The sequence below is a fragment of the Labeo rohita genome, unplaced genomic scaffold, assembly GCF_022985175.1.
Source record: "Labeo rohita strain BAU-BD-2019 unplaced genomic scaffold, IGBB_LRoh.1.0 scaffold_90, whole genome shotgun sequence".
Classification (NCBI taxonomy): Eukaryota; Metazoa; Chordata; class Actinopteri; order Cypriniformes; family Cyprinidae; genus Labeo; species Labeo rohita.
In genome coordinates, this window is record NW_026129854.1 from 342,611 (window position 1) to 413,631 (window position 71,021).

A 71,021-nucleotide genomic window follows, 5' to 3' on the forward strand; every position below is an offset into this window, starting at 1 on the left:
GTGTTTATTAGTCACGTTAAATCAATGAAAGCAGTTAAATCTTCTGTTTATTCAGCTGCAGCGATCGTTATTACCTGGATTCTTCTTCGGGGCATATTTGGAGTTTTCGCGCGAAAGCGCCTTCGGATGGTGATTTACTACTGATCACAGAACCGTGCACCACTGACAAGATGCGCACATGAATATCGCAGCTTTTCTTAATATCGATTGCGATATTGTCACGATTTATCGTGCAGCCCTACTCAGAATCCAATCCAGACCAGCCCAAGACCCCTCAGAGTCCACTCCAGAGCCCACTCTAGTCTTCAGGTCCACTTCTGAGCCTGCTCAAGTCCAATTTACGAGTCACTCCAGTTTACAAGTCTGCTCCAGTCTACGAGTTCACTCCTGAGCCCGCTCTAGTCTATGAATCAGCTCCTGAGCCCTCTCAAGTCTGTGAGTTAATTCCAGAGCTCTTATCAACAAGTCCACTCCAGAGTCAGTTCTGAACCAGTCCAGCAGTCCACTCCAGAGTCCACCCAAGTGTGTTCCAGAGTTCACTCCTGTCTACGAGTCCGCTCCAGAGCCCATACTAGTCCATGAATCCACTCCTGCGCCCACTCAAGTTTAGGAGTTAATTCCTGAGCTTGTTCCAGTCCAAGTTGTAGTTCCCCTAATTATACCCTGTTTATTTACCATTGGGGGCTGTAGTATTGCACTGTGTGGGATTTGCTAACATCTGTTTTTTTTTGTTTGTTTGTTTGTTTTTTTTGGGTAGTACCCTGTGCTGGTGCTTTCAATCTTTTGCCTTTTGTGGATTACTGTTTTTGTACTCCTCATTAAAAGCTGCACTTGAATCTTTCGCAAAGTCCCAGAGTATTCTGTGACAAAAAGAACTCAAAGACTTGTAGAAGCAAGCTAAAATGGCATAGCTGCTTCAGCAAATGTGGTTTTCTCTCATGTTTGCTTTTGTTAACACTATCAGTTAGGTTTAAGGTAGGGATTAGTGTAGGTGGTACATTAACCTTTTAGCGCCACTCCCTGGAAAATGTAATGTAAAGTAATTAAATGTTGCCAAGTTCACACCCATCTGTTTCAGACATAACTAAATAATAAATAACTGCACTTTGTGCACCACTCAAAGGGCATCTCACATTGTGTCACGAAACATGCAAGAAGCAATGTAATATTATTTTGTGGAAATATCATTACAGGCACATTTTTCCAGGTCATGGATTTGATTCCCGGGAAAAAAAAAAAAAATGTATGAATTGACATATACATTATAAGCAATTCTGGATATAAGCATCTACCAAATGCATAAATGTTCATATATATTTCTGACTAAAAAGTAATACAATAATCACTACGATAAGAAATCAAACTTGTTAAGAAGAATTCAGTACCAGAATTCACAAAGTTCAATACTTTTGTCTTTTTGGAGCTTTACAGACTTTTCCTGTAATTCCTATAGCATAAATGTGAAAACCCACCATTAAACTAAACTCTCATATATGAATGCAGAAAACAGTGATAAGTTACAATCCAATACTTTCTAAAATAATGCTGTGCAAAAAGCTCTTGCTCTAACTATGGTGTGATGCCATACTGTGTTCACCACAAGCGCCCTGCAGGCTCCTAAAGAGATTTCAGTCATTAGTTGCTCCTTTTCAAATATCACCAGGCCGTTTCCCTTTCATGATCTGGAGCACATGACATTATGATGCACTAGGTCTACTAAGCTTTGGACAAGTACATACAGGGCCTCTGCAGTGGTATTTTCAACCTTTGAAAGACCTAAAAATAGAGTGCTCTGCTAACCTCCAGTCAAATCACTTCTAATTTGGGTTACCCGTCGCCCCAGTTACTCATAACCTTCTGACGTCACTCAAGTCGGTGCAGCTCTTTATTTTTAGAGGCCTCCCCAAAACTAATTGAAGGACAGGCACTTACAGGCTGCTGTTATGTAAGGGGATTACCGTGTTGTTACTGCATGCACCTCAGGCATCTAGTGGTACTTGCACAGTGGTTCCTAGCAAAAGAAAGGGCAGAGCGGCTCCAGAAATAGCCCAGTCTACAGCCTAATTGTTCAACTCTTATGCATTTTTCCCCTCCTCAGCTGCAAGCTAAGGTCAGTGACCCCATCATCCACCTCACTTGTTCAGGAAGAGCCTTTTCCGCCCCCCATGGCTTCGGGAGCACCAGCCAATAGGTACAGCACAGCAGAGGTCCGACCTCAGCCCCAGACAAACAGCCAAGCGCCAAAAGCACTTAGGAGTGATCCCTGCAAAGTGCCCTACTGTCTGAAGCTGCCAGGTATGTTTTTATCAGCACAAACACAGAGCATGAGGCTCCCGGTTGAAGCCGAGCCAGGATTTGGAAGAAGGCCCCTTAGAGGCTAGGTCAGGCTGCTTGTGGCCCCCGCTCAGGTCACAAAGGCAAACAGTGAGCTCCTCTCTGGGCGTTACCACAAAACACTTTATATAGGTCTTTCCAAATTGATTCTCTTATGTTTGACTCACAACAAAAATGGTCTTTAATTTGATTGACAAATTCTACAACCACTGGAAATTTGACAGCAAATCATGCCTTCTGTATATGCTGCAAATTTTATGGAGAACCTAAACTGCCAGACTTATTTTACATTCCCTTTGAAATTTTTGGCAGCTCATGTTTAATATATAGACGACAGATGACATACATTTTATGACTTAGACAAGCTGCCTAATAATGTAGAGCTTGAAAAAGAAAAGAAATAAAGAACTCAATGACATCAGTCTCATGGTGACTGTGTTTCAGTGTGGCGTCACTCAGCAACAGAACATACTAAAGCTTTACAAACAGTCCAATTTCAAAATAAGGGATATAAATAATACTGTCTTTTTAGAAGTAAGGACTAAAATTATATATATTGTAGTGTTAGTCACAGTCGGGACCAGCTCATTCAAGACTTGAGCAAGTCCAAGTAAAGACTGAGACCTGAAGAGAGTCTGAAGGATTCAGACAGTGTAAATATGCTTTCCTTTGGGATAAATGTCAGTGTCACGGAAACCTCCGCAGCTCACATATAGTGTGCAGAGTACAGGTCGGATCATACGCGTTGGTGTGGACCACAAAATACATCTATAATTTTGTAGTAGTTGGGCCCAGGACCCAGACCAAAGAGTCAACAAGACCATGAAAATATTTCCTTGAACTTGGACTAGAGACAATCTGTGATCCAGAGAACTTACCTGCTATATTCTTTACAGCAATACGGCTTTGCTTCCTAAACTAGTCATCTAAATAACTGATTTATATATTATGATTATATTCATATTGTTGGTTCTTTGACAAATTGCATCTATTCCACTTTTGTACAGCATGTATACAATTTATAAGTCTTATTAGACTTATTAGGTCTGTGCAAAGTACAATCTTTCAGCTTAATTGCTGTGAAGTGGGTAAAGGTAAGTTATTCATTGTGTTGTAAACATTAACAAGCCCACTTTACCTAATAATCAACATCCCACCACAATAGAGCTTAACTTGTATTGAACCTGGGACATTTCTTAAAGGAACTATTCCTAATGTTTTTGCCAGAAATGACAAAGCGATCAAGATGTTCTCTGTTGTGTTATTTAATGAGATTTACTAATACATCAAAGGAAATTTGGGGGGTGAAATCCCATGGAGCTACTGTAGAAGATTGATCTCCTGACTAGTCAGAATGCCACGCCGTAGTAACTCCTGCCTTCATAACATCAAATCTAATTCACTGCCTTCCTCACAAACCACAGACCTGAATACTGACTTATGTGTAAAGCCATCCAAGCTCTGCTGCCGAATTGGAGACGGATCAGTCTCTGTCTCACAGGGAAAGTGCTCAGCGCTCCAGAGCTTCTCCAAAGCGTCTGGAATGGCTGTTGACACTCCCAGTCTTTAATGTAGGATCAAGAAAAGCTTTAACTCATTACTCTTTTCAACCCACTCCTCCATTCTTGTCTTAACTACTTTCAAATGTTTAATAATGCTGTCTTCAGAGGTAATTTGTTTCACTAAGATGCACAAAGAGTTACAATGATCATATATGCCTAACAGAACACTAAAATGGACAGGCTAGAAATACGTTCTCACAATTCACATGTATACCATGAAGATGTGGAAAGTGATAAATCTAAATTAATTTAGTGACTTAATCATTATTAATCATCAAGACGGCATGAAATGGCTGCAAATGATGAGCGGTGCTAAACAAAAATCTGTAACAGAGTCAGAAATTTGTTTTTAATTCAGCATAATTAACACTAAGACTTTTAGAATAATCAGTTGTTTTAAATAACTCCCAATGACTCATATAAATAAGCAAAGATGTTCTTGAAAGACAGAACCACCCAAGGTAATTAAACAAAGATGTTTTGCTATTAAATTGACTTTTTCCCCCCACAAAAGGTAAATATGACATACGGATGGACCCCTTTAATTATTTCCAACTTGCAACCTAAGGACTTAGAATCTGTTCTAATCTGTAGAATCTGTTTCTTTCTGAAGCGTTTGGACAAACCTTCTCAAAAGGCATATGTTAAATGATATAAACCTGGAATTAATGTAAAACCGATAATAAAATATGGACAATTATGAAGATTCATCATTTACCTAGTACTTAAGTTTAAATGATCAAGTTTGAAGCGAACTTGTATGATTTCATAAAGCAGTTATGTTCAATAAAAAAAATTACACAATTACATTCTTAAAATTAAAGGTGCTTTAAAAGGTTCTTCAGAGCGATGCCATAGAAGAACCATTTTTGGTTCCACAAAGAACCATTCAGTCAAAGGTTATTATAAGAACCATCTCTTTCTTACCTTTTTATAACCTGAAGAACCTTTTTTTGCCACATATGGTTCTTCAGATGTTAAAGGTTCTGTATGGAACCATTTAAACAAAAAAATGATTTTTCTATTGTATTGTGAAGCACTTTTTTTTCTTTTTTTTGAGTGTATATGTATTGAATATATCTCCCACATTTTGATCAAAGACATCCATAAACTGGATTTCTTCAATTTTATAGACATACTTATTAAAAGTAATTTCTAGCCTAATAAATGTTTAAAGCTAAACATAGTAGATATTTACTACACACAGGCCCCTTTTTACATGAATACAAATAAGCTTTTCGTATCCTACTTACAAGCAATATGTCTTGCTGTTGCCCTTAACTACAGGATCTAACAAAATCCAACATGTTGATCTTGCCTTTTCCTTTGCTTATCCAATAACAAACCCATTCAAGCAAACCCCTTAACATCACAACTGAAAACGCAGTGGCGGTAGGTTCGACTAGCTCCAATTATCAGAGCAAAAAGCTTTCTCTCCTCCGTGATGAAAGACCGGGAGCCCCCTTGAGCGACTCAACGTCTTGTTTATTTACACTCAAAATTACACCCTCTCTTCCTGTGTCATGTTCTTTGGTTCCAATTTGTTTTGTTATGCTTCCACTAAAAGTGAACAACTATGCGTGTGGTCGCAATAATTTTAACAGGCTGACACTCTCTCCGCGCACACACTCGCACACATTCCGCCCTGTGCCCTCTCACCTCCATGACACCTTCAACTATACCACATTGCAGGACAGCGAGGGGAAGGGGGGAACTTCAAAGTGGCCGGAGGGGGGTGCTTCTTTTTCCTGCCACTTGTCATCATCTAAGGGTCTTTGCTGCCTCCCTTATTACTTTAATCAATTCCAACTGCTTCAAGAGGCTTTGATGGGGGAGCGGAGCAAAGCATGCTGGAAGCACCTGCCGCTGAGCGGAGCACAGGTGGCCTACAGAGCCATGGGGTGAGACTCGAGACCTCTTTACCAGGAGGCAATAACAGCGCTGTTACCCAGCAGGCATTCCAATCGGGCCGTCTTCACAGAACACTGCTGGCGGTGCATGGTTAAACCACTAAACAAAATGAGCGTTAAAGAGATGTTTGAGTATTCGATCACAAGTCAAATAACCTGGTAACTATTAACATTTTTTTTATTAAATCAGTCATACATGTAATACAATTTAATACAAAAGCAAAATAAGACTGAAGCATGTGCAAATATTTAAAGTGAAGTCCAGGATGAGGATGTTCAGCAGCACTAGGTTACGTCGCCATCTGCTGGCTCCTCAGCGAAATTAAAAGTCAAGAAGCTGCAAAAAGCAAAGGGAATTTGACATTAATACATTGTGAGAAATCATCATAGAAGAGACGAATATAACTAATATTTTAAAGATTTATTAAAAGCACAAAAACAAAGTAACAACAAAAAAAAAAAAAAAAAAACATTTAACAGACAATGTGTAACATTTTTCAAAATCCATTTTTAGTGGGGGATGCATCAATAATATAATGTAACTACACTTGAGGTCAAAAGTTTACACACACCTTGCATAACTGCAAAATGTTAATTATTTAATGAAAAAAAAGGATCACACAAAATGCATGTTATTTTTTATTTAGTACTGATCTGAATAAGAGATATAACATAAAAGACATTTACACATAACCCACAAGAGAGAGAGAGAAAAAAAAATTATTTATATAAAAATTACCCTGTTCAAAAGTTTACATACACTTGATGTTTAATACTGTGTTGATACCTGAATGATCTACAGCTGTATTTTTTTTGTTTTGTTTTGCTCATGAGTCCCGTGTTTATCCTGAACAGGCAAACTCCCTGCTGCTCTTCAGAAAAATCCTTCAGGTCCCATAAATTCTTTGGGTTTTCAGCATTTTTGTTTATTTTTTTTGCATAATTGCATAATTTTGAAATCTATATTTTTTACAATGAGGACAACTGAGAGATCCATATTCAACTATTACAAAAGGTTTAAACGTTCACTGATGCTTCAGAAGAAAAACAATGCATTAAGAGCTGGGGGTGAAACAGAATGTGTACTTTTTTCATATTTTGCCTAAATATCATACATTTTTTTCATTTAGTACTGCCCTTCAGAAGCTATAGATGATAGTTACATGTTTCCCAGAAGAGAAAATAAGTTAAATTTACCCTGGTCTTTAAATTCAAAAAGTGTTCACCACCCGGCTTAATGCATCGTGTTTCCTTCTGAAGCATCAGTGAGCGTGAGAACCTTCTGTAATAGTTACATAGTTACAGTTACAGAGTCCCTCTGTTGTCATTAGTGTGAAAAGATGGATCTAAAAATCATACAGTCATTGTTGGAAAGGGTTCAAATACACAAAAACATCAGTAGTCAAAAAACAAAAACAAAAAAAAACAAACAAACAGCAAGGTAATTTTTATAAATTCACCTATTGTTTTCTTATGTGGACTATATGTAAAAAATATTTTATGTGAAATATCTTATTCAGGTCAGAAAAAAAAAAACATGCATGTATGATCCCTCTTTTTTTGGTAAATTATTAACATTTCGCAGATTCTGAACTTCAACTGCATTTATACCATTTACAAATATTCAAACTCACCAACTGTGGCAGAATCTTTTCAAAGTGCTCAATATCAATAGTGTCGCAGTCCTCACTGTCGGCCTGTTTAACAGCTCTGCGTGTCGCCTCTGTAGCATACAGACAATTGTCATAATAATACTGAAGGAAACTACATTGTACAGTAACGAAGTACAAAATGTCTGCATGTGTAAAATTTGCCTTACCTTCAACAAATACTTTCAGCATCTCTGCTACAAGTATGACAGCATCACTGCTGACTGTGGAAGAAAGACTTCAAAACTGAATGCTGTAAAGATGTCTGATCTCACAGACCATTTCTTTTCTGAATAACTTTGTTTCTATGTATATCCTTTCTCTCACACTTATGCAAAACCACCTGTACTTGCTGATATTGTAACTCAGTTGAGTGAAAGTAAACTGGAATGGCAACAACCTGCAAGTGCAAGTTAACTTTTACAAAATGCTGAATTAAAATGTACATGTGTGTGTTTTTGTTTTTATTAAGCTGCTGAAAATTAAATCATTACATATTCTATCCCAACTGTAAACGGCCACTGCATTTTGAACCTGCAGCTTAGATAGTTTTATTGTAAACAAAATATATTCATATTTTCATTCATTTGAAATGAAGACTTAGCAGTGCCATTCACATGAGTTGAACTTGTAAATACAATCTTTCTAAACTGACTTGAATGCACCATGCACTGGGTGTTCAAATGCAAGGTGTGAGAACACCCATAACACCACACACTTATTTTAGTTAGTAAAATATGGGCTAAAGATTATCTCACTAGTTCAGTTTCCTATCTGCACAGATGTAGCATATAAATGTTTACCTGTTTAAATGTATAATTTAACCCAGCAGCAGATAGAAACTAAACTCAATTACATCTTTAAACTCTTTTAAGTGCAAAATTTACTACCAGACGTTTAGCTGGGAATACTAAAGGTTTTGTTTTATTGTTTGGATGTGTAAGTAGCAACACACACTGCTGGCCACAAGAACAAGAACATGATGTGTTTTGACATTATGACAGGAAACCAAAAGACTGACTTGAATATGACGCTGCTAAATATATGACAGAGAACAGCTTCTTGGGTTATAACGTCTCTATTTTTACCACACGCTGACAAGTGAAACAAATATAATGTGAACGCTGTGTGTGGTTGACTATTTCCTTTAAAAACAACTCACCTTTGGTTTTATCCTCCTTAAAAGAGCGTGTCAACAGTTTGGCAACAGTTTCCTAAAACAGATAAATATTAGGCGTTAAAAGTAATCAGTGCGACAACGTCGCATCACGAAAACGAGAAAGATACTAATACGTTCGACTTGATACCTAATTACGAACTGTATGTTACAGAGATGAAGACGTAAACAGTTAAAGTCTTGAAATATACCTTTTTAAACACGACTTCATTTCCCGCGTTCGCCATTCTGCACGTTGTCGTCATACAAGCGCCCGTAACGTCATTGATGGAATCCGCTTCTTCGTTTGCTGAATGGAATATAATCGGACAGGCGGCTGCTGCCCTCTAGCACATTAATACAGAACGAATGGAGTAACAGAAGAAATATTTGATGGAAAATTTAGCGTACATTCTTCGCCGAAATGTGTTCATCTTACTAAAGTTCTAAATGTCACAACTGTATTATCGTATTCCTATTTTTTGAGCTCAATGGTCCACATATCAGCTTACACTGGTGAAAAAAACAGCATATGCTGGTAGGTATGTTTTGATGCTGGTTTAAGCTGGTCCTTTGCTGGTTCATGCTGGTCCTTGACCAGCAACATGACCAGCAAAAACCAGCAAAGGACTAGCTTAAACCAGCATCAAAACATACCTACCAGCATATGCTGGTTTTTTCACCAGGGATAAAGTTTAAATAAAGATTTTATTGACAGAGATATGTGCAGAATAAAGAGTTTAGTTATGCAATAACTAAGTATTTCTACAGTATTTCTAATTTTAATGTTTACAAAATCGGAGTAGCTAAATGTACATGAAAATAAAGGATGATTTTCAAAGGAACACTCCATATTAAAATAATAGTAATAATAATAATAATAATAGTTTTGAGTTAATATTTGTTGTTATTACCCGGGCATTCTTATTTTTAGGCTGCTATATCAGCTGTAAAATCAATTCATGCACATCCTGAATTTGCTGAGTTAGATGTGTTTCTGGGTCAACATATTTTGTTGACCCTCGAACGACATTTTAATCCAAAAATTTAAACTTGACCACATCAATACACCTAAACCTAACATTACCCATGAGTAATCCCTAAAATCAGAGGAAATGGTAGATGAACGACACTGATTTACAAGCACCAAACACTGATTGTAAGCCTAAACTTCACAAAAACTATAAACTGTTTTTTCAGATCTGATTGGTTGATCACAATGTTGATCCAGGAACATGTCGTACTTGGTAAAATCAGGTTCTGCATCAAGGCATATTAATTGAGGTTCTGAATAATTGTCAAAAAAGTCAGCTCAGTTCTACTTAAGCTCTCTGTTGTCCAAGATGAAGATAATCATTACATCCAATATATATATATATATATATATATGTATATATATATATCTTTCAATAAGAGTCAAGCTGGTCTTAGAATACATTTATTCAGCATTTCAGGTACATTTAAAAGTAATCATTTACAAACATTGAATCAAGCAGGGTTTTTAATGTTAGGTACAAAATGTAACAAAAAAATATATTTAGCGTAAATCACTCCAGCCAGCAACTGTCAGAGCTCCTGTATTCCACTTCTAGCTCACACACAGGTCTGTTTGAACGGAGGATTGGCATGGAGAAGTATTTAACTGGCTCTGGTCACATCTGGTCTGGTCAGGCAGCTGAAAGAGAGAGAGAGAGAGTTCTAAATGGGTTTATGTTATGCTACTCCATTCCAAATCATAATATAAGGCCTGTCATTCAGCTTTTCCATTCATCTCAACGGCAGTATGTGCTATGAAATCTACTCATGGTAGCTTATAGACAAACAGTTCCAATGCCAGGTTGTTTTGAGACAATCACCTGAACTTAAAATGCCATGTGACTACTGATTCATGACTACATGAGAACACCAACTAGCTGATGGCATCACAAGAATTAACGCAAACAGTTTCAAACCGAGCAACTGCCATTTAGCGATGAAAAGAATGTTATTGGATAGATATCTAGAGGAATCTTGTCGATTCAGAAAAGATCAGCTCTGTATTTTAGATGCTGGTCCTTGGTATAGGATGTTGGTGTCTCTACAAAGCCTTTTTAGAGTGCAATCACATTAGTGAAATTGCAGCAGTTTTGCATATAATAAAAGCTCCACTGTTTCTTCTTTCAAACAAGCAGGTTTTTGTTGCTCGATGCAGTGAATTCATGTGACCAACCTGAATAAGATCGAAACTTAAGTGGGGAAGTTTTAAACCATTAAACCACTGATTTTGCACGCAAAATTGCACAGAGCAACAGTAAATGTGACCACACCTTCAGTCTATCTTAACGAGAAAGCTTCCTTTAGTCAGTCAGGGGTGCGTTTCCCAAAAGCATTGTTTGCTAACTAAGCCCTGCTGAAAAATCCAGCATAAACCAGCGTGGATTCCAAGCTGGTCCAGGCTGGTTAGTGCTGGTATAGTGCTGGTTTATGCTGGTTAGTGCTGGTTCACCTTCATAAACAGCACCAAACCAGCATGGGCCAATCCCAGACAGCATGGAAATATAAGATAGTCTTTAGAGATTTTAGATCTTCTTGCAACAAACAGATAATTTACTTACTTTTGGTGTAACAACTTGGGTGATCCTTAATTGAAAACCTCCAAAACAGTGTGGCCCAGCTTCTTGTGCTGCTTTAGCCTCCTCTAAAGATGAATATCTCACAAAGCCCACACCCTTTGGCCATTCTGATGACTTGTCGGTTTGGACCTGTTTATCGTTCACAAATTACAAGAGGAGCAAAACTTTACAGTAAAGATCATCAAAAATATGAGGTTGTCTATAAGTACACTGCAGACAAAATGTTAAAATGTTAAAAACAGCCAATTTGGGTCAAAAATGGACAAACCCAGCACTAGGTTGTCTGGGTTAAATGTTTCACCCAACATACAGAGATGTTTTTTTTTCTCTCTATCTCAGCTCTACTTCACTATTAACTCAACTAGTTTTTAACTGTCTACTAAAGAAAAGGTTACAAGCAAGACAGTTCATCTGGTATATTTTACTAAAGCAACACAAATCATTCCACCAACTAGAAGTTGATTTAGAGTCATATTTAATTTCCACATAACATACACCTGCCCCGCTAAAGGCTTTCAAATGTAAAAGTACTTACGATACATTCTGTAATTGTCCCAAATTTTTCAAAGTAGTTGTGAACGTCACTTCGTGCTAAACATGGATTCAAATCTGTAACAAAAATCCCATGGTCCTGTGAAAAAGGGTAGACAAGACATCAGTCAAATCACATACTTCCATCCATTAATTTTCCAGATCACTTATGTAGTGTGTATAGCAGTGCAGGGAGTCTGGAGCCTATTGCAGCGTCTCAGGCAAAACCTTAAACTTGCGCCCAAAACAGGCTGAAAGCCAGTGGGAAAAGATTTTTTTATGGAATAGCACTCAGATAATATTTCCTGACAAGTACCAGTGATTTTGCTGTCCCAAATTACCACACCTGTCTAAAACTTCTGTCAACTGCAAAACAAATGTGATTACGGTCGGTTTATTTGTTTAGCCTATCTTTCTGCCTGTCAATCATTTTGCATGTTCAAGCTGTATCAGGCTGCAATGTGTTTTGTATTATTTTGTTATGATATTTTATGGATTATGTATACCCAGTTTTCTTCTGTTGATTTAATTGTATAATTAACAGCCATTCAAATTAAGAATTTATTAAAAACAATTAATTATATTAAAGTATTTGGTATAAAATTACCCTTAAAATTAGAGCTGCACGATAAATGGCATGGGATTGTCATGCGCATTTTGTCAGTAAAGCCGGTTCTGTGATTAGTAGTAAATCTCCATCAGGTACGTTCAGCTGGAGCGGCTATTACTACACAGAACTGTAGGTCACTGACAAGCTACGCAATACCGCATTCATAATCGCAGATGAATTGCATTCATGAATGCTATTTTGCGTAGCTCGTCAGTGATTGACGGCTCTGTGCATTCATTGCCACTCCAGCTGAACGCACGTGATGGAGATTTACTACTAATCAAAGAACTGGCTTTACTGACAAGATGCGCATGAGGAAAGAGAATTTGTAAAACTGCAACAGTTTGTCAGCTTACCCATTCTCCAGATGTATAAAATCCTTTGTATTGTTCTGGGACATGGATGTATAAACGTGAGGATTCCATTTTTGAATCTCTACATAGGGAGAAAAAATGGTAGGATTTACTTAAACAGTTTTTACTATAATTGGTTTCGCAAATAATTAATTATTTCTTGTAAAGCATATCTCAGTAATCTTGTTTTATTTTCTTTGAAAACTTTGAAAAAAATAAAATAAAATAAAATAATAATAATAATAATAATATATATATATATATATATATATATATATATATAGTACATATATGGATTCATAGAATGTCTGAGGCAATTATTCTAAGCTTAAGCTAAAAACAAGCAATAAAACAAGCAATTATACAAAACAACATAATTAATCAGTTGATTTAATGACTAACAGATGTAGAAAATATAAATGTAATGGGTAAAAAATCTAAACGGCAAAAAGAAAATAAACACACGTTGCAATGCACATACCTTTCTCGGGTGACTGAATGACTGTTGTAGTTGATGTGGTGTGACATTGGGAGCCAAATGAGCCAAAGTAGGTCCTTACAGCACCTTTATAAAGGTGGATGCCAGACAGATAAAAGAAACTCCTCCCACAAAATGCAGTACATCACAGGATTCCGAGCTCTTGTCAGCAGCATGTGACCATAATTCTTCAGATTTCAGTCTGACAGGTTCAGATAAAATCTTAACCCAGTGCATAGACCTACATACCATTAAAATGTCCAGTGACCTTAGCAGTCTTTGTCCAAATTAAATACACCAAAAAAAAATTGATCATGGAATGCTGTATTTGACCAGTCAGACACAAGCATTTCAGAGTTGTGTGATAAATAAGAATAATAATTTAAAAATTCCAAAAATCTGTCATTTACAGATGTGTTCTATTTATTGATTTTAAACTTCCAAAAGACAGCGATGAACTGAATCACATCATTAAAATGTTGCAAGAAACTGACTGCATATTGATAGCCAGTTCTCTAAATATTTAAAATTATGATCACAATATTTAAAATTATGATCCCTCAACCATTCAAAACTATAGCAAAAATGAACCCTTTTATTTACATTTTAAAATATTTTTACATGACTAAATGACAGGGACACTACTTAAAAAAAAAAAAAAAAGCTGTTGTCCGAATTCTCTGTTCTGTAGAATTCAGCCTTCCTGGATATAAAAAAAGAGATTGTGACAGATTGTGAGGTCATGGAAACACAGCCCTGTTCACAAAAGGAAATCAAGCTGTGGCATTTGTTTTGATCTGTCAAACATTCATTTATCTTAACATCAAGCATCCTGGTTGCACAAAGGAAAGTAAAGTGTGAATTTCTAGTAAAAAGGAAAGAGAGTAAGCTCACCCTACTGCTGAGCACTCGTCTCATTGAGGGCCTGGAGTTTAGCTATAAGGAACTTCTTATCCTCACCTTCCTAAGAAGCCAAATAAGATGAACAAGAAATTGTAACCAGATATTGCGATTTGTGGTGCTTACAAAGGCATTACTATTGTGTGTTAATGATCCCACACCATGTGTGTTAGACACATTAATAACACTTTAAAGCACACTGCTTGTTGAGGAGGTGTGCATGTCATAAATTAACTGGCTTAAAAACATATTGAAAAGTGTATTTTGAAATTCAAAAACTGTTTGAAAAAGCAAATGTTTTCTGTTAGGAGATAAAACAAAAATGCTGTTTAGCTGAGTATACAAACTTTACACCAATGGAGATTAACCATGTAGGTGGGTGGTTTGGTGTGTGTGTGTGTGTCTGCTTCAGATTTTCTGTAGAAATTAGAAATCTAGTTGGGATGCCATTCTTGCCGAATCAACCTCATTATGTTTAATAATTGGGCCAAACAATATTTTCCTTTCAGAAGTGTATAAAAAAATGACTGATTTACAGTGTATCCCCTTAATTAAGCCTAATTGTGCAATTGTTTTGTAAATATATTTTTAAAAACTGTACTTGTAGATAATAAAAATATACTATTAGTTTCATGACTGTTTCTTAAAGGAGAAGTCCACTTCCAGAACAAAATTTTACAGATAATGTACTCACCCCCTTGTCATCCAAGATGTTCATGTCTTTCTTTCTTCAGTCGTAAAGAAATTATGTTTTTTTGAAGGAAACATTTCAGGATTTTTCTCCATATAATAGATTTCTATGGTGCCCCGAGTTTGAACTTACAAAACACATTTTAAATACAGCTTTAAAGGTCTCTAAACAATCCCAGACAAGAAAGAAACCATTCTTCCTCAGCTGGGATCATTTAGAGCCCTTTGAAGTTGCATTTAAACTGCATTTTGGAATATCAAACTCGAGGGCACCATAGAAGTCCATTATATGGAGAGAAATCCTGAAGTGTTTTCCTTAAAAAACATGATTTCTTTACAAATGAAAAAAGAAAGAAAGACATGAACATCTTGGATGACAATGGGGTGAGCACATTATTTGCCTTTTTTTTTTTTTTTTTTTTTTTTTTTTTTTTTTTTTTTTTTTCTGGAAGTGAACTTCTCCCTTAAGATACTTTGTAATAATGTCAAATTCAAAGTATTTAAAGGTATGATATTCAAGTACTTTATATGTATGTTAGTTTGACTAAAGTACTTGAATATCATTTTAACTAGTGTGTTTTTTTGTTTGTTTGTTTGCTGTATATTTTAAATATTAACTTTAAATATATTTTAAATACTAAATTGCAACTTACAAATGTGTTATTACAAGTACATTCAGCAGTACACTTAAACCATATTTCAAAGACAACAGAATTATGAAATTACATATGAAGAACTAAAGTCGTGCTTAAGTACGTTAAAAAAAACACTCTTAAGTTTAACTAATTACATTTAGTATAAATTACTTTTTGTTTTTTGCTTTTTTTAAATTGCAATAAACATGCGTCTACGCTGTCATTCAAAAGTTTGGGATCAGTAGGATTTTTAATGTTTTTCTTTTAAAGAAGTTTCTTATGCTCATCAAGGCTGCATATATTTGGTCAAAAATCCAGAAAAAACAGTATTATTCTGAAATATTATTTCAACGTAAAATAACTATTTTCTATGTGAATATATTTTAAAATGTAATTCATTCCTGTGATGCAAAGCTGAATTTTCAGCATCATTATACCCATTTTCAGTGTCACATGATCCTTCAGAAGTCATTCTAATATGCTGATTTATTATCAATGTTGAAAACAGCTGTGCTGCTTAATATTTTGTTGGAACCTGTGATACTTTTTTTCAGGATTCTTTAAAAAATAACAAGTTAAAAAGAACAGGACTTGTTAAAATAAAAAATATTTTGTAACAATATAAACTACCATTTAAAAGTTTTATTCTTTTTTGAAAGAAATTAATACTTTTATTCACCAAGGATGTGTTAAACTGATAAAAAAAGTAATAGCAATATTGTTCTATTTTGAATACATGACTGATGATAATAAAAGTAATAAATCAGCAAATTAGAATAATATCTGAAGGATCATGTGACACTGAAGACTTGAATAATGGCTGATGACAATTCAGCTTTGCATCACAGAAATAAATTATATTTTATTTAATTATATTTTATTATATTCAGATACTTTGATCAAGCAAATGCAGCCTTGATGAGCATGAGAGAATTCATTAAAAAAAAAAAAACATTTTTAAAAATTTTACTGATCCCAAACTTTTAAATGGCTGTTTAAGTACCCAAAACATAAAGTTCACACTTAGGTATATTCGTTTAAAGTAATAAATACTTTTTTTTAAAATATGCTAGTGTACTTTTCCACATGGCTCATAATATACTTACATTATCTATTTGTTCTTGTAACCTGGCAACGACCATCTTTTGGCCATCCAAAACTTGCATCTGGACGTATATTATGGAGCTGGAAAGAGACAAAGATGACTGTTAAAATATTTATTCTGCATCCAGCAGACCTATGAGTGAGGAATACTCACAGGAACAGGCCTGCAGTGATGAAGAGGAACATAGGGTTGTCCACCAGGTGATCATAAGCCCAGCTGAGCCAGAACATATTGGGGTTCGACTTCCCCAGGCCCATGATCCACTCCTTGCCTAAGAGAAGCATGTTGGTGACGTTACTGAATGGCCCACAATCTGATGAGGGCTTGACCCTAAAAGAGCAAAACATATTTGCACTTTAATGCCTTGATGTAACCGACATAATTTTCTTTGTCAACACAAACATGCAGTATAAATTGTCTATGGAGGACCACATGGAGGACAAAATCTGCTGAAACATTCTTTAAATATCTTTTGTGTTGTGAATTATTTTTGACACAGGTATCCCTTTAAAAGTGTCAAATGGACTTTTTACCAGTATGATAGACTTCACTGTAAAAAAAAATGTTGAGTCAACTTAAATTAATTTGTTACCTGGCTGCCTTAAAATTTTAAGTTCAGTCAACCCCCAAAAAATGTATTCAATTTGAAATGTTAAGCTATACTATATTTGAGTTGATTCAACTTAACATTTTAAGGTACCTGGATTACTCACCCAGCTTTTAAGTTTATCAAACACAAACATCTAAGTTGTTATTTAGTGCAAATTATCATTTTAAGTTGACTAAACTTACTTGAGTTTATTGAACTTAAAATTTTAAGGCAGCAGGGTAACAAATTATTTTAAGCTGACTCAACAAATTGTGTTTTTTGTTTTTTACAGTGTACCTTGTAGAGAGGAAGCTCTGGGGTGTGTATTAATACATTATTTATTTCTTGCCAGATTTTGTCTTCTGTCAGCATTATTCTGGAGAAAGTGAATATATACTTTGAAGAGACAAACCTCAACATTGCGTAAATGACACATGCAAGGGCCCCAGTGAAGGAGGGGAAAAACAGGATTTTGATGAAGAATGTGCTCATCTGAGTGGCCCTCCAGTGTTTCCTGGGTGGTTGGAAGTTCATCATCAAACTCGTCTATAAAGGGGGTGACAAACATACGCATGTAATTGACCCTGGATATCCTAATAATATAAATAAAACATCTCTAATGAATTATTGCACAGTTAAAGACAATTTCTTTCCACTGTTTACTGCAGCAAAATGAACATTTATCCCAGATATGAAACTTCTGACATCATGTCATTACAAGTCCGTATTGTTTTCTTTCTGACCCAGTATTATTTTGTCTTTCATGAAACACAAAAGGAAATGTTAGGTAGAAAGTCAGAGCTGCTCTTTTCCATACTTTCAAACTGGATGATAACAGGTTAAAGAAAGGTATACTATCAGAAATAACCACCCAGATCACCCTTACACAACTTTGTACCTTATCCACCACAAAAAGGTGCATATTAATATAGTAATATGTACCCTTAATATATGAACCATTTAAGAGTAAGTACAGTACAAAATAGTCAATGCTGTACCTCTAAAGTTAAAGATTTTGTACATTTTTCTCAAATTTTAAAAAAGCACAATTAAGAAAGCCCACATAGCTTGCTCTATTCCACAACTTTAAAGCCATACAATAGCTTTGTGTGAGGAACAGATTAAAATTAAGGTTATTTACTTATAATGTCCCCATCCACTGGTGTTCTCAATGCTCAGTCATACTTATGGCTAATTCAAAAATAGTAGTAATATATTTTTAAATGTATTGTACCAGGTTTGATGTCACTGATGCCATTGATTCTTGAATGTCAAGTGACAGATTACAACATAGCATGTTTAAAAAATGTGATGAGAATGAGCAAGTCATAAGTCGCTTCTCACAAAGCTGTTGTACTGTATCTTTTCACAAAAACTGAAATAGAGTTTGTCAGTCACATAACCCACTTTTATTATGTTTTTTGTTTGTTTGTTTGTTTTGTTTTGTTTTGTTTGTTTTTGGTGCTTGGCAGTATTCCAGAATTCTCATTCACTATTCTAAGCACATACATTCAGCAAATAACTTCTTGATGGTACATATGATGGTAAGTAAATGATGGCAGAATTTCACTACACTTTTATATTTAAAAGGTTAGTTCACCCAAAAATTCTGTCATTAATTACCCTCATGTCGTTCCAAACCCTTAAGACCTTCTTTTGTCTTTGGCACACAATTTAAGATATTTTTAATGAAATCCAAGAGGTCTCTGACCAGTGTTGGGCAAGTTACTCTGAAAAAGTAATTAAATTACAGATTACCCTGGTGAAAAAACCAGCATAGGCTGGTAGGTGTGTTTTGATGCTGGGATGCTGGTTAGGTATGTTTTGGTGCTGGTTTAAGGTTTCTAAGAGTTTTTCACAGTTGAAAAGGTCTTCTTCCCCTCTAATTGACAACGCACAATAATGTTCTTGCCTTTGACAGAAATAAACTCAAATTAATGATTGTATTTCCAGCTACAGAACACATACTCTCTCCATGTTGACTTTGTTTTCATTGGTAGTATTCGCCTCACAGGCGCTTACCAGTCAAAGCAGGTCTCAGGTAGAGGACGTCGCGTGTGCTAGCCAGCACCCTTTTTACAATCTAGATGATAAAACACATTCTGTCGGCAATGATGTAATAAAACAAAAATAATGACTTAATGCCACATTTTCATCTCTACTGCATCACTTGTGGATGCACGTTCATGAGAGTACCCCGACGCATGCGCGTGGCGCGGTTGACCCAGATAAATAGATTTCAATAGCTTTCATACAGCGTGCGTCTGTGCGGTGCATGTGTTTAACATCATAACACTAAATCTGGGTCAGCGCTGTTGCCGCCACGCATGCATCGGGGTACACTCATGAACGCGCGTCCACAAGTGACACATTACAGATGAAAATGTGGAATAAAGTCATTATTTTTGTTTTCTTTGTGCACAAAAGTTTTCTCGTAGCTTTGTAAAGTTACAGTTGAACCACTGATGTCACATGGACTACTTTGTTTATTATCTTGGTACTTTTCTAGGCCTTAAACGTGGTAGTACCCTTGCTGTCTACAGGAGGGTCAGAGACCTCTCAGATTATCTTAAATCGTGTTCCGAAGTTAACTGAAGGTCCTACGGGTTTGGAACGACACGAGGGTGAGTAATTAATGACAGAATTTTAATTTTTGGGTGAACTATCCCTTTAAAGCATTGAATGTAATCTTCTATTCTCCATGCACTAACCCTAACCCAATAAAGCCTAAATAGGACTATGAAGATCTTGACCTTTTTCAGGTAGAACAGTACAAGCAGTTTCCCAATTTGAACTACAGGCAACAGGGGTGAAAACAGCACACCAAACCTACAAAGACAGAACATGGAAAAGACTGTTAGTGAGAGGCTACCAAAATACAATGTTATGTTTGTTCATGAGGAGGAGATGACAGTACCACACAAGCGTTTGACCATAGATGAGCTCCAGAACATCTCGTGCGATGTCAAACTCTAGTTTCTTTCTTCTTAATGTGATGTTTCTAATACACAGCCTGAAAGGGCAGCAAGAGTCAACAAATCCTGCTAAACATCACTGCTATCTTAAAGAAATGCGAGTACTTACCCCCACAGAAACTCTGCTAAGATGATGTACGTCATCGCAAATAGTAGATCGATTAAAACCAAACGATAAAGCTCTTGACCAACCAACGTCTCCCAGCACTGCAAGCAAGCACAAATGAAAACAAGCCAGCTTCATTTCATGTTCAACTAATAATCTCATATATGTATACATTATTATATTTGTAGTATTACATATTACAACATGGTTGTAAATGACAATTTGCCAAAAAGGCTATTATTTATCTGCAGACCCTTGACAGAATGTTAAAAAGTCAACCTAAGAGCAATAATAGAGCATATTTTACAAATACACCCATAAAGTGGGTATTAAAAAAAGTGCATGATTCCACATGGTAATTGTACTTTTAATTACAAGTTGTAATATTCTCATAAAACCAGTCAATAAACTGAGAGGATTGGCTGCTTAATCAATATTATTGTAACAAAATAATAACAACATACTGTTTCTAGGTTTTAAAAAGATCAGGTTTCATGTTTTTGGTCACCTGCCATGTCGTTTGTCCATCCTTCCCAACAGAAACTTTCTTGAGCCAGTAGTAACACAATGCACCAAAAATGCAACCCTTCAACAACAGGTTCCTGTGAAAGAAGAAACAGACAGTTCTTTGATGAGCACTGAATATTTGATTCTATCGATAACAAACAGTCTTATGTTTCAACAGACTTAACAGGAAATTCAAGGCTATTACTGAACTATTGTATAACTACGATCTCAACAGTTAAGTTGTTTATTATTACTGATGTATATTTAAATGAAAAAAAGAGCAAAATGAAGAAAATTATCTTTTTTTGTAGAAATCTAGTTTCAAATGAATGTGAAAAAAAATCTTGTTACATGTACTTGCTGTATTCATGCTCTTAAATGATCAAGTTTTTTTAGGTAACAAACTTTCTTCCAATATCACAAATATCATGGAATTTGTGGGGTTATTTGAAATAAGTAGCACTCTCTATTCTAATTCTATTTTATCTATTTGTTTTTCTTTTTTATTAAAAAAAACACTTGAGCCTTAAAGTCTTGCCTTCTATTTGTTTTCTAATTGTGTGTTTTCTCAAAGAAATAAAACAAGGCCTCTAACACTAGCTTTCTCTATTCTTTTCTAGTTTATCTATTTGTTTTCTTTAGCAAAAAAAAAAAAATAAATTGTCACTTGCACTTGATTTTGATTGCTTCCATTGTCCTCATTTGTAAGTCACTTTGAATAAAAGCGTCTGCTGAATGATCAAGTGAAAATGTAAACGTAAATGTGAGAATCTTGATATGTTATAAAAAGGTCAAATTATCAAATTATCAAAGTGTCTGCTTGCTGACCTTGACACACAGTGTGCAATATAAACATACAGTAAATAATACAACCTAATAGTTTGGTTGGATGACTTTCTTGCTATTGAAACAGATGAACACTACCTCTGAAAGATTTGAAGTAATTCTCAAGATAAGAGTCATGCTAAATTGAAACTTTACACTAGAGTGAGCAGCAAATATTTAAAGCATCAAATGGCAATCAAATGAAGCATGTTAAACTTGCTTCCTGCTGCACTGAAAGGAAATACAGCTTAGCTCACAGCAGAATTAGACAGGAAGTAAACAAATGGTAAGCAAAGTAAGTAATGGTTACCCTGACCTTGCAATGGACACGTAAATCCGAGTGCTCGGAGAGTTGTAATGCTCTACACTGGATATCATGTCGAAGAAACCAGGCAGTAGATGACTGACACAAGACACAACCAAAGGCAGTGTCAGCAAACCGACAGGTTTCTGAAAGGAGTTCGCCAACTAAGACGTAAACACACAATAAATCAAATAAAGCATTCCATTTTAATTCTAAAGGAAGGACAACGAAAACAAGATTTTAGAGAAATGCATTAAGAATTCTAGAGGGGAAAAAAAAAACATGAGCAGTCTAAGCATTTCAATTTGTTTCTATAAAACCCATTGAAATGTAAAGCTGATGAATGGGGACAAATGTGCAATTTTGTATTTACTATTAAAACAATTTTATGTGGTAACCTTTTGTATTACACACTAAACAGAAAACTTCAATTTAGCAATTTAATGCATATTCTCACTGGGGCCGGTTTTCTAAATGTACACCTTTGTACTTTATTTACCCTTAAAGTGCGTATATTAGTACCTTTTGAAAGGGTAGAATATCAGAGTTACTTTTTCAGATAAGTTGTAGACTAAATGTGAACATCAATTTATCTCACTTGCACAAAACAGATTCAGTATTCCTCAAAATGAGAAAACAACTGTGAAAATGCAAACTCAGAATATGACACAAATGTGCAATAATTTAAAATGTTAAATGACACAAATATATTTTATGTATTTAATGCCATTTTATTAACCAGTGTCTTTGTTGCTGACCTTCAATGATCCAATTCAAAAATACTAATAACCAAAAACGACTTTAGATAAACATAAAATTATTATTATTTTTTTTTTTGGTGTTTGATTTTTTTTAAATTATTATTATATTTTTTTTTTTATTGCTAATGAGTGTTAAAAAGTAACTAAGTAATGTAATTAGTTACTTTTTTAGGGAGTAAAGCAATATTGTAATGGATTAAGCGTAATTTTCCCAAAAATGCTTGAATGGCATTGTGAATGAGCACAGATTTTTTTGGTCAAACTTGGAGGCAATAAACTAAAACAAGCTGAAAACAGAATCATAGTTTTATATCAGTAAGGCAACAGCCTAAAAGACAGTATTTGCAGTTGTTGAAGGACCTATAAGGCTGTTTGCACTATAATGAGGCAGCAAAAGTAACTGGTGTGTGAACTGAACAGGATGTGACTGCTGTTTTCCATCATGAATTGTGCGATTTCTTAAATATTACACATCCTGTTGGCTTCCTGTTGTGTATTCAACACTATGACCTGTAGCTTACCTTGGAACTGCCTGGTTCAAGGTAAGAGTGTAAACAGCAAACGGCCAGCACGCAGGCAGCCATGCAAGCCAGGCAAATGGACCATACAAGAAAGTGTAGACTCAACCAGCCCAAAGTTGAACTCAAGTTCCTCTTCTCTTTCTCGCAGCTGAGCTCTGACAGCATCTCCTAAAACACAAAAAATGTAATTCTGAAATTTAAGCTTCATTGTAAAAGTCAACATAACATTACCTGTAATGTTACGTATTGTTAGAGTGTGTAATGTCTGCTTCACTGGTGTGACCAAACAAAATTGTGCCTGTCTGCCCTTGGTTGGACAAACAGGAGGTCCTTCTTCAGACTTTCACAGCAGTGGTTTTAATGATGACGCTAAACCAGTTGTGAAAAAAAAAGTGTTCAAAGTGCTAGTGTTTGCACTTTTTTAGAAAGTCTACCAAGAAATGGCTTATGCAATAGGCTTTGAGGAAGTATTTTAAAATTAAACAAATGATGGTTACACTGTTCTGTTATTGATGAGTAACAACACAGGAACAAATGAGTAACACAATATGTGACCCTGGACCGCAAAACCAGTCTTATGTTGCACGGGTATATTTGTAGCAATAGCCAAAAATACATTGGATGGGTTAAATTTTATCCATTTCTTTTTATGCCAAAAATTATTAGGACATTAAGTAAAGATCATGTTCCATGACAATATTTTGTAAATTTTCTTACCAAAATTTTAATTTTTGATTAGTAATATGCCTTGCTATGAACTTCATTTGGACAACTTTAAATGTGATTTTCTCAATATTTTGATTTTTTTTTGCACCTTCAGGTTCCAGATATTCAAATAGTTGTATCTCTGACAAATATTATCATTTCCTAACAAACATACATCAACGGAAAGCTTACTTATTCAGCTTTCTTATGATGTATAAATCTCAATTTCGAAAAATTTACACTTATGACTGGCTTAGTGGTCCAGGGTCACATATTAACATTCTACTATTAACAAGAAACTGATTAACAAACTGAAAAGTTTGTTCATACCGCCCCCAATGCAATTTCAACCGAGGGGATCCGAGAGGCTTGCTTAGAGCCACCAAAACTGTAAACACGCCCCTGGAAACTTTATACGGTTTCATAATGAATGCATAATTTTTTTTAAATTAATAGCATCGTAACTTACTAGTAATGACTCAGGTATTACAAACTCCTTTAGAAGTGTTACGTACCAGGACGTATGAATTTGTGTTTTATTGTCATGGTTTATGTCATTCATGATGTGCTGCTAGTGGACCCAATGGCTTTCCTGTCCTAATCTAGGACCTTCCAGCTGCTCCCCGACAATATCAAGTGGAACCAGTATTTAAGAAGATGAAGAAAGTAAGCCAGTGAGAGGTTCTTTCTCCCAAGACGTTGCCAGTCCCAGAGTTGCTCTAAGCTTAATATTGGTGTTGTGGCTGTAGTGTGCAGTTTTATGTGTTAAGCTTTAATTTAAACCAAACTTAAATGTGATTTGGCTGTAGTGCACAGCTTTGAGTCGTCTGCCTTTTTTCTTTTTATAGTGTTGAAGCAGTAGGGAATTGGTTGCCATTTTCTTTTGTTCTCATTTTCTCCTGTTTTTGCTAGTTGGGAAGTAAGATAAGAATTCTGTCTGTTGTTTTATTTTCTTTACAGGTTAGCTAGATTTCCTTCTGGCAGGTAGCAAACTTTTGTTTGTTATGTTGGCTTTGCCCGCTCCTGAAGAAATGCTTCTTTTATGTTGAAATTGTTTGCTTGGAGATCTTTTTGCAATGTATATATGTCATCATTTGTTTATAGTAAATAAATGTACTTGCATCTTACTGTATTGAGTGCTGGAACTGAGAACGGTTCCAACTTTCTTCTCTGCCGCTTCAGACCTTTCCTTTTTGAAACGTTACTTCCCTTTTGCCTCTAGTAATCTCAATGGGAATGTAACAAGTAGGAATAGCCAAATGTTTGGGACAATAATCTGACAACTGACCGAATACAATATTTCTCAGAACGTCCAAGACCTGACAAATGCACATTCAACATGTTCAATCGAAAAAAAAAAAAGCATGACCAACACCAGCAGAGGAAAGACACTGATCAGACAAAACTCAACGAACGTGTGTTTTTTTTTTTTTTTTGGCACTAATTAGTTGTTCTACAATGTGGCAACACTTGCCTGGGCTGTTGTTTCAAAGAGAAAACAAAACTAAAGAGACAGGAGCAACAACAACTACAAAAACAAACAAAAAAAATGTGGAGACTGTAACAACAGACAGCCTCACTGAAAAGTGCTTGTGTGAGGTCATTATGAGAGAAGCAACTTTAGCTCAGAAGAATACAAAGACATTTTTATCAGTCATAACTTCTGAAGAAAGAAAGATAGTGCAGACACTGGATAAAGATGAAGCTGGCTAGAACTACAGCTTGTTGACTGGCATGTGTTCGTACACGCTATCAAATGAAGCACACTTTAAAATTCTGCAAGTTCAACTGTACACATATACTAACGTACGAGGAAATGCATCTTAAAGACACAGTTACAACAGTCAAAGAATGTTCAAAAGTGAAGGGTCAAGAGCCTAACTAAAGCAAACACTGATCTCCATAATGGTAACATCAAATGAAACAATAAAACATCAACATCTAAAACCTCTGTTTCTCCTCACTAAAAACTTCAGTCAAACTGTCAAACTGGTTAGTACTAAGTGAAGCTGGTAATGCTGTTTGTGGAGTTGTTGAATCATCCTTTGCTAAGATCTTGAGAGATTTTTTGTCTTCTTTTATTACAGTTGATTTCATCTAGGCTGTGGCTGGAAGTCAGTTGTAGTTCTTGTGTTCCTCTTTCCATTATTATGCACTGTTTTCTATGGTATATTACTGTTTTAATGGAAAACAGTGGGTTACTGTCAAAATTTGGCCATTTGTACATAATTTTTAAGAGTGTAATAACTTCTTTAGTAGGATGTAGTACAATGTGTAAGAAATAAAATGAATACGATAAGAGGAATGCTTCTAAAATTTTCTATTGTAAACACTGTAACAAAAGGAATGATAAAATGTAGTATCTAGGGCTGGCAAACGATTAATTGCGATTAATACAAAATACAAATTTGAGTTTGCCTAATATATGTGTGTGTGTACTGTGTGTATATATAAATACAAGCACATTCACGTATATGTTTAAGAAATGTTTACCAGTTTATGTATTTATTATAATTTTTATAGAATTTCTATTATATATACACTGCCCTCCAAAAGTTTGGAAACACCCCTGGCAAAGTGTGGTTTTGGATGATATCAGCATACACCCTTATCATTTTTTGGTGCAAATACATTAAAGTAACTTGACATTATCATTGAAGATCAGCAATAATCATTTTAATTTTAATTACATAATAATGGCAATATATACATGTCAAAGTCAGACATGCCCCTTTGCCAGCTGTGATGCCTGGTTACTGGTTTAAACTTGGCCCAGGTTTTTATAAGATGTTTGGGTCAGCACACCTTAATAGCTTCAACAACTGATTGCCAATTAAGTTTAGAATACAATGAATTTAGGCCCAAATTATGCAGAGCTGAAATAGCTGCTAATGCTGGATATTTTGATGAATCGAAAATTGACGCTTTTTTCTATGTATAAACTGTTTATGTAATAAAATATGTTTTCAGAGTCTGTGTTGTCCCTTATCAATGCAAAATTATCACAAATTCAAAAGGATTCATACCAATTCTGTCCAAAACCCCACTTTTCTAGGGTGTTTCAAAATTTTTGGAGGGCAGTGTAAATAAAAAATATTTTGTACATAAATAACATATTACTATTATATATATCCATTAATTTGTATTTATATATACACATAATGATTACACACATTAGACACACATATATTAGGCAAACTCAAACTTTTATTTTGTATGCGATTAATCGTTTGCCAGCACTAGTAGTAACTATTAACAATGTACCAAACCATAAGGCTGCTATTACCTACTACTTATGTGATGATAAGTAAATGTTAAGGTACACTGTAAAAAACAATTTGTTGAGTCATCTTAAAATAATTTGTAACCTGGCTGGTTTATTCAACTTGAAATGTTAAATTATACCAAGTGACAACTTAGATATTTGAGTTGAATCAACTTAAAATTTTAAGGCAGCTGGGTTACTTACCCATCTGTTAAGTTTAGCAAACACAAATATCTAAGTTGTTACTTAGTACAACTTAACATTTCAAGTTAACTAAACTTATTTTAGTTGACTGAACTTAAAATTTTAAGGCAGCAGGGTAACAAATTATTTTAAGCTGACTCAACAAATTGTGTTTTTTTATTTTTTACAGTGTAGTGGCTAAAGTGTTAATTTGTTCTGCATTGGTTAATTTGTTCTGCATTAAATTTATATATAGTTTCTTAGCAATGTTAATTTCTCTAACTAAAACCAGCATAAGTTTGCTGCTGGATTTTACAACACTCAGGTTGGTTTCTGGGTGGTTAAAGTGGTTGACCAGCCTGTGGGAGCCTGGCTTGAGAACAGCATAGCTGGAAGTTGTACAGTACAGTGCTTAAGTCAGTCAACTAACAGTGAGCACGAATGGCTCTTGCACAAATACCTAGTGACCTTTGTTTTTGATTGTTCAAATCACTTGAACAAATGAAGTATAATTTCTGTCCTTTGTACTATTTGAGTTTCTCCTCCCTTTCATCTTCTTTTTTGGGGATTTCCAGCCTGCAGATATGGCTTTAACGTCATGATAGTTTCATATGCTATTTAAACCTTAACCATTTCTATTACAAACCTTCTAAATTTTTTTTGTTCATATCACCATGTTGACATCAATCAAAACATTTTATATGACTTCATTGTGCACACATATATTAAACATCCTAAGCCTTGACCACAAAACCAGTCTTAAGTAGCACAGGTTATATTTGTAGCAATAGCCAAGAATACAATGTATGGGTCAAAATGATCAATTTTTCTTTTATGCCAACAATCATTAGGATATTAGGTAAAGATCATGTTCCATGAAGATATTTTATAAATGTCCCCACTGTAAATCTATCAAAACTGAATTATTGATTAGTAATATGCATTGCTAAGAACTTCATTTGCACAACTTTAAAGGTGATTTTCTCAGTATTTTGATTTTTTTGCACCATCAGATTCCAGATTTTCAAATATCCTGTCCTATCCTAACAATGCATACATTAACAGAAATCTCATTTATTCAGCTTTCAGCTGATGTATAAGTCTTAATTTCAAAAAATTGAACCTTATGACTGGTTTTGTGGTCCACGGTCACATGTTCCAAAATGCTTGTGTTTCAGTGCAGTTATTTGGTCCTCCGGAGCATGAATTAATTTTAACATGTACAGTCATATTGACACAAACCTTCAGCTGAGTGCAGATGTTCACCGACTGCAGTTTAACGGAGTGTTTCTTGCTGACTTTAAAATCCCAAGAGCAGAAAACCTTTAAAGCTAGGTTACCGCTAGTCTTGAATACACGGAAACTTTTTCCGTCTGATTTAGACATACTGAAAGGAAAAACAAAATCTGGTTTAATCACAGGGTAAGCTAATGATGTGAAATGTATTTAACACAATGTATAAGAAAAAATAGACAAACCTGTAAACAAGCATCACACATGTGATAAACATGCCTACTCCGATAGTAAAAATATACGCCAGTGGTATGTTGTAATTTTCTGGAAAAGTTTTCATTTCAGCTTTGCAGCTTTCATTGGTATAGTGGCCATAAAACATCACAGAGTCTGTGAGAATGCCCTGTTGAGGAACAAAAAACCCAGTCTGAGTGATATAAATGTGGGCCATTTTGCATTTCCAGGGTCTGGAAATTCAAATATAAAGCACTGACTTTTGGAAATATATGTGTAAATCCTCCTTACCATGCCAGTAAGCATCCAGAAGTCATCTGAGTCTTCCTTTTTGTTTTTTGAGGATTTGAGTGGAGGATTTGAGATTTGTGGTAGAACCAGGAAAAGGCCGGTGATGAGGAAGAGGAGAATGTTGTAATGTAACAGTCTTCTGAGGAAGATGAAATAGGACAGAACCCCGGTGCCGAAGTGAGCGCTGATGTTTTTAAGCACTCCCTGCCAGAGCTGTATGGATTTCTGCTGGGAGACTTCACCGTAACCACACAAAACCTATGCATCAAAACACACGTACATACGGGTTAAAGAATCGAGAACTGTTATTGTCATTAAGCTATGGAAATCTACATATACAATTTTTAAAAATACCATATAAAACTGATATAAAAAAAATTACATTTTGGGGGACTTTTGCTACAGTGTGGTGGGAAGCAAAACATTTTTTTTGTTTGGCAACAGCGGCTATTTGCACTAAGTGCACCTTGGTATTGTAGTACATTATAAAACAGTATGCAATAATACCGTATTGAGTGTAAATTATCATTTTAATTAAAATTATTAAATGGATGCCACTCTATAGGGACAATATAAGCCCTCCCTACACCTATTATAACCCTACCTAATACTTTATTTTTTTTATTTATAACTATTTTATTTTACTGAAAATGAAAGTCTTTCGGATGCGATATGAAATTTGAAAAAGGGGAAAAAGTTCAGATTCGAACTCGGGTCAATCGTGTCAAAAAGCCTACAACACTTACTTTACCATCTACACCAGTGGAGCTGTCTTTTGTAGTGACTACTCCAATCACAAGTTGGTGGGCAGAGTGAATGTAAATAGCCTCTGCCAACAAGACAGGCTATTTGCACTTAGTGTAAATAGACACTTTTTTACTTTATTTTATTAGAATTTATAACTGTATTATAAAATTTATAAAATGTATAAATTTGTTTCATTTTCATGTTTATTAAATATCTATTATTGAAAAAATGGAGCAAAACAGGCTAAGGTTTAAAACTGTATTCACATATGTCCCAGATTTTGGTAACAGTGTTGCAACCTTGTGTAACATAATTATCAAACAGAACATATAATAAATAATACTTTGATCCGAGGAGCACTGTTTGATAGTTGAGCAACTACTTTTACTGATACTTTGTTGAAAAACAAGCCCTGTTTGAACACTTTCCCCCAGTTTCAAAGACAAGGCTTAAAGGAGAAGTTTACTTCCAGAACAAAAATTTACAGATAATTTACTCACCCCCTTGTCGTCCAAGATGTTCATGTCTTTCTTTCTTCAGTTGTAAAGACATTATGTTTCTTGAGGAAAATATTTCAGGATTTTTCTCCATATAGTGGACTTCTATGGTGCCCACGAATTTAAACTCCCAAATGAAGTTTAAATGCAGCTTCAAAGGGCTCTAAACGATCCCAGACTTTGGGATCTTCTTGGGATTTTCTTCTCCAACTTCAAAATCATCATACATCGCTGTTTTTGTTTTTGTTTTGTTTTTTTGCAAGGATATCCTTTGCATGTTGACTTTGTAAACACTGGGTTGGTACTTCTGCAGCGATGTAGGATGATTTTGAAGTTGGAGCAGAAAATGAGATGGTAGTTTTTCGACCTCCCCTACAAAGCTGATGCAGAGATAGACAAGACGAGCATTTGAGATTAAAAAGTACATCAAATGTATATTTTTTTTAGAAAATAACTGATCATTTCACTAGATAAGACCCTTTTTCTTCAGCTGGGAACCCTTTGAAGCTGCATTTAAACTGCATTTTGGAAGTTCAAACTTGCAGACACCATAGAAGTCCACTATTTTATCCTTAAAAAAATATCATTTATTTATGATTGATGAAAGAAAGACATGGACAACTTGGATGACAAGGGGGTGAGCAAATTATCTGTACATTTTTATTTTGGAAGTGAACTTCTCCTTTAAGCCACGTCCCAGACTAAAATGCATGTCTGAGCTATTTCAACTGAAAGAAACTTCCATTGATTTATCTGAAAATATGTCAGTGCCATTGTTTTGTCTCAAGACGTATACCAATAGGATTTTGTTTATCAGCCATACTATAAGTTATACTATGGCCTAATCCTGGTTTAATCTAAACCCTGTCTGTGAAACCAGGCCTTAATGTTACTGTGCAAGAGGACATTCACCTTTAAGAACCCATTTTTAAACTGATGGCAGCACATGGCTCTGTTAACAGAGAGAGGCTGTACAGTCTCGCAGAAGACCAGAGCTCTGAAAAGACACATTTAGAAACGACACAAATAAATTAACCATTTTGATACAAAGAACAAATGAATCTCAGGTAATATAACTTAAAAAAAAAAAAAAAAAAAAAAAAACATACTAATGCTGACTAAAAGTCACCTGATCTGGCGCTTCTCAGAGACACTAAGAGGCATTTCACGCAACACATGCACACATTCAGCAGCAGACAAATCTTGTAGTTTGTTTAGCATCTCCTCCTTTTGGGTCACTGGCACTAGAGCGCAGAAACAAAGTGTTAGATGTCTACTTCTGATATTACTAAAGATTTCTGCACCTAAACACCATTTCCTCCATCTCTCTCATTTAACAGCCTGTTTCTTGTTGCTGTGCCTGTAAGACGTCTATGTAAATAAGTGTGAAATTAAATTGGAGAAGTATAGAGCCAGACGTGTTTGCAGATTAGTTTCAGTTAACTTTCTTTTTAACTAAAGAGGAAGTTCTGGAAGTTAAAGTGTGTTTCACAGTACATCAAATGCTTTTATCTTTAAAGATCAAGAAAAACATTAGCTTCTTCATTATATGAGATCTGTTTTGTTTCAGATAGTTAGCATTGTGAAAGTTTTACTGCTGCAAACTATCATCCTCACAGTCGTCCTGCCCTCTGAAGACATCCTGCTCTGTAGTGCAGCGAGTGGTGGACACAGTGCTAAGAGGTCGTCTTCTTTGTGTCTGAGTGGAACGGGACAGTGCAGTCGACTGATTAAATCCTGCGGAAAGACAAAGCAAAAAAAGAATTGCAAATGCAAATGGTTCCTCAAGGAAAACAACCACTAAACTTAAAAAAAACAACATTAAAACATTGATTAAAAGAAATCACCAATGTCAGTTCAGAGGAAATTTTCAAAACTTATTTATAATGAATGCGAACTTGTACTTGTAAAACTGCATTCATATTTGCATTGAATGTGCACTTGTAGTGTATTTCAAATCCTAAAATTATATATTTAATAATAAAAAAAAGCAGATAATATAATATTCCATAAATATATTAAAAGACAAAATTCAGTAGAAATGACATTAAAGTACAGGTGCATCTCAATAAATTAGAATGTTGTGGAAAAGTTCATTTATTTCAGTTATTCAACTCAAATTGAGAAACTTGTGTATTAAATTAATTTAATGCACACAGACTGAAGTAGTTTAAGTCTTTGGTTCTTTTAATTGTGATGATTTTGGCTCACATTTAACAAAAAACCCCATCAATTCACTATCTCAACAAATTAGAATACTTCATAAGACCAATAAAAAAAAACATTTTTATTGAATTGTTGGCCTTCTGGAAAGTATGTTCATTTACTGTATATGTACTCAATTCTTGGTAGGGGCTCCTTTTGCTTTAATTACTGCCTCAGTTCAGCGTGGCATGGAGGTGATCAGTCTGTGGCACTGCTGAGGTGGTATGAAAGCCCAGGTTTCTTTGACAGTGGCCTTCAGCTCATCTGCATTTTTTGGTCTCTTGTTTCTCATTTTCCTCTTGACAATAGATTCTCTATGGGGTTCAGGTCTGGTGAGTTTGCTGGCCAGTCAAGCACACCAACACCATGGTCATTTAACCAACTTTTGGTGCTTGTGTCAGTGTGGGCAGGTGCCAAATCCTACTGGAAAATGAAATCAGCATCTTTAAACATCTGGTCAGCAGAAGGAAGCATGAAGTGCTCTAAAATTTCTTGGTAAAAGGGTGCAGTGACTTTGGTTTTCAAAAAACACAGTGGACCAACACCAGCAGATGACATTGCACCCCAAATCATCACAGACTGTGGAAAGTTGTGCATCTTTTCCTTCCACTTAACTTTCCGTTAACATGCTTGGATACAGCACTCTGTGAACAGCCAGCTTCTTTGGCAATGATTGTCTTCCATCATGATTGTGTAGCCTAGTGAACCAAACTGAGAGACCATTTTGAAGGCTCAGGAAACCTTTGCAGATGTTTTGAGTTGATTAGTCGATTAGCTGATTGGCATGTCACCATATTCTAATTTGTTGAGATAGTGTTTTCGTGGGTTTTTGTTAAATGTGAGCCAAAATCATCACAATTAAAAGAACCAAAGACTTAAACTTCTTCAGTCTGTGTGCACTGAGTTTATTTAATACACAAGTTTCACAATTTGAGTTGAACTGCTGAAATAAATTAACTTTTTCACAACATTATAATTTATTGAGATGCACCTGTATATTGTAGTTGACCATGAGTGATTGCCAGTACATTTGGCTGTATGCTTTATCCATAAATCCATATTAAAAATAGCATCAAAAGATTCTCTTACTGATAGAGCGGCTAGGCATGGAGGACAGGACCCTCTGGGTTGAAGATGACCAGCTATTCCTTTGTAGGGCATTTGTGTGTCCAGGCTCATGGTAACGCTGTGCTTCAAAGTCTTCTTGATTTGAATGTGTCAGATCAACTACAAACAGAATAAAGTTAGAAGTTAAAAGAAGTTATTTCTTCCCAGTGGGATTTACCTCAGGCTGTCTGTATGCTGTTTACCCACATTTCACTCCTCTGCATGGTCTCCTAATAGCTTCCAGCTCAATCAGGTCTTCGTTTTCATCGTCACTGGAAACCCTCTCCATGAACCGGGACGCAGCCATCCAGACTGTCTAGAACTGTGTGCATCAGAGCAGAAAACGCTGTGATGGGAAATTAACTTTTTGTATTAAGGGGCAATATGTGCCTGGGATTTCTTTTCCAGATATATATATACATATATATATATATATATATATATATATATAAACCACATAAATTAACTTAAATTAAGTGTTTGCTCATCTGCAATAAATCTACAGGATTTTTTCTATCAGATTTCAAATAGATGTCTATTAGATGTCTTTAAGATGCTTCTGATTTAGATGTAAAACTGACATCTTACAGACGTCTGTCAGATGTTTGTACACAGCAGATGCTTTCCAGATCAAGTGATCTTTAACAGACATCTTGCAGACATATTTGTGCTATCTGGGGTGTTATTAATTTATTTCAAAATCAGCAAAAGATACCATCGCTGATAGCACAGGTACATCTCAACGACGTCTATTTGACGTTTACATTTACATCTGCGAGACATATTTTTCAGAGTGGTTGCTCATCTACAGTACGTCTATAGGACATTTCCTATCAGATGTAAAATAGATGTCTATTAGATGTCTTTAAGATGTTTATGATTTAGAATGTATGTACAACTGACATCTTACAGACGTTTTTCAGATGTTTGTACAAAGCAGATGTTTTCCAAATCAAGTGATCTATGCGTGCTATCTGGGATAACATATTCTGATCACGGAGACGTCTATTTGATAATGTATGTAAAACTGACATCTTACATCTGTCAGATGTTTGTACACAGCAGATGCTTTCCAGATCAAGTGATCTTTAACAGACATCTTGCAGATGTACGTGTGCTATCTGGGTAATAAACGTTCCCTTAGAATACATATTAATTAATTGTCCCCCAGATAGCACACACGGACGGAAAGCATCTGCTGTGTACAAACATCAGACAGATGTCGGTAAGATGTCGGTTTACATACATTATAAATCATAAACACCTCAAAGACATCTAATAGATGTCTATTTGACATCTGATAGGAAACATCCTATAAATGTATAGCAGATAAGCAAACACACTAAAAAATATGTCTTCCAGATGTAAATGCAGACATCAAATAGATGTCTCCTTGATGTATGTGTGCTATCAGGGCCATTTGTTATGTTAAACTGCTCTTAATTGCCCAGGTAGCACACGTACGTCTGCAAAATGTCTGTTAAAGATCGCTTGATCTGGAAAACAGCTGCTGTGTACAAACATCTAGCAGACATCAGTTTTACATACATTCTAAATCATAAACATCCTAAAGACATCTAATAGACGTCTACTTGACATCTGATAGGAAACGTCTCATAGACGTGTTGCAGATGAGCAAACAATCTAAAAAAAAATACGTCTTGCAGATGTAAATGCAGACGTCAAATAGACATCTCCATGATGTATGTGTGCTATCAGGGTATATGAATAAAAAAAAAAAAAAACATATTACAGATAATACAATATTAATGAAATAAAAGGCCACTTACGTGAACTTCTGTGTTTCTAAACATGTAGAATGTGCTCTGTAAAGCAATGTCAGAATAAATGATTTACTTACAATACTTAAAATACACTTTAAATCATTATGAATCTCCTGTCATGCTTTAAAGTAGCCTTATTTTGATGTGTTCACTAACATAGTAACACATGTAAAGCACTTGATTAATAATTTAATTGTAGTGTTTTACTTGATGTTATTTTAAAGTTAAATGTGCTAAATTGCAACTGACATCAATTCTTAGTACATTCAAATAACTGCCTTTAATATAAAATCAAACTATAATAAAGTTTTATTTAATTGGAGTTAACATTGTCTGCAAACATTGCATTCATGTTTAAGTATACTTCTTTTTCACGACGGTATTCAGCTTTGTCTATCACAGTAGATTTTCAAAGCTACTTTTAGTTTTTCTATCATCCCACCCTATTCATTCAACACTCATCTTAGACAGAAAAAAGCAGATGTCTGACAGCTACCAGCAATTGCGATACTCACCTAAACAGCTGCTGCTATGCAAAGTTTCCAAGGCAAATACATGGTACAAAATATTAATGTGAAAAAGTGACTGCTGCCTTAAAAATTCGCATTCTGTGAGCAAGCAGAAACTTTTTCACAGCTGACAGACTGCATACAAAGTGACAAACCACTGTCACCAAGCAGAGAGGAAGAAAGAAGAACGGGCTGACGTCTTGCATTTTTTTTTCTACTATCACAAGCAACACTCTTAGTACTAATTTCACAACAGATCTAAAAAAAAATCTAAAAATAATTTTAAACATTTCAGCATATTTTCAGTTACACTAGTACAAAACACAAAATCACAAAGTATACTTTACACTACACAATAGTATTTTTTTTCATCCACATAAATTTCACAGTAACTGGTCTGCAATTTCCAGAAATGCTAATATTTCTCACTTGTGAACAGGTATTTTAATATTACAGTGTAGTATGTGATATTATAAACAGAGGGCTTACCATGGTAGAGACAGCAGAACTCGGCCTTCATCTGAAAATTCATCTATAACAGATACAGTCTTGTGGTACAGTGCGAACATACTAGTATTGGCAGCAAACTCACAAAACCTCATGGCCGTGTTATATCTTCATCACACCTTTTGACAACACACTAGACAGATACAATTATAAACAGTAGATTTTATGCTAGTTGAGTGAGCATCTAAAGGCCAGTACTAAGTGAAAAAATATAATACTTAGGCAAAATAAGAAAAAGGTACACATCTCCAATCTGTTTTCAGCCCCGGCTCTTAATGCATTTTTTTTTTTTTTTTTTTCCTTCTGGAGCATCAGTGAGCGTTTGAACCATTTGTAATAGTTGTATATTGAGTCCCTTAGTTGTCCTCAGTGTGAAAAGACGGATCTCAAAATCATACAGTCATTGTTGGAAAGGGTTCAAATACACAAAAATGCTGAAAAACCAAAGAATCTGTGGAACCTGAAGATTTTATCCGAAGAGCAGCAGGCAGTTTAACTGTACAGGACAAACAAGGGACTCATGAACAACTACCACTAAACAAAACAAAACAAAACAAAAACAAAAACAAAAACAAAAACAAAAACAAAAACAAACAAACAAACAAAAAAAAAAACACAGCTGTGGTAACTTTTGTACTCTGTGGTAACTGTATTGTATTTTGTGTTCCTCTAGATTAGAGAAATGCATTCAGGTTTGAAAGACATGACCCAAATGATGAATATTCATTTTTAGATTAATAGCGCCATCTAGAGGACTACTCATTGTGTATACTATAAACACCCGTTTAGTTCAGAGTTTTAAAAGAATCATTAAAAGGACAACAAACAAAATAATAGAAGTAGAAAAAAAGTATTTCGGTTAAAGTTTTGTAAAAACTATGAATCATTCACTACAGACTGAGACCACGTGGTCAACTCTCAAACAAAAGCTACTTCTGCAGTTATATCACAAAAGCTGTGTAAACTCAAGGGCAAACCCTTGTGTGCAAAGTGATGAAACATCAGGACTACACCCGAACAAACAGCACGACACTGGAAAAGTCTTTACACTCATAAATATTTAAGTATGACATATGCTAAATAGCTGCTGCCTGCTGAAGCCTACAGGATTGCTGGAGCACTAGTTCAACAAAATTACAGTGTGTATTACCTAATAATGTGAATGTTTTGAACATTAAGATTTTTAATGTTTTATAAAGAAGTCTCTTCTGCTCATCAAGCCATATATATATATATATATATATATATATATATATATATATATATATATATATATATGTATGTATGTATATATGTGTGTGTGTGACCCTGGACCAATCAATTTTTAATACATCATCTGAAAGCTGAGTAAATAAGCTTTCCATTGATGTATGGTTTGTAATGATAGGAAAATATTTGGTCAAGATACAACTATTTGAATATCTGGAATCTGAGGGTGCAAAAAAAATCTAAATATTGAGAAAATTGCCTTTAAGTTGTCCAAATGAAGTTCATAACAATGCATATTACTAATCAAAAATTAAGTTTTGATATATTTACAGTAGGAAATTTACAAAATATCTTCATGGAACATGTTCTTTACTTAATTTCCTAATGATTTTTGGCATAAAATAAAAATCAATAATTTTAACCCATACAATGTATTTTTGGCTATTGCTACAAATATACCCGTGCTATTTAAGACTGGTTTTGTGGTCCAGGGTCACATATTTAAAATAACAGTTTTCTATTTGAATCTATTTTAAAATGTCATTTATTCCTGTGATCAAAGCAAAATTTTCAGCATCATTACTTCAGTCTTCAGTGTCACATGATCCTTCAGAAATTATTCTAATATGCTGATTTGCTGTTGAAGAAACATTTATTATTATTATTATTATTATTATCCATATGTAATACTTTTAGGATTATTTTGATGAATAGAAAGATCCAAAAGATCTTTTTTTCTGTTTGAAAGAAATTACATGCTTTTATTTAGCAAGGATGCTTTAAATTAATCCAAAGTGATGATAATGACATTCATAATGTTACAAAAGATTTCCATTTCAGATAAATGCTGTTCTTCTGAACTTTCTTTTCATCAAAAAAAAAAAAAAAAAACATAATGTCTAATACATAATAAATGTTTTGAAATGTTTTTCTCAAGGATCATGTGCCTAATGAGTAATGATGCTATAAACTCAGCTATAAAATCACGGGAAAAAATTACATATATTCAATATATAGGCTACATTACATAATTACATATATTCAAAATATATTCAAATTAAAAACAGTTATTTTAAATAGTAAAACTATTTCAAAATTGAACTGTTTTTGCTGTACTTTAAATCAAATAAATGCAGGCTTGGTGAGCAGAAGAGACTTTAAAGTCTTACTGTTTACACTACTTTTGACTGGTAGTTTGTCTGACATTGCAGGTCGTCTCTACAGCAGGGGGCAAATTTCATAATAACTGAGTGCCTGTGGGAATGTTCGTTTTGTCGTGACGTGTACTTCCTTGAAGGGTGGTGCGGTACTTTCAGGAAATAATTCTGAAAGTAAATTCCATATCATCACGCTGGACAATTTGCCGAAGCGCTGACAAAAAAAGAGGGGCTACAGTCTCACAAACGCAGACATGGAGTCGAGTGCTTACGGTGCATCGCTGGCCGGTGGAGCCTTTGATTTCGGGAGCTTTATAAAACGACCGCAGACTATCGTCCGGCTGTTCAGTTGGGTGAGATCAAAGTCATCGTTAGCTAATCGTGCTAGTGCTCCTACTCGATAAAAGTTTGTAATATTCTGTCTGGCCTCAAATTGTGGAAGTTAAACAGAGTTTAGTCGCAAAACAAAGTTATGCTGTCATAAGTTACAAAACACAGACCATATGGCTGTAATAGTTTGGGGGTTTTTGTTGAAGTCTGCATCATGTGACTTGTCAACACGGGTAAAATCAAGTTGTCAACACAGCTCAGCACTGTAATACTTTTTATGCGACTAGTTTACGTGTGCTTTTCTTTCTTTCTTTCTTTCTTTCTTTCTTTCTTTCTTTCTTTCTTTCTTTCTTTCTTTCTAAACCATTAACAGTATTCATCACCTCTTACATGTTACACTGCACTTTTGTATATCAACTTTAGCCACCGTTTCATATTTTATTATCAACTGCAAGGACATGTTTTTAAGAAAGACAGTGTAAGCACACATTTCAAGCTAAACATTTCACACATATAAAGTTTGCATTTTAAATGTTAAACCTTTTGACAGAGCATTTTTAACCAGGTGTAGGGCCTTGAATGCCTGTATTACTGAGCTAATTCTGTGCTGTGTAGTTCTTTTTATTTATTTATTTTTTTTGATAACCAAAGGAGACATCTTGTAAGAGCATCACGCCTTCCATTCAAACATGACACTGTTGTTCTCTGTAAATGCTCTCAATAGTAGTTTCTTTGGTGTATGTGTACTTGTTTTTTGCTACAGGATAGTAAAACCTGAAATTTTTGACGTTGTGGGGACCAGGCTGCGGTGATTAAAAATAGTAAAATAATGTTTATCTGAAAATGTAACAATGCAAACATGTTTTCTGTAAGGGGTAGCGTTAGGGTTAGGGGATAGACGATATCGTTTAATCAGTAAAAAAACTATAGAAGTCTATGGAAAGTCCCCACAATTCACAAAAACAAATGTGTGTGTGTGTGTGCTTTTGGTTTATATATCCTGGTGGGGACTTAAACCTGAATACACACATACTAATGGGGACTCATGTCACGATGGGGACCTAAATTGAGGTCCTCATGGGTACAAAAGCTTATAAATCATACAGAATGAGATTTTTTGAGAAAGTAAAAATGCAGAAAGTTTTCTGTAAGAGTTAGGTTTAGGGGTAGGGTTAGGGTAAGGGGATAGAAAATACACTGTGGACAGTATACAAACCATTGCGCCTATGGAGAGTCCCCACAAAGATAATAAACCAGACGTGTGTGTGTGTGTGATTACTACTGTGATGATGAATTATTAAAGAGATTCTTTTGTTGTCACTAATTCTGTTTCTAATTCTCCATCACAGCTCTTCTCCATAGTGGTGTTTGCTACCATCATTTCTGAAGGCTACATTAATGCAAAGGTTGAAGAAACCACTAAATGCATGTTCAATGAGAATGACAGTGCTTGCAGCTATGGAATTGGTATTGGAATTTTAGCCTTCCTGGCCTGTGTTGCCTTTACTGTGCTGGATGCCTACTTCCCCCAGATCAGCAATGCCAATGACAGAAAATACATTGTCTTGGCTGATCTTACTTTCTCTGGTAAGAATTATTACAGGGTATTTATTTATTTATTTATTTATTTTAGCAGTCACTTTAAGTTTCATTACAGCAGCATGCATTTATATACAGTACAGTGTCTAAATCCCATATTTGCTTTAATCTGACATCTAGTGAGCTTCCAAAGATCAGTTCACAGTTCTGCCAGCGAATGCAACAACAAAGTGGCTCAAATTTATTTTCATTGAGAGCTGACGTCCATGACTTTTGCCAACATGTGGACATAACTCCATAACTTCAGTAGCCCTGTGTTCAGCAGAGACAGATCGACACAGTGGCTCAGTGTTCACTGATAGCAGCATAATTTATTTAATGTTAACACAGAATGACAAGGAACAACATAGCAACTTAGCATTTGTGACATTCATAATTGTGATTAGGGTGATCAGAATTAAAAAGGCCTAGTAGCAACCAGCCAGTTTCAGTGGCATAATTGCTGGCAGTGTGTAGACGGCATCATATCTGTTATGAAACTTCACAACTGGGAGATGTGGAACAGTGTCTACATAGGAAGTAACTCAGCTTGCCACGCAAATCAGGGCAGAAACGATTCACGGTTTCAACTGAGTTTCTATGATGTTAGCATGTTGCTAAGCTAACAGCATAATACTCCGGGAGCACACCAATGTTCCCAGGGTCCTATGTTCCCCAGATATATATGAACATTAAAAAAGGTCATATATTCCCCAGTTCAGTGGCCTTGATCAGGATTTTCTCAGAAAGCACACTTGTGATGTCTTAAATGCTCATTGTGCTTTTAATATAAATTTAGTAATGATTTACTAATGTAAATTTGTAATTTCTATTATATATCTAAATATTTTGCATATAAAATTAAACACATTTTTCCTTTTTTAGTTATACATGTATGCGTGTATTTATATATACATAATAAATATACACAGTACACACGCACATAGTATGCAAACGTAAACTTTTATTTTGAATCGATTAATCACAACTAATCGATTTGCGGCCCTCAAAATTCTGGTTTCCATCCATTGAAAGTTTGCACAACCAGAACTTAGTAGATCCAAAAGGGTCATGTAGGCATCTTAAAAACAAGTCAAACAAGTCTTGTAAAGAGATTTGATCACGTCATATGATAAAAAGATTACATTTAAAATGTTTATTCAATTTTTCATGATCAAAACGTACATAGAGCGCATCAAATATAGTATCGGATGTGCATTCGTCACACATTAGTACAAACTGTTAATGCGGATTACTTTGTCTTTATGAAATGTCAAAGTTTTGGTTGCATGTACTTTCAGTGGCCGGACAGAAACTTCTTAGGTTTCATTAAAACTATTTTGATTTGTGTTTATAAAGAGGAACAAAAGTAGTTGGGGTTAAGTAAATGATGACAGAGTTTTCACCTTTGGAGGAACAAACCTTTTACATTTCTCTCCGCTTTCTCATCAGGTGTGTGGACGTTCCTGTGGTTCGTGTGTTTCTGCGTCCTAGCCAACCAGTGGTCTCGCACTGATCACACAGCCGCCCCAGTTGATGCAGCTCGAGCTGTGGTGACCTTTTCCTTCTTCTCCACTGCCACCTGGGTGAGCACGTCTTACTTTATTAGACATCCTGTTTATGCCTGATGGTCTCCTTGTCTGTGTAAACTGATGTCACCTTTTTTTCCTGAAGGCCCTGCTTACTGTGCTCGCATTTCGACGATACCGCCAAGGGATGGACGAGGTTGGCCTAGGCTACAATGATCCAGCCAGTGACCATACTTCCCCGTACCCTTCGGCATATAGTGGTGCTCCAGAGGGTTACCAGCAGTCCCCATTTGCTGCCAGTTCTACAGGACAGGGAGGGTATCAGCCTCCAGCGTACTAAGGGTGAAGGCATTTTAACGCTTCTGAGAGGCTCACCTGTGTGGACTGTTTCATACGCTCCACTTTTTCCTATTCCATAAGAGTTTAAAATGTGACCTGGGATTGGTGTGCTTTGCTAGTGTGTATTTTCATGTTTGAACAAGTTATTTATTTTTATTTTGTTTGGATGCAAATTCTAAACGTAACCCAAGGTGTAAAAAGTTTGCACTTCTGCAGAATTCCCTTGCTGGGTTTTTGTTCCTCCAAATTAGTTTCTGAAAACAGATTCAACACCAGCTGCAGTTTATACATTTACGAACCCGATGGAATTTGCTTTATTCCATGTCTTGAATGCACAATCACATATGAAGTCTACATAACTGACGTGCCTTAAAAGTAAAATCGAAACAAAATTCCTCCTATGCAGACTATAGAAAGTGAACTCTTTGTGCCAAATACATTACCACAATTGAGTAATTCCTTAAAAGCATTGCCAAATATCACATTTGTTGAAAAGTATGCACTAAACCTATTGCCATATGGCTTTATTAACTGCTAACTTCAGTTTTGTTGAATAGATAATAGATGAATAGTTGGATTGAGGTTGTGAGGAAAGAAATGAATGAGTAAACTACTGTAAACGTGCTTTAATTTAATTTGTGACAGACAATAGGCTTTGTGTGGATAATAAGCCTTATTTGTAATCTTTAAGCACCTGAGTTTTGAAGTGTTAAACAATTATACAATGTAATGTTGTTGATGACTTCTGGCAGTTTACCTTTAAAATGTTCTTTTATGTCAGGCCAAATTCACTGCGAGATTCCTACCTCTTACTGTTGAAATTGTGCATTATTTTGAAATGATTGTCTAGGAATTGAAATTAATTGCTAGGATTTCTCATATTTCTATTAATGTATTTCTGCATTGACTATTTTAGACCACTTTTACTTTTTTATTCATTTCCCTAACATGACAAAAAGAAACTAGAATAAATTATAATCTAAGTTGGCCACTAAGTAACTCTTTTCAATATGGTTGTTTTGTTAAAGGTAGGGAGATTTTCTTTACACAGTTCTGTTTTAGCACATAATCGTTGTGTCTTTCTGTTACTTTGCAACTGTTTTTGTAACAGCAGGTATTGCAACATTTTCATTTTGTACGGAAATGCTGCACAATAAACACTTGATTCTGTCTAATGTTAACAGATATCAGTGACTTCTTGTGTCCTGTTTGAAATCTGATTTATTTAATCCAAAGAAAGTCTGTGTTGTTCTTTAATTCACAAATATGTTCTTTTTTTATGTTTTGCAGAAGTACGAAAGTTTGGAAGAACATTAGGGTGAAAAAAATAGGGGTTTTATTTGTGGGTGAACTATTCCTGTTTACCCTAATCTATTTAGATTTGTTAATATTATTGTAGCCTTGTTTTTTATCAATAATATAGGTCACCGGTGCTGATTGTTGAATATAACTTTCATCATAAGGTCTGTGTAATATTGGGAGTCAACTATCTATTGTGTGGAGTAGAAGTCAGATAATATCTCAGTCTAAAGGATATTGTGTAAATGTTACAAATACACAACGCATTGCATGGTTGTGTAACTACAAAAAAATTCTAACTTAAGCATGATTTTTGTGCCTTACATTGGAGGCTACATATAGAGGTCATTCCTGGGATTCGGTACCTTTTGTGTCCCCAGTTAAGATCATTTTATTATTGCCTTAAAATGTTCAATATCAACAACAAAAAGTTGTCTTTGACATAAATAACACCTTTTGAACTTTATAATATTACCATTTTTCCATGTCCACCCTGGAGGAAAATGGGTCATTCCTAGTATTCGGTGCCTTTTGGACATCACAACACTTAAAAAGTAAACTTTTTTTAAATCAGTTGTTGTGTAATTATGATAGGAAGATGTAAACAGATGTTTAAGATGTGAAAAATATTTTTGGTCAGCCTTACGTATATAAATTTAAGGATCCATTTACTAAATGTGTCCACCCTATTAGGTTTTCTGACTTAACAGGGTGGACACTAACAGAGTGAATATTTTGATCTAAAATCAGCCATTACAGGTCTGTCAAGTAAAGAATTTCTATTTACTTTTTTATTATTCCTCTTAACAGGGTGGACATGTTGAAGTTGACCACATCAAATTGGAAAGACATAAGTAAAACAGAAATTTAACAAAACAGAGGCTCTCACCCACCTTCCCAGTGTTTTCCCTCCGGTGAAATGATGTCAGCCATTTGTTATGGTGTAACTTCATTTTTTCCAACTTGTATTTAAATGGCCAGTAGTCGAATATAACAGGGTGGACAGTATTTTGAGGAACAAGCTAAATACCTTTATTATTATTATTTTAATGAATTTAATACTTGGAATATATATATATATATATATATATATATTAGAGAAAACTATTACTGATATACCAAACAACATGACAAAATGTAAAAATGAAAAAAAAAAGTGTTCTGTTCATCAAAATGGCAGACACATGCCTGGGGACGTAGGGAAACTTGTGCTATTTGGTGGTTTAAAATGCTGTAAAATGTTTAGAATAATTAAAACAAACAAAAAAATAAATAAATAAACATGCTAAAAGTTCAAAAGGTGATATTTATGCAAAAGACAACTTTAAAATTGTTGTTGTTTAACAGTTTAGGGAAATGATACCATGATCTTTACTGGTGACACAAAATCCCAGGAATGACCCATAGAATTAATTAATTCATTCTAATTTACATATATCACAAACTCAGGTATACTACATTATATGTTTAGTATACTACATTTTATGTTTAGCTAATTAGAACTAAGGGTTGGCTGGTTTGCATGTTAATGTTGCTGGAAGATGTCGTAACTATGTTATTGTGCAAAAAAAATAAAAAAACACCACCAACAACAAAAACCTTTCCTGAGAAATATTGCAGACATTGAAATAGTCTATTGTAATAGCCATGTTCTCCACTGATATGGTCTTGCTCTAAGACTGTCTTTTGTTTTTAGTAAATTCATAATAATAAATTAATGTAAAAAGCCTACTATATTGCATTGTATAAATGTAAAATCAAACGGGTATTACTGTATAGCTTATATGGGGTAACGTTAACATAATGTATTAACTAACGAACGAACAATGAACAGTACATTTACTACACTATTAATCTTTGTTAATGTTAGCTAATTAAAATACAGTCGCTCATTTGTTCATATTAGTTCACAGTGCATTAACGTTAACAGGTAACGTGTTAACATTAAAGTGTTATTTTATAGTAATATGATAATATGACACTTTTTATTATACTCGTGCCGCCTTTTTATTAGTACTTTTTATTGTTTGCATTTTTTAGAATATAGCTATGTAACGTGTTGCATGCTGTAATATGAAACGTTTTTATTGCTGTAGTAGCTCCTGCGTGCATGCGTAAAAAGTACGCAAGTGCGAGCGGAAAGACCTGGTTCGACGCGCACGGTTTCGATCACGCCCTCGATTGCGGAAGTGGCAGGGATGCGCAGAGCTGCCTGATTGGATCCGTGAGGAATGAGAGTTCACAAGTCGCTGTTTGATCATCAACAGACCGGATTCATTTTTTGCCTTGTCTTCCACCCTCCCGTAAGTATAGTGCTTTTAAAAATACCTTTAGCTAGAGAACACTGCACTGGGTTCATGCAGAAATTCATTGTGGGTCTTGACATGTCACTGTCATGTGGGCCATGCAAACACGACTTTGTGGAATAAAATCAAAATTAATTCAAATAAAGAAATTCCTTCACCGAATATGTGGTTTTGCTGCCCTTCGCTTGTGTGCGATCTTTTCACAACCGAATATGTGAGACAGTAGTGCATGTTAATGTCAATAGAGGGCAAGAGATGAACTCTTGTCAAATGTACTGTTTAACTAACGCTTTATACCAAATATCTGACTGAACAGATAGAGAAGTAGAATTGTATAAAGTGTTTTATATCTTTGGGTAACAAATATCAGATTGAATAGATAAAAAGAAACGCTCTCCGATTGGTCCAGCTGTGAATGTTTACATCACGTGATTAAAGATTTTGCTAGTTAGCTCAACAGCCCTAATTAATTTCTTATTATTGAGCTCATAAATAGATAGTTCATAGATACACATCCGAGTTTTTAATTTAACGTTAGCTTTCTTTTTGTAACTGATAAAACTGTTTTTATTTGTAGAATATTGTACTTTTAGGATGTCACTGCTGAATAATCCAGGGATTATTTACATTTATTACAGAAAATTAAAACAAACAAACAGATGGCAGAGTCAACTGACCTAGTTAAATTTGCTCCTTAAATAAATTAATGGATAATATTAATGGACAAAGGCCAGTATAAGTGTGACAGTAGTGGTTCAGTGAGCAAATAATAGGAAACAAGATGCAATACTAATACATATTTGGTAATTTCGTTGAAGACTTTGTTATCAGATGATGCAAGAACCAGTCATTACCAAAGGTTTACAAATGCCCTGAATTGCTTATAGTATGTTAAACTGAGTAATTTAAATGTAAATACAAAGTAGTTAAGACCACCTAATATAAAGTGGGGCCGTATTATTTTAAAACAAAGAATTTTTGATTGCTCGTAAGAGTAATGTTTCATTTTATGTCAGTAAAATGAGAATGTGAATATTATACAGAATTTTCTAGTTTTCTTTTTTTTTTTAAATGGAACAAAGGTTTCCACACAATCAAAAGGGCAAAAGATGTTTTGCAAAACGGTGAAAGTCTAATGTGATGCATAATAATAGTGCGGAAATTCATATCAGATCAATCAAAATGTAATCAAAGACCTTTGAAGCCATTTCCTCAGTGCCATTACTGATGCAGTTGCTGCATTTTGCCTTTGATGACGAGTACAATGAAGTAGCAACACAAATTTTAATGTTCAGTCATTTTCAATTGCCTTCCTACATTAGATTTTTCCCATTTCAGTTGCCAATGAAATATTTAGATCAGAGTCTGTTCATGCAGAGTGCAATTCAAATTAGGGCCAGACAGTACGTTGAATATTGGAGATATTATTGTGGGATTTAAACAAACAATATAAAATTACAAAATATCTTGAATATCGAATATTGTTCAAAAAACTAAGATTGATGTGCCAAAGATGGCATCAATAGGCAATTTAATTCCTCTTGTAAACAAGCCAAGAAGTGCTAATGTGTTCCAGATCTCCATCTAGTTTTTAGTGCCTGTGGGAAATATAGTTTCAAACCAAAGTGCATCTCTTAATCCAGAAACCGTTGATAGACCTGTGTTCTTAGCTAAAAACTTATATGCATAATCTACCCCAGTTCATAGTGTACACTGACAGCATGCATACATCATGGAGACGTCTATTTGATGTCTGTATTTATATCTGGAAGACGTCCCATATAGCACACCTACGTCTGCAAGATGTCTGTTAAAGATCACTTGATCTGGAAAGCATCTGCTGTGTACAAACCTCTGACAGATGTCTGTAAGATGTCAGTTTTACATACATTCTAAATCATAAACATCTTGAAGACATCTAATAGACATCATTTTGACATCTGATAGGAAACGTCCTATTGACGTATTGCAGATGGGCTAACAATCTAAAAAATATGTCTTACAGATGTAAATGCAGACTTCAAATAGATGTCTCAGAGATCTGCATGTGCATGTGCTATCAGCTATTCCCGACATCTGTTTCCTATCAGATGTCATATAGACGTCTGTTATATGTTTTATGATTTAGAATGTTTGTAAAACTGACATCTTACAGATATCTGTCTGATGTTTGCACACAGGAGATGCTTTTCAGATCAAGTGGTCTTTAACACATTTTGCGGACGTATATGTGTGCTGTCTGGTTAGTATGTGAATTACAAAAATATGGCTGATTGCCTTAGGGAGAAAATGTGATGCTTGGCCTTTTTGATTAGTTGATTTAAGTAAATATGTCTTTGAGCAGCCTTAAAACTGGTCAAAACAAAGCTCCATTTTGCTTTAAGGCCCTGATTTGGAGGAAAAAAAAAATCTAAAGTTTACATACACCTTGCAAAATCTGCAAAATGTTAATAATTTTTATCAAAATAAGAGGGATCATACAAAATGCATGTTATTTTTTATTTAGCCCTGACCAGAATAAGGCATTTCTCGTAAAAGATGTTTGCATATAGTCCATAAGAGGAAATAATAGTTGAATTTATAAAAATTACCCTGTTCAAAAGTTTGCATATGCTTGATTTCTAAAACTGTGTTGTTACCTGAATGATCCACAGCTGTTTTTTGTTGTTGTTGTTGTTGTTGTTAGTTTGTTAATTTAGTGATAGTTGTTAATGAGTCCCTTGTTTTCCCTGAAAAGTTAAACTGTCTGCTGTTCTTCAGAAAAAATCCTTCAGGTCCCACAAATTCTTTAGTTTTTCAGCATTTTTGTGCATTTGAACCCTTTCCAACAATGATTTTGAGATTCATCTTTTCACACTGAGGACAACTGAGGGAGTCATATGAAACTTTTACAGAAGGTTTAAACACGATGAGTCGGGGGGTGAAAACTTTTGAACAGAATGAAGATGTGTACATTTTTCTTATTTTGCCTAAATATCATATTTTTATTTCATTTAGTACTGCCTTTCAGAACCTGCAGAAGATACTTACATGTTTCCCAGAAGACAAAATAAGTTAAATTTACCCTGAATCTTCAAATTCAAAAAGTTTTCACCCCCTGGCTCTTAATGCATGGTTTTCCTTCTGAAGCGTCAGTGAGTGTTTGAGTTTGAGTATATGAGTCTCTCAGTCGTCCTCAGTGTGAAAAGATGGATATCAAAATCATACAGTCATTGTTGGAAAGGGTTCAAAAGCACTGAAGAATTCAGAATTTTTCTGAAGAACAGCAGGCATTTCACTGTTCAGGACAAACAAGGGACTCATGAACAACTATGATTAAAAACAAAAAACGTATGTGGATCATTTAAGAAACAACATAGTAAAGACTTGGATTCTCATGTTAAACATGTCTCAAAAAACGTGTTGGACGTATGATAGAGTATACGCCCCTAGGAGTTCAGTTGTTTTAGGAAAGAAGCAGTACAGCTGTATCTGTCTTTAATAAATCTGATAAAACTAAAGACACTTCAGAGATACATAGGATGCGATACTACTCTATAGGTACTCAAGATTAACATGAGATTGGCAGAAACTGTGTGTGTTATGTCTTTAACAATTATCCATATAATTTACACCCTGTCCTTTGTCTATGTAGATTCAGAGATGGTATTGTTTTAGACTTTACACTAGTTGTGTTAAATATTAACATTTCAGATCAACAAATCATTAACAAACTATATTCCAGTAGTATAGCCCTTTAGGGTATGTTATGGTTCAGTACAGAGTCTAAAAGTTGGAGTAATGAACATTACACACTTGTGAATAAGAACTGCCAACAGTTCTTCAAACGTGAGAATTGAGCTTAACCTTTTAAACCGGTTAACTGGTTTCACTTCATAGCTGTAATATCCAGCCGTACCTGTTTTCACTTTGAATATCTTCTGTCCGTTCACCAAGCCACTCCTTACCTCCACGTCAACAATATTCATTTCCTGCACAAAGTGCTGTGGCGTCAGTGTATCCTGTCATAGCTGGAGAAGCTGGTAAGTGTCTGGTGTCTTGGGTTTAATTAAGTAGTCTTTTCCTTTGATAAGACAAGAGTGTTTTATCACTTGCTTGTCATTTTTATGTAATTATTTTAGTGTAGAAAGATTAGCTATTTGATAATCTACTTTAATATATTTGTTGTTTACAAACTTAAGGGGAGTCTTTAAATGTGTAACCTTTGCACCTGTGTGTCTCATTGAAAGATTGACTGTTAGAGTAAATGATAAAGAGAAACAAAGTCGCTAAACAGGTTTGTCACCAATGCAAAAGTTTTAAAAGTGTTGCAACATTTTTTCCAAACATTTGTTAGCTAAGTAATTTGGTCAATTGAAATTCCTTGAATAGAGTCAACACTGGTTATTAGAACATTGCTCTGAATTTGTTTGCACATCAAAACCAGCCCAGTACATTGGCTCAACCAATGGTGAGATTTTGGGGCGGAGCTATTGGTTTGTCTGACCAATGGTAGACAACTGTCCCATATTTGAAGAACATTATATTGCAGTTCCATTTGGTGCTTCTAGTGCACCAGTAATCACACAGTTTAGACTTGTAAAAGCAAGACTGTGAGTTTGTTTTTTTGGTTTTTTTTTTTCTCCAACTAAGGCACAGTTAAGTTGAGTTTAGCCAAAATGGAAAAGTTCATGTGCATGTGTAATCAGATGTCACACATGCAAGGAATTTAACACTGGAGGTCACTAATTGACTGTATATCAGCCGTAGTGACAGGGCTTAATTTGTGGGACCTTTTGGGTTTTTTTACTGTCTGTGTTTCAGGACCTGTTTGGCCAGATCCAGTAACTCTCAGAATAAAAAAGCTTGTGATGATGAAAGAAAAACATACAAGACATACAAGTTGGGTAAAACCAGAATGAACTAGATGAACAGGTTGTTATGTACATTAACAGGAAAAGAGTAGAGTTTATTCACTTTCTTTTCTGCTTACTCATAAACCAAGATGGTATGCACTCAGCACTCCAGTGAATCTTTTATAGAGTGTGATGAAGTAGCGTCTCATTAAAAACCTAACACCGGTGGTCACAGGAGATGAAACGTATCTTCATACAAGGTGGAAACAAAGTTACCTGCTTGCTCGATTTCCAGAATGCTGCACATAATTTACACCCATCAGGGAGCCACTGTCAATATGCAGAAGACTCCCGGGATGTCTGGGAGAGGTGGGATATTTGTAAATGTGTCACGTTGACCTATATATGTTTTCTGTTCCCTCCGTAGGTGTGGCTGCTGTCCCTCCCTAATGCCTGTTTCTCCAGGCTATGCACGTCTTAACCAAAATGAGCCAATGAACTCTCTGCGCATCTCTGTTGGAGGACTCCCAATGCTGACTTCCATGACCAACACCACTGACTCGCGTTTCCGCATCAAATGGAAAGCCATTGTGCTGGTAGTGTCAGCACTAACCCTTGTCCTCCTCATCTACATGCAGCTTTTGCCCTTTCACCCCCAACCCAGAGGCAAATACGGTTTGAAGTTAAACCATCAGGAGGTGAGAACGGAGGGCCACTATAATGACACATACCCTCTCAGTCCACCAGAGCGCACGGCACAGGGCACACGCTACCGTATAGGGGTCATCGCGGATCTGGACACGAACTCGCTCAGCGACAAAAAGCTGACCTGGTTCAGCTACATGCTGAAGGGTCACCTCCTGGTGTCAGAGAGTGGAGACACAGTGGCGGTCGAATGGGATCAGGACAGGGTGGTCTTGGAAAGCCATCTGGCAGAGAAGGGTCGGGGCATGGAGCTCTCCGAATTAGTGGTGTTTAATGGCAAACTGTACAGCGTGGATGATCGTACGGGTGTTATATATAACATAGATGGACTTAAGGCAGTGCCCTGGGTCATACTGCCAGATGGCGATGGCTCTGTTTCAAAAGGTTGGTGTTGCTCTAGTACCCTATTTGCAATCCAAAAATCCCAAATATTTTCACCTTAGTCATGGGTATTGAGGGTGGAAGAGCGCTCTTTGTTGAGTTGTTGGGACTGATTTCCCAAGAAACTGTTTCATCACATGTATCTGCCTGTTTATGTCTTATTTGTAAATAAAGGAAAGTAGGTAAAGCTACTACTATAAGCAGTGGTAGTAACTTGAAGCCACAACAACTGAACCTTGAACTGAGAAGAGTTTGCACGCTAAAGAAAAAGTGACAATATCCATAATATGCCAGTAATCTCTAAACCAGTTCCACCAGTATGTCTAATGTCAGCACTGCCAATTGATGAAACAATTGATTTCAACCTGTTAAACCAACAGTGGCATATGTATAACCAACCTGCCTGCTCATAAGACATATTTTTAGATATCCATCATTCATTACTGGGAGAGTCTTGATGTTGTTAGTGACCTTCACAACGTACTCACCCCTTGTCATCCAAGAATCCAAGATGTCCATGTCTTTCTTTCTTCAGTCGTAAAGAAATTATGTTTTTTTGAGGGAAAACATTTCTGCATTTTTCTCCATATAATGGACTGTTATGGTGCCCCGAGTTTGAACTTTCAAAATGCAGTTTAAATGCGGCTTCAAACGCGGTTGTAAGCGATCCCAGCCGAGGAAGAGGGGTCTTATCTAGTGAAACAATTGGTTATTTTCATTAAAAAAAAAAAAAAACAATTTAAATACTTTTTAATCTCAAACACTCGTCTTGTCTTGCTCTCCCTGAACTCTGTGTATTCTGGTATTTTCGTATTCTATCGTATTTTCTCCCTCAACTTCAAAAATCATTTCAAAATGATCCTACATCGCTACAGAAGTACCGACCCAGTCTTTGCAAAGAAGATCAAACACCCTTAACAAAAAAGGTAAAACAGGAATATAGGACGATTTTGAGTTTTTCAACATACCTTTAACTGTCATGAACCAGAAAAAAACAGTTCTGGCAGAGTAAGACAAGACAAGCGTTGACATTAAAAAGTATATAAATTGTTTTATTTTTATGAAAATAACCAATTGTTTCACAAGATGAGACCCTTCTTCCTTGGCTGGGATCGTTTGAAGCCGAATTTAAACTGCACTTTGGAAGTTTATACTCGGGGCACCATAGAAGTCCACTATATGGAGAAAAATGCTGAATGACTTTCCTCAAAAAAACATAATTTGAAAGAAAGACATGAACATCTTGGATGACAAGGGGGTGAGTAAATTGTCTGCAAATTTTTGTTCTGGAAGTAAACTTCTCCTTGAATGTAAAATAAATCTATAATAATGAATGTAATACAGTACAAACAATTCACACATGATATCTGTGTTTTTTCTGACATTCTCTAGGATTTAAGGCTGAGTGGCTTGCAGTAAAGGACGAGCACCTATATGTGGGGGGTTTGGGGAAGGAGTGGACCACCACCAATGGGGAAGTGCTCAATGACAATCCTGAGTGGGTAAAAGTGGTGGGATTCCACGGAGATGTACAGCACCAGAACTGGGTTCCAAAGTACAATGCTCTCCGCAGCGCTGCAGGCATCAATCCGCCTGGTAAATCTGTCTGACACAATCTTAAAAATCTAACTAGTGAGATTCACTAGTGTTCAGTCATTAAGAATTAATGTTTCATTTTCAGTCCTGTTCATTTCCTTTCTATTGTCATCTCAGGGTACCTCATACATGAGTCTGCAGCTTGGAGTGATACATTACAACGCTGGTTCTTTCTTCCACGACGTGCTAGCAGTGAGCGGTATGATGAGACAGCAGATGAGCGACGGGGCACCAATCTAATGCTCAGCTGCTCGCCAGACTTCCAGGACATTAAAGTGAGAAACGTTGGTCCCCTGAACCCTACGCATGGCTTTTCTTCCTTCAAGTTTGTCCCCAATACAGATGACCAGATTATTGTTGCCCTAAAGTCAGAAGAGGATGCTGGGAAAATCGCCACTTACATTGTGGTGTTCACCCTAGACGGCCGAATCCTGCTTTCTGAAACTAAGATTGGGGACGTGAAGTATGAGGGACTTGAATTCATTTAGTGACAAAAGGATTGTCTGAAGGTAAATACATAACGAGGACCGGTAAATACCATTTAGATGAGGAAAATCTAGATGTGAACAGTGAGGAGTCTTTATGTTAAAATAGTTGAATGACATTCAAATAATGCCAACTGGCCATTGGTGGCCATTGCCTAAAGTGTGGTTGTGGTTATAGAAGCGAAAGGAACTAGGACCTTTTTGAACCTTTATTTTGAGAGACTTATCAGAGCCTTCATCAAAAGTTTCTCATAGCCATTTTCAACAATGACCGTTAGTGGTTTTACGCCAATACTGTACTTACCGTGTAATGAATGTGACAGAATGAATGAAGTGATAGACTGTAGTATGTGCAAAAAATAGTTTACTCTACACATATTATAGCAATTACCATGTGGTTTTGTTGAATGTCTTTTATTAATTGTGCATTTTTTTTTAACTTTCTTGATCAGTGTCTTAAGCAGATCAGCTACTTTTAAAAAAGAACTGAACTGTCACAAAAATCGATTTTATTTTTCATTGATGCACCAGAGTTATTTATTTGTTGTTGCTGTTTTTTTTTTTTTTTTTTTTTTTTTTTTTTTCCTGAACACAATAGATTGAAGGTTTTAAAGAAAAAAAAATGTGTACCTCAATTCCTTTATCCAGTTGTTTGAATCAGAGTCTGTTTATATGGTTTTAGGGATTTTGTTAAAAAATAAAAAAATTAATCACATTTCATTTGAATGCACAGGATATTCTGCACACGCAGTGTGGTTGTTGACAGTTTTGCATTTATTCATTCATAGGTACTAGTCTTAGAGACTCTTGACTTGAGCCAGTAAGCCAGTAAGTGGTTTTCCGAAAGCAATGTGCCACCTAGAATACTGTACATACTAACAGTAAAAAATATTATAGTGATAAGTACACAACAAAAACCCCAGTGTTAAATTAACTCTCCCTTATTTGTTTATTTAAGTTTATTTAAGTCCACAATCAAGCGGTTCTCAGTGCTGGCCCTGGGGACCCCCACTCTGCGCATTTTGTCAAAACCTAAAAATATTAGACATTGTTTATATAATGATACCTTAAATTTAACTTTTTGTCAGCTGTTTACAAAACGGAAGGTAGCATTTTGTTGTTTTTTTTGTGTTTCTGTTTTTGACATAATTGACAGAAATATGTTGATGTGATGTGTGATTGACTGGAACTCACTTAAGTTGGAAGTGGAACATTTAAACTTACGTTCCTTATCCAACCTTGTCTGGAACGCGGCATGTTCGAGTGTTAAAAGTGACACTGCAGCAAGTTAATTAGATAATTAAGCGATTAACTGGGTAATGACCATTAGTAAAGACAACTGATGTTAACCAACAAAATCACTGAAGAGAACATTATGGTCACCGTTATGGAGATCAATGTTTAGCTGACAATTACCTTACGATGTACGTTATTGATTTCACCCAAAAATGAAAATTCTGTCATTAAGTACTCACCCTCATGTCATTCCAAACCCGTAACACCCTCATTCATCTTCAGAACACAAATAAAGACATTTCTGAAGAAATATGAAAGAGCTCTCTCAACAGCTAAAGAATACCTATAATGCACTGTGAGGGTTGTGCTGAATGAATTCCCGCCTTTTGTCAGAAGATGGCGCCTGCGGTTAAATCATCCATCAATTTTCCAAACTGTTTATCCAATATAGGTACAGCATAATATCATACAGGTATACATTTCTTTTTAAATCATTTTTAAGTAGTATAATTAAGGTTGTAACATGCTAGTTTCCTTGTCAGAGTTCAAGATAAATCTTTTTATTACTACTAGAGCTGACAGTTTGCTCTGTTTTAAATGATTATTATACAGAAAACACAAACTATCCAAAAGTGCCGGCCCTTCCAGTGCACTCAGTGTCTAAATTTGTTCACTCCTTTACATTCACTCCTTCAACTGGACTAATTAGTGGACTAATGTAGGGAATAGAGAATGAGTCTATAGGAATGATTTCAAACACAGCTAAGGTACAGGAATTAGCAACTTTGCTCCTGAAGTTTATCTCCATACCTATTCAAACACACCTGCCTGTAATTTCCAAGAAATTCTGAAGACATGGGTTAGACCAGAGGTGTCCAAACTCTGTCCTGGAGGGCCACTGTCCTGAAAAGATCAGTTCCAACTTGTCTCAACACACCTGCCTGGAAGTTTCTAGAATGCCTAGTAAAACCTTGATTAGCTGGCTCAGGTGTGTTTAATTGGGGTTGGAGCTAAACTCTGCAGGACAGTGGCCCTCCAGGAGCAGGCCTAGATAGCCCTAGGCTAGGCTTTTCAGTTGTGTCTGATTAGCGATGGGGCTACACTAAACAGTTGCCCTTCAGGACAAACAAACATAGAAAACATGAACAAATGAGAATAAGGAGAGGGCAGAATCCAGAACCCAGAGCTGACCAGCATTATAGGGAGGCCTAGAGGGCTGGTCACACTGATGAAAAGACAGTGAATGTACACCCAGTCAGAAAAGGGCTTTAAATTGGGCAGAGAAAGCATTGTGGCAGGACCAGGAGCAGAAGAGCCAGGTGGGTCTAGACAAGGGGTACCAAACTTAATCCAGGAGGCCCTGTAGAGTTCAGCTCCAACTTGCCTCACACCTGTCTGGAGGTTTCAAATATACCCAGTGAGACCATGATTATCTGGTTCAGGTGTGTTTAATTAGGGTTGGAGCTAAACTCTGCAGGACACCGTCCCTCCAGTACCGAGTCTGTTGACCGCTGGTCTAGACAGAACAGTTCAATCAGCTGCCTGGGGAACTGGACCAGATGGGGCAAGACTGACTGGGAACCCTAATTAAGCAAGAGCTGCAGGATGGTTGGCTGGTCTTAGCTGATTTAAGATGAAAATAGTTGGTTTTAGCTGGTCTTCCAGCCTGACCATCTAAGTAAGTGGCCAAAGATCTGGTGGGTGACTTTCTTGTCCATGATCATAGGTGCTGGCAGTTGGTTAACTGCCTTCTTGACTATGTCAGGTAGAACACATATAAAATATACTAATCATTTTCTTTCTGTACTGTGTGAATTTGGTTTGACTGATCTCACATACACCGTGTCTACACCGGACACGACAGTGGCATCATGTCACTCGCATCCTGTGTAGACATATTGCGTGTGTCTGACCTTAGCCCAGGCATGCTGACGGACAGTTTTTGTTTAAATGCATATGTTGCAGAAATGAAACTTTCTAAACATAGCATTTTGCCAAAAATGAAACTTTTGGTAGCCCTCAAATGTGATCACACAGCATTTTATCCAAATTTCACAATAGCTGACTTGACTTGGCCATTATTTAAAGGACAAGAAAAGTGTCTTGTAACTCATTCAGTTGTGAAGTGTGTTCCAGTTGCTGCTGTATGCAGTATTTCCAAAGAAGAATCATGTACCTTCTGTGGCCTCTACTGTTTCTTTACGTTTCAGGACACCGTCTGAGCTTGTTTGGTTAGTAAATAAAACCTTGCTTTGTTATTTTATTTGTATTTGGAGGATTTTCTAGATTTTCTACATTTCTGTCATCTTCTAAATCTTCTGTCACTGGCTGAAGACGACAAACTAAAACAGCCAAAACAGGAGGGCAGAGTGCGATTGGTGGGGAATGAGCCTTCATCTGGTCGTGTGGAGATCTACCATGATAGACAGTGGGGTACAGTTTGTGATGACGGATGGGACATGGCAGAAGCGCAAGTGGTGTGTCGTCAGCTGGGTTTTCCTGGAGCGATCTCAGTTATGTCTGGAGGACGTTATGGTGAAGGTATGAACTCCACAGCACAGTTTATTTATTACACACTGTGATAACAATACTTGTTTTAATTTTTAATCCAAATTCTATTGATTTTTTTTAGGTTCTGGTCCAGTCTGGCTGGATGACATGAACTGTAAAGGCTCAGAGAGTTCATTGTCTGAATGCAGCTTCAAAGACTGGGGTGTTACTGATTGCTCACATAAAGAGGATGCAGGAGTGGTCTGTGAGAGTGGTAAGAAATTCGACAACTAGATATATTTGCATGTTTATGTCTGTTGTTCGTATTATTTAATCTATTTTGTTACATTACATTTGCAGGTAAAAATGTAACCAGCGATCGTCAGTTCTTTCTGGATAACAGTCTGGGTTTGTCTCATGATCTTGGTCTTCTGTTTGACAGTGGAGATGGTTGTGATTTCACTGTTAATGTACAAGATGTCAGTGAAGAGGCAGAATTGACATTTTGTGTGCACAGCACAATCCTCATGTTTTATCCAAAACTAAACATAACAAATGGCTCCAGAAACCTCACAGTGGATGTTAGCCACACTTGCCATCCTCATGTCTCTGCTTTTCTCAGGTAAATTTCTGAAGACCACTTCATAGTTCAATCCAACTGACTCACTGAGAGTTTCAGCTGTGATTATATTATTGGTGTAAGACACTTACAGTATCTGTTTTTGCTCAGGTATTTGTACACACGTCAGATTGATGTTTCCATCACTTCGGCTCAATGTCTGCATCAGCTGGCGTTTATCTTTGGAGTGAAGAAGCTTATGGGGGATGTCGGCAGGGTCTTCACTTTGCTCATTCCTGAAGACAACACCTTCCGTACACAGGTATCCATGTACGAGTACGGCGTCCGCACAAGTGACCTTGTTCTGCAGGAGAACGTCCTTCAGTATCTTTCCTGGAACTGTGAGTTCCTCATAAACTCTCCAGTGTGGAGCACCATATCTTTTCACATGATGGACGCTCTGCTGCAGCGCTCAGACCTGATTGTGAAGGATGAAGCTTTTCTTCTTGAAGCTCTGGAGAGATGGATCCAAGACAATGGTGATGAGATTAGTTCAGATCAACAGGCCAGTCTCGTGAAACACATCCGCTTTCTCTTGATCCCAGTGGATAAACTGTATGAAATACAGTTTTCCTCAAGCATTCTCCATCAGAAACAAGAGAGACTGTACTTAGCTGGTCTGCTCAGAGGTTTTCAGTTCAATGCTCTGCCCTTCTCTAAGATCAGAAAGCAAATGGACAACATGAGTAGTGAGTATCTACCCAGAATCTACACTGGAGATGAGTGGGATCTGTTTATCAATGACACAACTGTCTCACATGCTGTCCCACAATACCCAAGCAATATCCGGTACAACAATTACAACTATAACCAAAGATATGTCCCGAATAACAGAATCCAATCCTTCTCCACTCCGGCACACCCTAGTGCTCTTTACAAAGAGAAAAAGGTCCAGTGGCAAGCCCAGATGTTTCTTAGTGCTCAGGAATGCTCTAACTATGGTATTTCATGTACATCTTTTCCTGTTGCAAGATTTCTCGCAAATGGTAATCAGAACATATATGCTAGCACCATTGGCTACAGCAACAGGTTGATTCTCAGCTGTAAGAATAAAAACAATGTCTTTCATGTCCAAGACTTCAAAAGCAACATTGCGGTGATTCCAAATAACAGCAGTATGGGTCTGCCGAACCCTTGTCCTAATGACTACAATTTTAGATTTGTAGTGCGTCCGCAGTATATCTGAATGCACAGTTATATTTGCTTCAGGTAGTTTCCTACAGGCATTTCAGTATATTGACTTAGTTTAATCGAATCTATTAAATTCAGTCAACTTTTTTTTTTCTTTTAAACGAATGTTATTCATTCTGCAGCGAATTCTCTCAAAATTTTCAGTTGATTGTAAACTTTTCATTTAAATATTAATGAAAAATGCTTAATTTTGAAAGTGCACTTCGAAAATAAAAAATATTTCTTATACATCTTTGTCAGTTTGATTCTTCTTTGACTCACCAGTGTTAATTGTTCAGATGTTTATTAAATATATTCAGTCTTCACAAAAACAGATTCAATTTTCAGTTATAAATTCAGAAGCATTAACCTTTAATAGCCTTTAACAAAAACAGCAGCAGTGGTGTCTCGTTTTGAAAGAATAGTAAGTCATAATAAAAAATAGTAGCCTAAGTCACTAAAACAAGACATTAGCTTATATTTTGACAACTGACACAGTTTCACAAAAGGTAATTGTTTAATAAATCTATATGAGAACGATCCTATCCATTAGGCATAAACTAGATATTGGATATACTTCTTTTATCAATCTTGAGTGCCACCTGATTTACAACTATTGGGGCGAATTCAGGCAGTGGAGCACCTTTTTTTCACCTTTGATAACTTTGAGCTCAGCCAAAAATACATTGTATGGGTCAAAATTATAGATTTTTTCTATAAGGATTAGGAAATTAAGTAAAGATCACGTTCCATAAAGATATTTTGTAAAATTCCTACTGTAAATATATTAAAACTTAAATTTTGATTAGTAATATGCATTATTAGAACTTCATTTGGACAACTTTAAACGCGATTTTCTCAATATTTTTTTTGCACCCTCAGATTCCATATATTCAAAAAGTTGTATCTCGGCCAAATATTGCCCTCATTTTGAAAAAAATTGACCCTTATGACTGGTTTTGTGGTCCAGGGTCACATATACCAATATACATTTTGAGATTAAACATCTTTTTAGGTAAAGTAGCCATCCCTGATTTATCAACAAAACAATACAAGAAATCATGTTTCTTAATTAGTAGATGTGAACATCCTCTTTGCATTGTGTGAGAGGTTTTTGTGGCAAACTCAAACAGCCACTTTAACAGGATATGTTTTTCTTGAGTTTGTTTCTCCTGAAATGAAACTTAAGGTAGTTCTTAAATGGGATTGGGCAGTGGTTGGATTGGACATGTAAGTGATATCTCACAATGCTTGACCTGATTTAGAAAATATCTAAATGAAAGCAAGAAGGTTTGTAAGTCTTTCAGTAAGAACCTTCATGAATTGTGTTGTGGGATTACAAATGTATAATCTGTTGTAGATCTGCTGCTTTTGCATACTGATAAGCCATCACAAAACAAAACAAGAAATCATGTTTCTTAATTAGTCATTTTAAAACTCACGGTTTATTAACATATAATTTCATATTATCGATCAAACATATTTAGCAAACCCAACAATGTATAGCTTTAGGCTACAGGAATAGGTTAAGGCTACAGGAGTAAAACACATAAATTCACTCAATTTATGCTAAAAATTCTAACTACCTGATAGAACGTGTTATTACATTAGATTAAATCTCACAGTATATTGGTCAAAATTAACTCTACAACACATTAAAAATGTGACTTATAACACTTGCGACAACAACCAGGCTAACAATAAGAAACTTTCATAATGTAACAGCATTCTAAAACTTTTTTCTGTTTTCTATAAACTTTAACTGAGCGTAATTTGAATAGTTGTACTCTGCATCTACATGTTCCTCTTCTTTCCTCACTCCACAGTTTCAACTTCGTGCCTTGCCTTCATTTCTGCTCTCACTTTCCTTTCTTCCATCTCTGACTTTTCCTGACTACCCACTTCTGTTTTCTAAACATCATTTCTACACAAAAATTATCAGTGAATGTGAATTTATTTATTGAATTGCGGCCCAGCAATATTTAACCACCTTACATGAAAACCTAGCCATTTGTGACAAATATATTATTTGCGTTTTAATCCAATTTTTTTTTTTTTTTTTTTTTTTTGGAAAGTACTTATGAGCACTGTATGAAACTTACTTTGTGCAGTAACTCTTACATTTCTTTTCAGACCCAGTTATCAGTACATAAAAGCCTATGTATAATAATATATGTGACAATAATCTGCAGCAAAGGCATTGTAGTTAACACCAATCAGCTGAGAGTGTTTTGTTTGGGTCATGTTCAAATCCGTTTTAAAGCCATCTCTGGTCACAAAAGTTACGGAAATGCCAACACCCAGATTCTCGTGGATATAAATAAAATAAAAAAAACATAAACTTATATTTGCTTATTTTTCATGTTTATTTGAGCACAGACTTTTTTATGTACATACACCACACTGTAAAATCCAATAGTGTACCTTACTTGTATATAATTAGTTATCTTTACTTAGTTGCTCTACTTACTAGGTTTTATCAAGTTACAGCTAATTTCAAGGCGAATAAAACAGTTCACTTGCTGCTTTGAGTAAGGCTTACTTAAAATATTCAAGTAGTCACAACAAAACCAATGGCATGAATACACCAGTGAGAGGCAACAGTGCGCTAATGTGTTGCTAATGTGCAACAAAACCACAGAAGAAGAAATTAGGACAGTTAGAGCATGCGCAACAAGCAATGTTTTGAATTTGTGCTGACATCAGTTGGCTCCAGCAAATTGGCGAAGAATTTGCTGAAACTGGGAAAAGAAGCAGAGACTGCTTGCATTTTTACCGCTGGACAAAGATACTAAGGTAAGTTATCAAAAAAATAATTGTGTGTAGATGTGTCTTTCTGTCTGCTGCTAATTTTAACTGACTTAGGCCTATTTTGTACTTGGGCTGCATGTAAAGTAGACAAAAGACAAGTGATTCTGTTTACACTAGATGCTTTTTTACTGTCACAAATGTAAAACTTTGTAGTTAGTTTTCTGTTTTGCCCAGAGTTGATGAAGCAAACCCATGTTGATTTTAAGTTAATTTTTCAATTTACAATTTTATCATCATATATGTTTTAATACGTCACAATTATTGCCATTGCATGATTAAACATTTGTGGTTTAAACTAAATGAGCTCTTTGTCTGACAGTAATTGTTATTTCTACAGTAATACAGAGGAAATGCTGCTTTTGAATTGATTTTATGACTGTGGCCTCAAATAGATATGTATAGAAATGTGGATACTTTCTTTCTTTCTTTCTTTCTTTCTTAATGTAACCCTTCTAAAACATGCAACTATCAAGGAATGAATGTTTCTGTAATCTAGAAGCCACAACACTAGTGAAACTTACTTTTATTTGTCATATTTAGGACAAGTGTTTGTGGCAAGTGCCTTCTCTGAACAGCGGTCTCATCAGCACAGGCCTCAGTACATTGGAGGTGAGATATTTCAAGCTAATACACAGCAGTACAGCAGTTTTTTTTGTTTTTTAATCACTGTCCTACACTATTTAAAAAAAAAAAATGCTGCATATGCAGTATACCTGTAACCACTTTTTTTTGCAGATTTAGGAGGACACTTCACACCCTACAGCCCCTAAAATGTATGTTGCTATGTTAATTGTTTTCAAAATTTTAAAATAAACAATGACTTCTTTATTGAAACTTTGACAAAAACATTTGTACTGTAACATTTGAATGTGTTAAACTTTTTCTTTTTTTCTTTTTTTTTTTTTTTTTACTTCTAGAACCCAGATTTGACAGCACTGCACACCCATCTCAGGCCTTCCTGTTTCATTTTGCGATTACCCCAGATACTTCTACTACTAAACTGCTTTGTAAGTTCTAAAAAAAAATACAACTTAAGCAAGCACTTAATTGTGGGAAAATGTAATTTGTATTTGCTCTTATATTACTGAGATACTTCTATAAGATTATTGTTGATTATATACCTAGTTCACCCAAAAAAGAAAACTATGCCATTTAATCTCCCTCATGTCATTCCAAAATGAACAAAAGTCATGGGTGAGTAAATGATAACAAATTAAAATTTTTGGTGAACCAGGCAGGACAGATAACACTGACAAATAACCATCCACATTTCCCTACTTAATATTTTATTTGTTTGGTTTTTATACAGATGTCTGATGTTGATGCAGTCTGGACACTAATATGTGTTGGATTGCTGACCATCATTGAAGATGATGTATTTCTCCAAATCTTCTCTGTCTTGACCCTGTGTCTTCTGCCATCATTGTTCAGGGTGGTACTGCAAAGAACAGTCTGTAGAATCTACATCAGCTGTTTGTTTCTGGAATGTCACTTGGTACATTTGGATTACTGCTACATTTGGATTGCCCTAATACCATGAAAAACACTTGGAGGTTCATTCAAAGTGTGGTGCTTTACTTGGACAGAACAAAACCCTGAAACTAAAGTGACTTTTTGAACTTTAATTATATATAAACCACTGGCAACGTGTGCAGCCTACCTAGTGCCATACTTAAACTCATCCTCCTACCGCTACCTCCACTTCTTACACTAAGCATACCCTAAATCAGATTGTTGTTTGTTTGTATTTAAAACTACACTGAAAACCATTTAAAAAATACATTACCTTTAACTTTGAACTTTGTCACTGCCTTAAATGTATGTGTCATATGAATGGAACATTGTTTTCATTAATTTGTAATGGATTTTTGAAGCACTTCAGTTACTAGACTAGTTACTATTACTACTTAAATTACTAGTTAGTAATTTAAGTGCTTAGTTGCATTTACTTGGACAGAAATCTAATTTATTGCTAAAACCACACAAACCGATAGCCTTAAATAAACCAAGTAAGCATTACTCTAGCACCAGAGTAACGCTTACTTGATTTATTTAAGGCAATCGGTTTGCATGGTTTTAGCAAGTAAATTAGATTTCTGTTCAAGTAAATGCAACTAAGTGATTCTGAGTTACCAGAACTTGCGTGTAAGTTTACAACACTAAATAAACCTTTGTAAGTACAAAATACTGTTCTTATTTTACTTTACTTGGTTTTTTCAAGGCAATCGGTTTGCATGCTTTTTTTAAGTAAGGTTTACTAATTAGCATTTTCAGTGCAGTGTTGAGAAATGGCTTGCGAACATCCTCTTTGCATTGTGTGAGAGGTTTTTGTGGCAAACTTAAACTGCCACTGAAACAGGATATGTTTTTCTTGAGTTTGTTTCTCCTGAAATGAAACTTAAGGTAGTCCTCAAATGGGATTGGGCAGTGGTTGGATTGGACATGTAAGTGATATCTCACAATGACTGACCTGATTTAGAAAATATCTAAATGAAAGCAAGAAGGTTTGTAAGTCTTTCAGTAAGAACCTTCATGAATTGTGTTGTGGGATTACAAATGTATAATCTGTTGTAGATCTGCTGCTTTTGCGTACTGACAAACCATCACATGAAAGTCTAAGGGAAATACATTGTATTTAGCAGTTATGGTAAAGATGATGATCCCAGATGAACAATTCTGTTAAACAAAGTTTGTAGCAAGAGATTCCTGCCAGTTCCTGTTCACTTTATTGTAAGTCAAATAAGTTTGAGACTGAGATTCTCTCAACTTTTGTCTGGCTCTTAGTGCCCCTGCACCAGTCTTTGAATAGTTGTGCTAATTGAATTAGGATTGGTGAAATGGGCCGGGTTGCTATATGTGAATACTTCATTTGCTTGCTTTGTTTAAGTTCATCTCCCACATCCTTTGTCTCCATTCCTAAGCACTTCCCTTTAAATGTATATAAACTACAATGTATCACTGCCATCAAAGAATCCTGTGTAAGAGTCTCCTGGTCTTCACTTCTGAGGTTCCAACGGTGTTCATCTTGCTTTGCTGTTTTATAGTGTTTCCAACAAGAAAAGAATCATGTACATTTTATGGACATTGCTGTTTTTCCATGTGTCAGGCACAGTGTTGGGCTCTGTTTGGTTAAAAGCCTATGTAAACATACCACTGCTTTAAAATTACATAATATTATTTGCATTTGTACTTTCTTAATATATATAACAGCAAAATGCATGTGTCTACAAATGCAAGACTATGCTAACGTGAGGGGATCTGACAGATATATTCTGATCATTTAAAATGATAGGAAACACCCTGAAATTACTTTAGATATTTTTATTGTACTTCTGCCTCATTTTCCCTTATCTAAAAAATGGCTCATTTTACCCCACTCTTCCCTATTTAATCCTATTTTAAATCCAAATTTTATTTTCTTATTTTAATTCTTTTTTTTTTTTTTTTTTTTTTTTTGTCTGAAAGACGTGAACTATGAATGCTTATCGTCTGAATACAGCTTCAAAGGCTGGGGTGTTACTGACTGCTTAGATAAAGAGGATGCAGGAGTGGTCTGTGAGGCTATCTACTGGGTTTTGCAGAAATTACCTATAGGGTCTGGCTGCAGACATGCACTTGCATTTCATGAAAATAGATTTATCCCTTGTAACGTGTAGTGCTATATTAAGCACATGGCAAAGTAGTATAATCCAAAATTAAATCCATAAGGAATAAACACAGGAGAATTGCTTAGCACAAACACCATGTAAAGCAAATAACCAGCAAAGAACTGAACAAAACAGGGACTATCCTACACAGAGAACAGAGTATCTGGGGAGATGATGGATGGAGACCAAGGTAAAGGAGGGGGAGCCTGGGAGGAGCCAGGAGCAAGTGGAACCAGATATAGATCCAGAGTCCAGGCAGGAAGAAGACCAACAGTGGACTTGGTGGAGGGAGGAGTCATGGTAGTTGTAGGGCTAACGACACCAAGGGGCCGATTGAAGGAGACGGAGAGCCGAAGAGCCCCGTGGCTCCAGGGGCCAAGGTCGAGCTGACAGCTCATCCGACTGAGGTGGAGGCAAAGACCCAAAAGACAACAGCAGAGCCAGAACGACTGAGGACAAAGGTGGAGCCGGAGAAATGAAGGAGCCAGTGGAACCAGTGAGATGATGGGCCCAGACTCGGACGCTGGAGGCGAAAATAAGGGATTTTCATGCCAAGAGGGAGTTGGGGACTGGAAGGCCCAAGATAAATTAGAGTGTTTAGATGGTGCTGACTGAGGTACTGGTAGGAACCAGTGGAGGCAATGCTGAGGAACTGACTGGTTTTAGTAGAGAAGGTGGAAGAAGGAGGCTGGGAGGGAACACAGGAGAACAGGAGCTGGGTGACGCAGGAGATTCAGGATGGAAGACCAGAAATGATCTCCTCATAAAACTTCAGGAACCTAACACAAAACAGATCTGGAGAAGAGATCTTCAAAGAGAGCAAATGACACCACTTTGCCCAAAGTTCCCTCCTTGCTCAATGATGACCCCCCTCTCCCCTCTCACGCTTCTCCCCCAACGAGCTTAACCGAAAGTTCACTAAGAATATCTATATACCACATATGAAGAATCTTGTGAATCTCTAGTTTTACCCCTTCATGTTTATTAGCATTGTAAAGGTCTCTCTGTGATTGGTAAAATGGTCTCAATTTTACAGCAATCACTTATATTATGAGAAAGATTGAACATTTATGAAGAATTCTGTTCTGCTTCTGAGGGGTGTGTCTTCCTTAGGGTCTGTGAGAATGTTTTTCCTATCTCCGGCCAGGTGTGATTCTTGGTCACAAGATCCTAAAAAGCCATGCATATGAGGCATGCAAATTAAGGATTAAGAACCACTGCACTAACATCTATCTGCCACTAGGTGGCACTGTTACACAATTTAAAATAAGCATATTTGAGGTCTCCTACCCTGCTTTCCATTCAGAAGGGCTCAACCCTTCAGTCAGCAGCCATATCACCCTGCAGCTCAAGACTGGTTGCCCACTGAAGCTAAGGAGGGTTGAGCCTGGTCAGTACCTGGAAGGGAGATCTCCTGGGAAAACTAGGTTGCTGCTGGAAGAGGTACTAGTGAGGCCAGCAGGGGGTGCTCCCCAGTATAGTGATGGAGACACTATACTGTCAAAGAGCACCGTCCTTCGGATGAGATATTAAACCGAGGTCCTGACTCTCTGTGGTCATTAAAAATCCCAGGATGTCCTTCGAAAAAGAGTAGGGGTGTAATCCTGGCATCCTGGCCAAATTTGCCCATTGGCCTCTGACCATCATGGAATCCTAATCATCCTAATCACTCACACCTCTGCACCAATAAGCTGGTGTGTGGTGGGCATTCTGGTGCAATATGGCTGCCGTTGCATCATCCAGGTGGATGCTTCAAAGGGTTGAAGGGTGTAGGGGACCAAACAACTGTTTCTTGAAGTGTCCTTCTGCGTCATCATCCCGTGCCCATACGGAGACTCATGCAAAGAATCTGCTCAAAGGATCATGGGGGTTTGAAGTGTCCATCCGTTGTACCAGTTGAAATCCTTTTATTCCGAAGGGCCCTTTGAAGTGGCTAGTTTTGAGCACTTTGGTTTGGCTATAATTTCAATGGTCTAGCAAGAAAATAATTTTTTCACAGAAATTTTGGTAATTTTCTATCTTGTCCCCAAGTGCTTTTATGATGATTTTTATTGGATTAAGAAACTTGAGGAGCATTTCAATCTGTTATATTACCTTTTCTTAACAGGTACAAACATACTCAGCAATTATCAGTTCTTTCTGGATAACAGTCTGGGTTTGTCTGATTATCTTGATCTTTTGTTTGACAGTGGTGATGGTTGTCATATCATCGTTAATATATGAGACGTCAGTTAAGAATCAAAACTGATTTTTGTGTGCACAGTATGATCCTCATGATTTACCAGAACTAAACATAACAAATAACTCAAAGTCAAGAACCCTCAAAGTGGATGTCAGCCAGACTTGTCATCCTCATGTTTCTGCTTTTCTCAGGTAACTTTCTAATCACTACTTATTTTTGTATTCTGTGTGTGATTCTCTTGAACAGTGTCTTTCGTGGTCTAAAGTATAGGATTACCTAGAACATCTGATGTGGTGGTTTTTACAAAAGCCCCACCTTGCAAAAATAAATTAATAAATACAGTTCAGTCAGGACTACTCAGTTCCAGATATTTTCTAGTTTTTGTTTCTGATTTTTGTTCCTGCTTTTCTGGTTCTGTTTTTTACAGATGTGCAAATTAAGCTTTATGAAGCACTGAGGCTTTCCCTTGAATCTTCTGGGAAAAGATTTTAGGTTTAGTGTTGAAGATTTCCATCTGGCAGCCACCACACATTCCATAGATAGTTTCATGTTACATGCACAAATAAAAGACTAGCTTTTGTGTGTGCACTTGTACAGCTATCTTTGTGAGGGTCGGTTTGAGTTTTAGACCATTGGCGCATTGGCTGGACTTTAAGACCCATTTACAGTAAAGGGTCAAGACTTGATTTTAGGGATCAGGTTATAATTTGGCAAAGGTCCGGTTTAGGGTAAGGGTTTGGGTGAGGCACTTAGCTCTGATGGGTAGGTTTAGGGTAAGGAGCTAGAGATTCCATGTGTCAGTGTATAGTATGTCCTCACAAAGACAGCTATACAGAGTTGAGTGTGTGTTGAATTTCTCTCTATGATAAAGAGATACAGGGGGCAAGTTTGAACACAGCTAAGCTCTAAAGCAATGATGGGCAACTTTGCTTTTGTAGTTTGTCTCCATCGTTAATCAAACATACCTGCCTGTCATTTTCAAGCAATTCTGAAGGCACAGGTTAAACATTTCAGTTGTGTTTGATTAGAGGTGGAGCTAAACTGCAGGACTGTGGCCCCTTCAGGACCAGAGCTGCCCATTCCTGGTCAACTATGGTCCTGGAACAAACACAGAAAACATGAACAAATGAGAATAAGGAGAGGGCAGAATCCTGTAGTGCTGGAGTGCCAATCTTCTGCAGAGTTTAGCTTCAACCCTGAAATAAACCCTCACCTGCCTGTAGTCCTAGTAATTCTGAAGACCTTGATTAGCTTGTTCTGGTGTATTTGATTAGGGTTGGAGCTAAACTCTGCTGGATAACCGATCCCTCGCCTATCCCTTTCTTTTAGTATGGTGTGCTGTCGCCTTTTCTACGTAAAAATCATGTTTTTGTTGCGGTCGCACGTATAGAGTTTGAGCTCCGTTAAGTAGATTTCTTATTGTCTGTTTTTCAATTTAAAATCAAATTTATACACCATCATTTTCGTTTCTTATAACGTGTGAATATACCCCCTGTTGTATTTTACAACTAAAACATCCGGATTACTTTGTTATAACTAGTTTTGTTTGATTTCCCGAGTTGTTAGCTTATAGCCCGTTAGCAGCACCAGCGTGGTTGCCGCTAATCCTGCTTGCATTGTTTACACACTATTTACACACATTACCATTGTTTACTCACTGTTACTTGCTTTAAATGGCGAATTTGTGTCCACCTTTGAGTGCAGGTGAGGACACGTTCGAGCTGCACTCGTTGCAGCTCGAGCTGGAGGCCGTGGAGAAGCAGATTCAGGAGCTGTTGGTGCGGCAGACGGAGCTGAGAGAGCGGAGGGCCGCTCTGGAGTCCTCCCGGGTGAGTAACGTTATACAGCGCGATACTAACACTCTGACCACCTCTACTCCGTGTGTTTCTCTGCACAGGTCCCGTGCACCCTGGACGCGATCTTCCCAGATGTCCTTCACTCCGGCGCCGGGACACCACGGACCCTGGGTGCAGCAGCAGCGGAAGACGCGAGCCAGGCCCCGGCCGAGGACCTCGCCCCCTCCGCCGCCTCCGGTCTTCGAGATCTCCACCCGGAACCGCTTCGCTCCCCTTCGCGAGACGGAACGCGACGCTGTGATCGTCGGAGACTCCATTGTCCGGGGCATTCTGGTGCAATATGGCTGCCGTTGCATCATCCAGGTGGATGCTTCAAAGGGTTGAAGGGTGTAGGGGACCAAACAACTGTTTCTTGAAGTGTCCTTCTGCGTCATCATCCCGTGCCCATACGGAGACTCATGCAAAGAATCTGCTCAAAGGATCATGGGGGTTTGAAGTGTCCATCCGTTGTACCAGTTGAAATCCTTTTATTCCGAAGGGCCCTTTGAAGTGGCTAGTTTTGAGCACTTTGGTTTGGCTATAATTTCAATGGTCTAGCAAGAAAATAATTTTTTCACAGAAATTTTGGTAATTTTCTATCTTGTCCCCAAGTGCTTTTATGATGATTTTTATTGGATTAAGAAACTTGAGGAGCATTTCAATCTGTTATATTACCTTTTCTTAACAGGTACAAACATACTCAGCAATTATCAGTTCTTTCTGGATAACAGTCTGGGTTTGTCTGATTATCTTGATCTTTTGTTTGACAGTGGTGATGGTTGTCATATCATCGTTAATATATGAGACGTCAGTTAAGAATCAAAACTGATTTTTTGTGTGCACAGTATGATCCTCATGATTTACCAGAACTAAACATAACAAATAACTCAAAGTCAAGAACC

At 36.2% G+C, this 71,021-nt stretch overlaps 6 protein-coding genes across 15 annotated transcripts in view; 4 read left to right on the plus strand and 2 right to left on the minus strand.

Moving 5' to 3' along the window:
* Positions 1-5,966: 5,966 nt before the first annotated feature.
* On the minus strand, positions 5,967-9,012 carry cenpx (centromere protein X). Its single transcript, XM_051105130.1, has 5 exons — positions 8,824-9,012; positions 8,618-8,669; positions 7,626-7,679; positions 7,441-7,529; positions 5,967-6,143 (listed from the first exon to the last, which is right to left on the minus strand). The coding sequence occupies exons 1-5, from the start codon at positions 8,875-8,877 to the stop codon at positions 6,129-6,131; spliced, it is 264 nt and encodes an 87-aa protein (XP_050961087.1). The 5' UTR covers positions 8,878-9,012; the 3' UTR covers positions 5,967-6,128.
* Positions 9,013-10,018: 1,006 nt separating this feature from the next.
* Positions 10,019-36,449, minus strand: LOC127162340 (transmembrane channel-like protein 6). Of its 3 annotated transcripts, none has more exons than XR_007827319.1 (25): positions 36,363-36,449; positions 35,371-35,406; positions 33,788-33,902; positions 33,563-33,700; positions 31,886-32,005; positions 31,398-31,512; positions 31,181-31,265; positions 29,025-29,282; positions 28,745-28,902; positions 28,509-28,653; positions 23,114-23,281; positions 21,844-21,995; positions 20,704-20,797; positions 20,199-20,296; positions 20,032-20,127; positions 19,868-19,943; positions 17,527-17,660; positions 16,679-16,855; positions 16,527-16,605; positions 14,090-14,159; positions 13,199-13,898; positions 12,721-12,799; positions 11,759-11,854; positions 11,206-11,352; positions 10,019-10,286 (listed from the first exon to the last, which is right to left on the minus strand). XR_007827319.1 is itself a non-coding variant. In XM_051105131.1 (21 exons), exons 3-20 carry the CDS (start codon positions 33,885-33,887, stop codon positions 14,091-14,093), a joined length of 2,262 nt encoding a protein of 753 aa, XP_050961088.1. In that variant the 5' UTR covers positions 33,888-33,902; positions 35,371-35,406; positions 35,880-36,038; the 3' UTR covers positions 12,990-13,898; position 14,090. The 3 variants fall into 3 exon arrangements, 1 of the variants encoding a protein (XP_050961088.1); XR_007827318.1 differs by lacking the exon at positions 36,363-36,449 and adding an exon at positions 35,880-36,038; XM_051105131.1 differs by lacking the exons at positions 10,019-10,286; positions 11,206-11,352; positions 11,759-11,854; positions 12,721-12,799; positions 36,363-36,449 and adding an exon at positions 35,880-36,038 and having other exon boundaries at positions 12,990-13,898.
* A 2,419-nt stretch (positions 36,450-38,868) lies between these two features.
* On the plus strand, positions 38,869-43,703 carry syngr2a (synaptogyrin 2a). Its single transcript, XM_051105138.1, has 4 exons — positions 38,869-39,099; positions 40,426-40,663; positions 42,107-42,240; positions 42,329-43,703. Exons 1-4 carry the CDS (start codon positions 39,001-39,003, stop codon positions 42,521-42,523), a joined length of 666 nt encoding a protein of 221 aa, XP_050961095.1. The 5' UTR covers positions 38,869-39,000; the 3' UTR covers positions 42,524-43,703.
* Positions 43,704-45,996: 2,293 nt separating this feature from the next.
* Positions 45,997-54,712, plus strand: cant1a (calcium activated nucleotidase 1a). Of its 2 annotated transcripts, none has more exons than XM_051105137.1 (4): positions 45,997-46,124; positions 51,390-52,051; positions 53,441-53,644; positions 53,762-54,712. In XM_051105137.1, the coding sequence occupies exons 2-4, from the start codon at positions 51,412-51,414 to the stop codon at positions 54,130-54,132; spliced, it is 1,215 nt and encodes a 404-aa protein (XP_050961094.1). In that variant the 5' UTR covers positions 45,997-46,124; positions 51,390-51,411; the 3' UTR covers positions 54,133-54,712. The 2 variants fall into 2 exon arrangements, with proteins under 2 accessions (XP_050961094.1, XP_050961093.1); XM_051105136.1 differs by lacking the exon at positions 45,997-46,124 and adding an exon at positions 49,921-50,149.
* A 279-nt stretch (positions 54,713-54,991) lies between these two features.
* Positions 54,992-59,893, plus strand: LOC127162344 (galectin-3-binding protein A-like). The gene is made up of 5 exons (XM_051105135.1): positions 54,992-57,596; positions 57,700-57,906; positions 57,998-58,129; positions 58,216-58,477; positions 58,586-59,893. Exons 1-5 carry the CDS (start codon positions 57,512-57,514, stop codon positions 59,658-59,660), a joined length of 1,761 nt encoding a protein of 586 aa, XP_050961092.1. The 5' UTR covers positions 54,992-57,511; the 3' UTR covers positions 59,661-59,893.
* Positions 59,894-68,407: 8,514 nt separating this feature from the next.
* The window catches only part of LOC127162347 (uncharacterized), an 8,559-nt gene continuing 5,945 nt past the window's right edge, over positions 68,408-71,021 (plus strand). For 3 of the 7 annotated variants that reach the window (XM_051105139.1, XM_051105142.1, XM_051105141.1), the window contains exon 1: positions 69,655-70,113. Coding sequence is in view for 2 of the 7 variants with exons in the window: in XM_051105143.1 (XP_050961100.1) it covers positions 68,433-68,475; positions 69,989-70,113 (168 nt within the window). In the remaining 5 variants the exon portion in view is untranslated. Of the gene's footprint in view, positions 68,476-69,654; positions 70,114-71,006 lie in introns of those variants that run through there. The other 4 variants (XM_051105143.1, XM_051105145.1, XM_051105140.1 and 1 more) reach the window with 4 other exon arrangements.

Coding starts and splice junctions, on each gene's coding strand:
- cenpx (XM_051105130.1), bottom strand. CDS start 8,877: ATGACGACAACGTGCAGAATGGCGAACGCGGGAAATGAAGTCGTGTTT. Junction 8,670..8,823: donor ATGAAGTCGTGTTTAAAAAG/GTATATTTCAAG, acceptor TATCTGTTTTAG/GAAACTGTTGCCAAACTGTT. Junction 7,530..7,625: donor GCTGAAAGTATTTGTTGAAG/GTAAGGCAAATT, acceptor TGTATGCTACAG/AGGCGACACGCAGAGCTGTT.
- LOC127162340 (XM_051105131.1), bottom strand. CDS start 33,887: ATGGCTGCGTCCCGGTTCATGGAGAGGGTTTCCAGTGACGATGAAAAC. Junction 20,798..21,843: donor ATTTACGTGTCCATTGCAAG/GTCAGGGTAACC, acceptor CTTCTTTCACAG/GAACCTGTTGTTGAAGGGTT. Junction 20,297..20,703: donor ATGGACAAACGACATGGCAG/GTGACCAAAAAC, acceptor GCTTGCTTGCAG/TGCTGGGAGACGTTGGTTGG.
- syngr2a (XM_051105138.1), top strand. CDS start 39,001: ATGGAGTCGAGTGCTTACGGTGCATCGCTGGCCGGTGGAGCCTTTGAT. Junction 40,664..42,106: donor GGCTGATCTTACTTTCTCTG/GTAAGAATTATT, acceptor CTTTCTCATCAG/GTGTGTGGACGTTCCTGTGG. Junction 42,241..42,328: donor TCTTCTCCACTGCCACCTGG/GTGAGCACGTCT, acceptor TTTTTCCTGAAG/GCCCTGCTTACTGTGCTCGC.
- cant1a (XM_051105137.1), top strand. CDS start 51,412: ATGCCTGTTTCTCCAGGCTATGCACGTCTTAACCAAAATGAGCCAATG. Junction 52,052..53,440: donor CGATGGCTCTGTTTCAAAAG/GTTGGTGTTGCT, acceptor GACATTCTCTAG/GATTTAAGGCTGAGTGGCTT. Junction 53,645..53,761: donor TGCAGGCATCAATCCGCCTG/GTAAATCTGTCT, acceptor TTGTCATCTCAG/GGTACCTCATACATGAGTCT.
- LOC127162344 (XM_051105135.1), top strand. CDS start 57,512: ATGCAGTATTTCCAAAGAAGAATCATGTACCTTCTGTGGCCTCTACTG. Junction 57,907..57,997: donor TGGAGGACGTTATGGTGAAG/GTATGAACTCCA, acceptor GATTTTTTTTAG/GTTCTGGTCCAGTCTGGCTG. Junction 58,478..58,585: donor CATGTCTCTGCTTTTCTCAG/GTAAATTTCTGA, acceptor GTTTTTGCTCAG/GTATTTGTACACACGTCAGA.